Source organism: Rhodamnia argentea, chromosome 8 (assembly GCF_020921035.1).
Source record: "Rhodamnia argentea isolate NSW1041297 chromosome 8, ASM2092103v1, whole genome shotgun sequence".
NCBI classification, from domain to species: Eukaryota; Viridiplantae; Streptophyta; class Magnoliopsida; order Myrtales; family Myrtaceae; genus Rhodamnia; species Rhodamnia argentea.
The window spans coordinates 27,565,969-27,628,078 of record NC_063157.1 but is presented as its reverse complement, the minus strand read 5'-3'; the positions used below and the strand labels follow the sequence as shown (position 1 = coordinate 27,628,078).

The 62,110-nt window shown below is 39.9% G+C and overlaps 4 protein-coding genes and 2 long non-coding RNA genes across 7 annotated transcripts; 4 read left to right on the top strand and 2 right to left on the bottom strand.

The window, feature by feature from the left end:
- Positions 1-1,681: 1,681 nt before the first annotated feature.
- Positions 1,682-9,299, bottom strand: LOC125316194. The gene is made up of 4 exons (XR_007199495.1): positions 9,289-9,299; positions 6,415-6,416; positions 5,361-5,525; positions 1,682-1,708 (listed from the first exon to the last, which is right to left on the bottom strand). It is a non-coding gene; the product is annotated as an uncharacterized LOC125316194 (long non-coding RNA).
- LOC115738323 lies at positions 3,166-5,504 on the top strand. 2 transcript variants are annotated; one of them, XR_007199494.1, is made up of 3 exons: positions 3,166-3,453; positions 3,537-3,663; positions 5,108-5,504. It is a non-coding gene; the product is annotated as an uncharacterized LOC115738323 (long non-coding RNA). The 2 variants fall into 2 exon arrangements; XR_007199493.1 differs by lacking the exons at positions 3,166-3,453; positions 3,537-3,663 and adding an exon at positions 4,083-4,940.
- Positions 9,113-12,994, top strand: LOC115738319 (E3 ubiquitin-protein ligase RSL1-like). Its single transcript, XM_030670925.2, has 3 exons — positions 9,113-9,969; positions 11,502-12,274; positions 12,728-12,994. Exons 1-3 carry the CDS (start codon positions 9,217-9,219, stop codon positions 12,843-12,845), a joined length of 1,644 nt encoding a protein of 547 aa, XP_030526785.1. The 5' UTR covers positions 9,113-9,216; the 3' UTR covers positions 12,846-12,994.
- Positions 12,995-14,780: 1,786 nt separating this feature from the next.
- Positions 14,781-33,012, top strand: LOC115738188 (RNA demethylase ALKBH10B). Its single transcript, XM_030670726.2, has 9 exons — positions 14,781-14,807; positions 25,042-25,705; positions 27,417-27,542; positions 27,895-27,974; positions 28,102-28,219; positions 31,241-31,354; positions 31,467-31,570; positions 31,644-31,798; positions 32,071-33,012. The coding sequence occupies exons 2-9, from the start codon at positions 25,063-25,065 to the stop codon at positions 32,774-32,776; spliced, it is 2,046 nt and encodes a 681-aa protein (XP_030526586.1). The 5' UTR covers positions 14,781-14,807; positions 25,042-25,062; the 3' UTR covers positions 32,777-33,012.
- LOC115738189 lies at positions 17,195-21,838 on the top strand. The gene is made up of 6 exons (XM_030670727.2): positions 17,195-17,888; positions 19,253-19,447; positions 19,551-19,790; positions 19,987-20,204; positions 20,782-21,045; positions 21,401-21,838. Exons 1-6 carry the CDS (start codon positions 17,558-17,560, stop codon positions 21,638-21,640), a joined length of 1,488 nt encoding a protein of 495 aa, XP_030526587.1. The 5' UTR covers positions 17,195-17,557; the 3' UTR covers positions 21,641-21,838.
- A 1,706-nt stretch (positions 33,013-34,718) lies between the features above and the next one.
- Positions 34,719-36,715, bottom strand: LOC115738328 (adenylate kinase isoenzyme 6 homolog). Its single transcript, XM_030670935.2, has 3 exons — positions 36,384-36,715; positions 35,253-35,398; positions 34,719-35,158 (listed from the first exon to the last, which is right to left on the bottom strand). Exons 1-3 carry the CDS (start codon positions 36,579-36,581, stop codon positions 34,972-34,974), a joined length of 531 nt encoding a protein of 176 aa, XP_030526795.1. The 5' UTR covers positions 36,582-36,715; the 3' UTR covers positions 34,719-34,971.
- Between the last annotated feature and the right edge of the window lie 25,395 nt (positions 36,716-62,110).

Genomic DNA, 62,110 nt, shown 5'->3' with positions numbered 1-62,110 from the left:
GTTTGGAACTTTTTTGGTACTTTTCCAATGAACGAAGGAATCAGATTCCATTAAGAGGTGAGGTTTGAAGTTGTCTATGGAAAAGATTTCCAACGACATGAAGATCTTTGAAGTATTTGAGAAAGGTGCGGTCTAGAATTACAAGCCGATATAACTTTCATTTAGTGCGTTTTGTTTAATTCGACTTTAGTGGAATGTTCACTTTAGTCTGGTTTGTTTTTTCTTGCTTTTTTAGCCTTTACAGATTGGATAGCACTAGCTAACAAGATGGATGTTGCTTTTCCTCTGCACGCTCTTTCTTTGCTAGGCCACCCAACAATTGTTTATTGCATTTCAATTCTGGATTGCACTGTTAAAAGTGCATCGTTCCCGGAACACTTTGGGACCATGAACGCATATGGTAAAAAAATGTTCTCGAAGTGTTTTCAGAACACTTTTTAGAAACACATTTGGAACATTTTTTTTAGAAATAATTGGGAACATATTTTGTTTTTGAACACACTCTCTTCTCTTTTGTTCTTGCACGATATTGACATCCGATTTTTGATCATTTTATTTTAAAAAATTAATTAAAAATATCAAAGTAATTTATAAAATTACAAAATCAATCTTGGAACCTTTGGCCTAGCCTTAGAAACTAATTTTGAACAAAAAATATTTTTCTTAATTTTTTACATTTTTCGGATTTATTTTAATTATAAAAGTAGCCGAAAATAAGGAAAAATAGTGTTCGTGGTAAAAAAAAATGCACAAAAATAGTCCATATTTTTATTTTAATTCCTTTTTCATTTTGACCTTTTAAAGTTTAAAAATTCAGTTTGGAACCACATACCTCTTCATTGAACATAATCCTAAATTGACTAAAAATTTTCATTTTAAATCATTTTAGCCAAAAAATTTTACTTTTAGAGTCATGATATGAGACTTTGATACCCTGCATCTCATTTCAATTCTCATATTTGGAAAAATTGCATAATTGGACTAAAATGACCTAAATGCACAAATATTTTTCATTTAGTCTCCGGTTTCACTCAAAGCGCAATTAATATTTTTCTAGGGGTCCTCATTTAAAGGTAATCATATTTTTAATCACTTGGAAATATTTATAATTCTAATTTTTTCTATTTATAGAAAACATATTTGATGTTCTCGTTGTCCAATTTTAATTGGTCTTCTCTTTCAGTTTTTTTTTTTTTTATAATTGATCTCGTCCATATTGTAATTTGATAAATTGTGCATAAATTACTTAGACATGTTTTGGTTTAATTTGATTTAGTAAATTAAACAAATGAGATTTAATCTGATTTAGTAAGTTAAAAAGATAAAGACATATTAATTTTAATATATATATATATATAGTCCCCTTAATTAAATGAAAAAATTAGAAATAATTTTTTTGTAGTTACCAAACGCGTTTCTTTTTTTTTTTTTTGGGTTCCCGGAACAGAAACTTTATGCAGTTACCAAACACATTTATGTTCTTTTTTTGTTCCGGGAACAATTTTTTTTTGTAGTTACCAATCATGTTTCTGTTCCCAAAAATCATTGCCGGGAACATAACAGAAGAAAGTGTCTCTGTTATAAAAGTTGTTCCAGGAACAGAAACGTTACCACACGTAGCCTAAAAGAGCAGAGGAAGGAGGAGGAGGAAAAGTTGAAGAGCATTTGAAAATGGGAATGAGGTTGATTCCGAAGGCAAGGAGATGAGCTAGGCATTTGAACATCTCTTGCCCTTTTTTTTAATCATTTTTTTAGCGTGATTCGATTATTTTTCGAAGTTCATCAAGAGATTTCTTGAGGCGGATCTATGATACATGAATTGCACATTTTTTTGTTGTTTACAAATAAAGGCCGAGAATTTGGAGGCTTTTTAGCTTGGTAAGTAGCTACATCCTTTGATGAGCAACCATCAAGACACATAGTAGGTAAATTATTCAAGATCTGAAATGCAAAAGAGAGACGTATCCCAATAAGATATTTTACTATTTATGAACAAAAAAAGATGTGCATTTCAAGGCCAATCTAACTTGACAAAAAAAAAAAGGCCAATCTAACAAAACAAAAAAAAATCATCTGGGAAGCTCTCAATATAAGGAAAGCATATCACCTTACAATTTTTGAGATTGTCATTGGGCAATTGTGCAGCCCACTTGTCTTTCTCTTTCAACATGAGGAAGGGATGTTCTTTATAAGCGACCGAAGCAATAAAGTCATGAACCAATTCATGTATCTTGAAACCATCAGCATCTCCAATGTCTAACAAAAGGGAGGAAACCTGAAAAGTACATATTAGTGAGCTCAACCTATATAACTTCTTCTATGTTGGATTCTTCTTGAAATAAATGCAAATCCATCTTGTACCCTCACCAAATTTTCAAAGGAGGACTCAAACACGCCGTAGACGACACAAAATCATAACAACGACTTCACCTCCTCGTCTTTAAAACGATCAGAATTCAATCGCAACTTCTTATTAATCACCTAACTAATTCCTTCGTTGTTAGACATTTCGATTTATTTTGAGCAATCCTTTCATTCAAATAATCCAGTGTTTTTAAGATGTGCATGTTCTTATAATGGCGAAACCTTTAAAGATGTTGATTTATCTTAGTGGAAGGATGTTTTGAAACAAATCGAGATGTCCAACAAGAAATAATTAGCCGAGATAATAAATAAAATGTTGCAATTGAGTTACGACCGTTCAAAAGACGAGCGGATGAAGTCATTATTCCGAGCCCGTGTTGCTTTGGGTTCACGTGGAGAAAGTTATGCTCAGATATTGAATAGAATTTCTCGTACGATATGTCTAGGATCAGGCTTCTCCCTTTACTTCTTCCTAAGGTCGAGCTGCTATCGGTGCTTGCCCCTCTCATCTAGTGGCTTTTGCCTAGCTGCCTTGTCTATGAAGCTTCACTGGACCGGATGTGTACGAAAGTTTCAGCAAATTGGACGAGTTGCAAATGATGAATACCTTTTGATCATTCTCGGGTGGATTAAGGAAAATCACGACACGCTCTCCATTGTGTCAAAGATACCCGACCCGAAAATTTCGGTTCGGGTCTTATTCAACCAAAAAAAAAAAATGATAAAAAATAAAAAAATATGCATATCTCGAATGTTCGTTCCATTCAATATAAATAGAAAAGGAACCCTAGAACGCTGCACGCTTCTCTTCCTCCTTTACACCTTCCGCCACCATCCCCTCACCTTCACCAGCAGGTCCGCCTCCATCGCCCTCCCCGCCGCCATTTCTGGATCCGTCCATGGACGCCGAGATCTTGATGTGCTCGACTCTGTTTCTTTCCTCCGTAACTCTCGATTCATGGATCCTTGGCTTTGTTTCACTGTCTTTTAAGTTATGTAAATCACTGTGAATAGGCGAAAGTTTAAGCACTCGCCCTCTCTGGATCGGCCTCTGTTTGTATCCTCTCAAAGAAGTTTCAAGCATGTCCGGTAAATATCTCTCTCCCCCCTCATTTGTTAAGTGCATCTCAATGTTTGATTCACATCAGGAATCTGAACTGGGAGTTTTTCAGTTCTCTGTTTTGCTGTGAGCCCTTTGGGGATCTCAAGGGGCGAAGAGACAGGCAGAGGAAAAAGAGAGGAGGAAAGGACCCGAGCACATAGTTTCGATTCGGTTGATTCCCAAGACAAGGAGATGAGGTGGGCATCTGGACATTTCTTTTCATCATTTTTGAGTTCTGATTCATTTACTTTGTGATCAAGAAATTTCCTTAGGCGGGTTTCTATGATACATGAATGGTTTAGCAACTTTTTCTGCTTGAGTTCATTTGGACTTCGATTAACATTATGGTGTTATTGATCATTTATGATGGGTTATGGTTGCTAGTTAGGTGGTGATGAGGATTTTGCTGGAAGAATGTTCAAAGTAGTTAACAATAGTTCAAGTCTAACAATCTCAGCTTGTCGGTTGCCAATTTTTCGGCTGACGGATGAATTTTTAGAATTCACAAGGCTGACATTTGTAGCCTTTTTACCTTGCCAAATGGCTACATCCTCTAGCGAACAACCGTCAAGACACAAAGTGTGTAAGTTGATGCGGGAACTGAAACGGCGAAAGGAGGATACTATGAAACAAATAAAGATTTTACAAACGAAGTCTCAGTGATGTGATAAATAAAACTTTGCAATTGAGTTATCATTTAAAAGGCTCGCCTAAGGCGAGGAGGTAAAGTCATTGTTACAATTCTGTACTATTTATGACCTCTTTGAAACCTCTCTTGAAAGTGTGGTGAAGTACGACATGAATTTGGAGTTATTTCAAGAACATAGCAACATGGAAAATGCTAGAAATAGGTTGGACTCACTAATTCGTAGTCTTCAAGGCCCCTTTGTTAGACATGGAGATGTTGATGGTTTCAAGCTGCACAACATGAGAAGAAGATAAGTTGATGGCTTAGTTGCTTGAGGACAAGCTCAAAATTTTTAGGGCCATATGCTTTCCACCTATATTGATAAGGAGTTTCCCAAATGATCGGATTATCCCTGAATTACACATCGATTATTGTTCAGAACAATGAATCTCTAAGGTTAATGTTTTGACTCTAAAAAAGGAAACTCATGCTCTTAAATCTTGCTAAGATTCCTCTCACTCTTTTGCCTTCGCCATTTCAATTCTTGTATAAACTGCACACTTCGTGTCTTGATGATCGTTCGTTAGAGATGTATCCATTTTTGGCTAGTCTAAAAAGACTACAAGTTCTCCCAAAGTGAGTTTCAAAATTCATCGATCGCCAAAACATTGGGCAACTTAGCAGAGTCGAGGTTGTTTGGCTTGAGCTAATGTTCACTACTTTAGATGATGGAACTGGGTGTGCTTCAAAGTTTGAGCAAATTGGAGGAGTTGCAAATGATGGATGCCTTTGGTAAGTCTTGGGTTAATAAAGGAAAATCGAGAATGCTCTCTCTATGTTGATCAGGTATCTCCCAATCTCTCTTCCAACCATCCACCTTTGTCTATAATCATTTGGCCTTTAACTTGCGTGCCTCTGAATGTGCAACGAATTTTCCTGTCATTGTAGTTGAAGAGTTAAAGGGGGTGATTGAGATTGGTCTGCTTACCATGTTTGTTAGGTGGCCATGATAGACCCGACCCAACTGTTGTGACAATTGCTCAAATCCACAGGTAGACAAATGTGTGGAAACATTATGCAAAACCAGCTTGCGTTTTGTCCCGCATGGATGGAAAGGCGAGGCGCTACAGACCAGCAGCCCCGTTGCACAGGTCATAACAACACCTGAGAGAGTTCATGTAACATCCCAAACTTGACTCTAAAAACCAAATTTGTAATGCCCCCCACAGCAAAACTTCGCTTCTGACGTGCACTCTTCTTTTCCACGACCTCGATCTCCTATCTGCAAATCTAAGCCAGCCTGCAAAGGCAGCGTTAACGCTCAGTCAGAAAATCACCGACCGAGCAAGAGATTCACCACCTAATTCAGAGAATCGGTTACAGTTACTATTTGATGATGCTACACTATATGTCTGATCCTATCAATACACTCTGCTGCTGGTGGGATTCTACAGATGACCCTCAGGAGTTCAAGAGTTGGCTCCCACAATGTTGACATTTTGTCAATCACGATGCCCGTGATGTTGTTTGTTTGCTGACATAGGCATTGGGCATATGACAAATACACTTTCCCCATCGATCCAATTTATGTATGAAGCATAAGATATGGTTTACAAGTACTTACAGAGGGGATGGAACCGCTAACATGGGCTACGAAGTTTCGGTGGAGAGACATTCCACCTTGAACGCTCTTTCGTTTTGCTCAACCGTGATTCTCCTTCAATATGATCTCTGTCTCCGTCTCATTCATTCATTCACTCACTGTGTCGCTCTCGACTGACAATGATAAGTGAACGAGCCGGCCAATCTTTATATTGTGGTAATCCAAGCTAAAAGTAGAAGCTTTGTCGCAAGAGCTGGCCATTTTACCTGGGTACAAAGTGAATCCTAAGAGCCTAATTACTAACAAATAATAACTCTTAGATCATATGTAAGTGGTTCGAAAGCGAGCAAATAACCGTTCACTTCATCTGCACTGATCGAGTGTTAAAATTTGGGTTCGTCGCATCCTTCTCCCCTGTGGAAATCTATCTAGTCTAATCTATCATCAAAATCGGGCCTAATATAAATCTTAAAGTTGTTTTAGAAAATCAAGTCATATCACTGTACGATCCTAAAGCCCTTCACGACTCTGGCAATTTAGGCTTCGGCACCATTCGTCACATCCTGAAATCCACTTAAATGTCTCGAGATACGCTCTCCTTCTACCGTGCACTGCAGTATGCCACTTAATTTATTTTTATAACTCTCTCTTTATTTTTAAAATCAATGCCAATTTTTTTTATTTTGATTTATTAATTTATGGTAATATCATTTTTACGCCTGGTTTCAACCAAGAAAGATCAACGCAACCAATTATGCAAGTATTCTACAGACTTTTTGTTCACTCAATCTCACATTCACTTACCTCACTTTGAGTATGAGTTTTCTAGATTTGATTATGTAATTATTTTAGGAATATGGGTCGGTCGGGTATGTGTAGGGTTGGTTACGAGTCATTAGATTTGCATCACAATAAATGATTATAAATATATTAAAAGAGTTTATTTGGGTCATACCATTTATTCAAAAAATAGTTGCCTGTATCGGCGACAAAAGTGAACATGCGGAAAAAAAAAAACCATTGTTCGCGAAAAGTTTTAGGCAATAATTGTTATTGATGATGAATCATTTTTCCATTAGCTAATTAATTCAAGCAATACAAGTGATTGTTTTTAAGAAAATCTTTTTCAAATCATTTGTGAAATAAACGGAGCTGAAAACTTCATAATAAAGAGGAATATTTTTCATGAAAAATCATTTGTAAGGAAAATTCTTAGTTTCATTAGTTCGGTGATTTAGGGAAAGTGATTTTCTTCTTGCATGAGGGGAAGTTGTTACATTTTCGTAAATCGATTAGTTTTTGGGCATCCAAATACCGGAAAATCGAAAAATGATTTTCTTGAAGCAGTTTTTCATTAAGCGAATCGATCCTAAGAGTTATTCTTAAATACACATTGTAGACATTGATGATTAACCATGCTTATTGTCCCATTTGTGATGCACTCTGATGGTAATGAATGTTAAGGATGCATTTGTTTGACTAATACATTTGTTTTTTTTGCGAACTAGTTTTCTAGGCTTTTATGTATTTAGTTTGCTGAAAATGAGTAGTTAACGAAAAGTCCTTTATGGTCAAAGCAAACAAACATATTTAAAGTCGAGAAAATGAATTCACTAAAGAGAGAAATATTTTCCTAAAAAATGATTTCTAGAAAGTACTTTCTTCTATTATGAAGTTTTACCAAAAGCAAACACATCCTTAATTATGTTTGGTGATATGGATTTCTAGTCAAGATGTTACTGGATATGATAGGATATGAAATCCAAAGATTTTGCTATATCATATTCACCGTTTGGTGAATCGCATTGATAAACTGGATATTTTCATATCGTATCGTGTTTATTATTTGGTTTAAATGGCATATTAGTGTAAATGAACCTAAAAGTGCACAAATGGAGGTGGTAAGAATCTCCAATAACACTCTTGCCTAATTCATTTTTATTTGCTTTTTATTTTCTAATTTTTCCTATCTTTTTAATTCTTTTATTTTTTAAAATTTTTCCCCCTTTCATCATTCTCTAATAAAAATTTATTAAATAGTAAACTGTATTTATATAACTAAAATACTAGAATACCTTATAAATACCAAATATATGTTTATAGATTGAATTTATATTACATGATAAAAAAATTAATATAATAAATACAAATAGGAATTATAAGAATGATTTTTTTTAGGTTTTGTTATTTTGACTTTTTATTTTACAATTCACATATATTTTATGTCTTAATATTGTTTTTTTTTTGTAAGGATTTTATGTCTTAATATTGTTTTAATCTAAGTAATTTAAGAAATTTGTTATTTGAGAAAAGTAACTTTTATATTATGTATATTAGAAATCCTATCCACTTTTATGCCACCTCTCCCATGGGATAATTTTATTTGGGCTATATTACTCTTATGTCAGATTTTATCCTATCTTGAGCATGTAATAATATTCAAACTTACCAAACGTAGTCTTTATTTGGAGAACATGATGCAAGTGAGCAAGTGTGGGATAATGGTATTGTAGTTTCTTAAGATGGACGATGAATCCTCTGAGAGAGAGGATATGAAAATGTCTTCACTAGAAACGGTTCATCTGATGAAATGTACCACAATCGTTGATTTGATGGGGGTTACTCGAACTTTCCATGTAAAACTCACGAAATTAATGGCCGGGATTCATTTAATCTTCGATCTGGATTGAAATAAGCACTCCTGGAAAATGGACGAATCGGCGTTGGCATGCAACAATTGTAACCGGATAATATCTTGAAGTATGTTTATATAATAGGTTTTTTTTTTTTTTATGCGAGATTGGCAGCATGTTGTGAGTCGCAAAAAATGAATAACGGATTTATTGTGGGATCCACTTTTTCAAGAATTTATGGCTCACAACGTACCGTTATTCTCACGGTCATCAAAAAACTGTTATCTTGGCAAAGTCCTAATCTTTTATTGTTAAAATTATAAAAGCGGTTAGCCGGGAGCAAGACAAGACAAGACAGGAAAAACTAGAAACGTGGGATTTCATGGGCAGTTGGCTATTTTGCACTGCCGTTAAATTTTAAGTACTTCAAATTTCTTGAACACATTTTGGTTATTATAATGATCCGAGATGATTTTACATGCTTCGTCGTTTTAGAGATAAATGCGCAAGAAAAGCTGCCCTAATGACACCTCCTCCATTATGGAACACTTCTTATTTGGAATCATTGAATAATGAAAGTTAAATTGTTGGTTAAAATTTCAAAGAGCAAAGGAATTCTATCGATCGATATATCTCGATAGACAATGACATGTCAAGAATTTGAATGCGGTCGTAATCTAATCGGCAAGATTTACATTTCGATCGAGAGAATTAAAGTTCTTTTTTAAATTCAATTGCACCCTCGGAGAAGCTACTCTCCTTCCATTTATAACTGCGGCAACAACACGAGTCTCCCTCCACCTCTTGCTAGTGTTGCTCCTCACTTTCCCGCAATCCGGCCTGCCGAGAAAACGAGGGAAAGTTTCGGCCAACGCCAGCTCGAGAAATGGAAGGCGACGACCTCCAAACGGCCGTCGCCGATCAACGTCACGAGCTCGTCGCGTCCCGAGCCCTAGACTCTGACGCCGACTACGACTACGCCTTCCAACTCCAAATTCAGGAAGCCATAAGCGCTTCCCTCTCTCCTTCCCGTCCCTCGGCGTCGGGTCCTCCCCCCGCACCCCCCGCGGACGGCGCCTCGTGGGTCGGAGACGACGAGGACGGTCGGTCGTTGGCGACTGCTCTGATGCTGGAGGTGCTGGAGGAGATGGAGAGGTCCGCGCGGGAGCACGAGGATCGCGCGCAGTGCGAGGCTGAGTTCCGGAGGATGAGGCTGGATTTGGACCGTCGGATTCACGACCAGAGGTTCGCCGCCGAAGTCTTCGGGATTCCTGAGGAAGAATGGCAAGACTACGGGGACTTTTATCACAAGCCGTTCGAGGCTGGTTGCTCTTCCTCTGCACCATCATCCTCGTCGGCGTCGTCCGCGAGTGGTGAGTGTTTCAGGGTTTATGTCAAGGGTTTGGTGAGCGAGGAGTGGATTAAGGAGGAGAAGGTTGTGGTGGCCGGGCTTGGGGTGGCTATTTGTGATTTCAAGGACAATGTGATTATCGAGGTGAAGAAGCCTTTGATCAATGACATTTTGGTCGGTGACTTAGAAGCTGAGATCGAGGCCTTAGTCCAAGGGCTTCATGCTGCGGTTTGCTTGGATTTGAAGAGGGTTAACGCATTGATCGGCGATGTCAGGCTGTATAACTACGTAAGTTTTGACAATTTTCGCCATTAGATACCTCTTTCCTTTACAAAATGCATTTTGCTAATGATTTTGTTCATTTCGCTAAGCTGTTGCGTCAGTTGTCAAGTTGACTGGTTTGAGTATCTGAGACAATGGTGGAACTTGTACTGCTGGATTTCTTGGGCTAGATTTACATCACATGCATTTCCATTTTGGTAGGCGGAAATGTTCTGGTGATGCTGACTAGTTTTTTTGGTATAGTACTAGGCATTAAGCAGGTATAAAAAGTGGCTAATTATTAGGTTCGTAAATTGTTACCATTTGGTTGATAAGGAACTTCTTTTTTCATCCACCTGCAGTCTTTTTGCCCTATGTTGCAAGGGAAAAAAAAAAAAAAAAAAAGCAGGGGTTTCTGGTTTTGGAAGCTAGAGTTTTAGGATGAGTTGTTTAGTACCTTCCATTCAAAGAAGAAGTATCTGGATGATGGTATATGATCTCTTTACTGCATTCCCAAATGCGATGCTTTTCTTGGCGAATCGTTAGAGCTAATTCTGCACAATTACTTTACTTTCCTCTAGACAGTTTCTGGTTCTTCCCTTATTAATGATACTCTGAAATGTTATTCCTATTGGTTAATGCGAATTTGCTAGACAAATATGTAAAAGTGTGATTTAAGTGGGACTATCTCAACTGGCTGATGAAATTACTTGGTTTTTGAAATGGGATAGCTTATGGTGAGAAACTGGCATCTGTTCCTCTACGGAGAGCAATGATGCTCTATATTGCAAGGTAATAGCCTCTAGGTCCACATTGTTGCTCATCTCTTCCTGGTACAATTTAGAAGCATTTGCTCCATTTGCCACCAATATTCCGCTAGTGTAACCTAAGTCCCAGCTGATACTGTGCTGCTCTCTCCTTTTATGTCAAGGGAGTTGCTATGTCTATACTTACCAGAAAGAACCACTCTTCCAATAAAATTGGTCATTTGGAATAAATAGCAACAACCATATCACATGAACTTTTTTGTTCAATCTTTTCAATACATCAGTTCTCTTTCTTGATGTACGATTAAATTGCTATTAGAATTGCCGATAGGTATGACTTCTCTATTGTTGGATTTTGATCAAGTGGTGCTTTGAGCAAGGTTTTGCTTCTTTTTTCAATTAGCAAACTTTGTAAATTATTTTCACTCTACACAATGCGATCCGTTTTTGCAGCTACCTGAAGAGGGAAAAATAGAAGTTTTTAATCTGCTTCGTCATTGTGGCTTGTGTGTTCTTTAAAAGTTCACTTTGATGCAAAATTGCCAATATATATTGACATTGATCACTCCTCAAGTTTCAGTTGACATTTCATTATTTTGCTCATAATCCTCTGCAGCTGTCCTATTCTGGTTCGTATATTGGAGGTGTTTCTCTCATGCTATTTTTCAATTCTAATTCCTATTGTTATCTGCATACGTCAGAAATTGGAAGTACTACTGAAACTTTAGTTACATATTTTATTTTTCGTTTTTCCTTTTTGTCATTAATCCTGACAATCAGCAATAAAGACAGTTAACAGGCATCCAATCGCCTGGACAAAGCAAGATTACTGCACCGTTGAATGAGGCTACTATGCTCCAAAAGAAGTTGACATATTTTGGTGCAACCTTGGTGGGGCCAAATGATACTAAATATGCATATAAACTAGCAAGAGATGCTATTGTTTCTCAGATCTCATGGTCTGAGGAGACTAATGATGGGAAGAGCTTGAAGGAGACTTGTGTAATATGTTTTGAAGATAGCAGTGTCACTGAAATGTTTTCAGTTGAGGAATGTCTGCATAGGTATTGCTTTTCTTGTATGAAGAGGCATGTGGAAGCAAAGTTGCTGGATGGAGTGATGATTAAATGTCCTCATGATGGTTGTAACTCTGAGGTGAAGATCGATAGCTGTGGTGGGTTTCTGGAACCAAATGTTATTTCAATTATGAGCCAACGGATGAAAGAAGCATCTATTGCTGTGACAGAGAGAGTCTACTGTCCGTTTCCCAGATGTTCCACTTTAATGTCAAAACATGAGCTTTTAGAATATTCCAAAGAGGTTTTTGTTGGAGCTGAACATGGCGGAGCTAGAAAATGCATGAAATGCCAATTCTTTTTCTGTGTTGATTGCAAAGTCCCCTGGCATTATAACATGAGCTGCCATGAGTACCAGAGGTCAAATCCTATTGCGGCTGCTGGAGATGCACAGCTGAAGTTTCTTGCAAGTATGAGACTGTGGCGTGAGTGCGTGAAGTGCAAAAATCTGGTTGAACTGGCTGAAGGTTGCTATCACATCACGTGCAGGTTTTCCCCGTTCTTTAAACTCATCCCCCTTTCTTATCGTTGACACTTGATATGTGATCCTACACTCAGTTGACTGGGCTCTATTCTTCGTTAGGATGTTTTCTGCACTCTTTAATTTGGAAATCTCATCTCAGAATGAACTTGAGATTTTCAGTTCGTGTTGTGGTCCTGGGATAAGCTCAGATTTTAGTTAGGTCTGTTGGTGTGGGTTGACCTGGATCTTTTGTTATCTGAATTCGTAGTTCACCATCGGGCTGGACCGCTTTTGGAGTTGGGCAGAAACAACTAGGACTTCTTCTGGTATACTGCATGGGACAAGTTATAGATCTTTCCACTCGTTTAGTCTTGCTGTCCAATTTATTCTATGATTTTCTAACGGTATAATTCTGTGTTGCCAACTTAGTTGTTTAATTCGAAAATTTGCATTGCAATTGATTGCCTTCATAATTGTAGATGTGGACATGAGTTCTGCTATACCTGTGGAGCTGAGTGGAAGAAAAAGAAAGCAACATGCTCCTGCCCAATCTGGGATGAACGGAACATTATTCGTGAGGGCGGCGGAAGGTACTGATGCTATGCGAAAATGAATGTACAGAATCTATAGATCTTTAGTTTCTCAGATTGTTGGGGAAATATAGGCATCAGAAGTTACAAAATATAGGACATGAGCAGGTGTCATACGGCACTGCTTATATTTTCATGAGATGAATTGTTAATTCTATACTGCACAGTTACATGAGCAAGAGTGAGAGGTGAATGTTTGACGATACAGGTTTCGTTATTACCTGTATTTTCAGTTCGGTAATCCAATTTAGGAAGAAATGCATGGAAAAGGATATGAGGAAGGACATTTTCCAACTCAAATTCAGAATGTTCTTAAAACGGAAATGTGGGGTGGACTAGAGTTACATGCAATGGAATAAAGTGTGAGCAAAGCAATGGAGAGAATTGAAGATGCTTGTGCCAGTAAAATCTCCATCCCTTCATCTTTCCATTAGCGAAACAAAGGGTATATGTTCATCTGTTGTTATTTCTCATCCATTATTCTCATACATCAAGAATCGAAACCCGAAAATTAGGGGTGTCAACAGGCTAGGTCGGGCCGGGTCTCGGCCCTGCCCGAGCCGGTCCGAAACTGAACAATGCCAAGCCCGACCCGGTCCGAACCCTCTTCGGGTCAGGTTGGTTTCCTTTTTTTTTTTTTTTAATGAAAATCACGCCCGACCTGGCCTCAAAGGCTAAAAAATTAGAGTGAGTTTTTTGGGCTGGGCCGGGCTGGGTCGGGTTTGGTCGGGTTTGGTGGGATCAACACAGGCTTTTTTGACATTCCTACCGAAAATGGAGGTTCTAAACAGGGCTTTGCTTTTAAGTTTTTCCTGAAGTTTTCCCCATCGATATGTACACGTGCAATGATGGGTAGGTCAGAAGATTGCGATGGATTCCATCTTCAATTCGGCCTAGAAAACGTACCTACCGGGTTCTTGGACGAAACTTTGCCATGAAAGGGCTGGCATTGTGGGTAAACACGAGGAAGCTGCTCTGGTTGTTGTCCGTGTCGTTTGTTTTGGATGACTTGGAGTCTCTGCATGAATGTGGAGTGCATACTTTTTGGCGGAATGTTCACCCGGCCGTGCTGAAAGGCGATGGTTAGGTTGGAATGCACCCCTCATTATTGAGGCCCCTCGGGGTTAAAAGGAGGGAGCCCACGTGCCCCACGTGCTAGCCCGTGCAATTATGCTTGAGCTTGTCTCGGCTGAATTATTAGGCTCGCTTCACATGGTACGCGACGACGATGCATGCAGCAAATCTAACTAGCATGATTTTTTAGATTGTGACGTTTCTCTGCAAAGACGCGAGCAATTCCAAGTTTATTTTAAGACCGGGGGCCGTGATGAGTCAGATCCTTGGCGGATAGCCTTCTGTGTCTGGATGGGCATGCTATGGCTGATGCTCTCGGTGCGATTCCAAGTTTTTGATAGTGGAAAGCGTTCGTGGACCCGCTTCTTATAGCAAGACAAGAGCAACAGCCGTAATAGCTCGCAAAATAGGAGTGAGATAGGCTTTGGCTTACTTCCTCTCTCCGATTGAAGTTGTTGAATGCAATTGGGAACGGGGACGATTTCGAAACCGTGTGGTGAATAATGATGATGGGTTCGGATCGATCGTAGCTCCCGGTCTTGTATCGGTTTTCTCCGTTTGAAAACTTCGCAAAGGTCCCCTAAAGAAGAAGACGAAGAAGAAGAAAGATCGCATGAATAAGGTGCCTATGCAAATTCGATTATTCGATTACCAACGTTAAACATAGATACGTACTACGTGCATGCGTAAATAAAGTTGAATAGATAATTACAAAAGAGGAGTGGCGGACCTTGGAAGGAAGTGAGTGGTAATGTTTGGATCGATTGAACGTATAGACTTGCCTCGCAAATTAACCGTCCTATTATTTAATTTGATACAAGGGTACTTCCAGAAGGTACAAAAAGTAAAGGCAAAAAGTATGAGCGATTATTATTTTTATTTTTATTTTAATTATATTTGACTTTGATTTGGCGGTTAGGAAACACATTTGTCTACGAGGATTAGGCATACCGAGACTCGTTCGACCATCAAAATATAGATTATTTAAATGCTTTCTTAGATTGTCCAGTTTAGTTTAGCGTCTTACCTAATATGTCAGAAAAGTAGAGGCGGTAAAATGGGTCAATAACCCACATTCTAATTCATATTTAAGAGTGTGAGTCATAGATGAGTTGCTTAACAAATTTAAATGGATCATAAATAGGTTACTTAATAATTTAATGGGTTTTGAATGGATTTTAAATGAGTCATAAGTAGGTTAACTAATTATCTTAAATGAGTCATAAAAATAATTTTTTACTTTTTTATTTTATTTTTTTCCCGATGGTTTTGGCGAGAGCTGCAACACCCTCACCAAATATGGGCGAGGGTTCATGGCCGACGAGGGCTTCGCGGCCCTCCCATGTCTAGGCAAGGGCCACGACCCTCGGCAACGACCGATGAGGGCCGTGAAACCTTTGTCGGATCCGGGCGAGGAGGGTCTAGCGTCTCTCACTAGTAGGGGTGAGCAAAAAAGATCGCCTGAACCGGGACCGATGGTTCGGTTCCCGGTTTTAGGGGGATCCGGTCCGGTTCCCGATTCCTAAAATTGGAACCGTGGCCGGGCGGTCCTGGTTCTCGGTTCCAAGGCCCAGGACCGAACTGGACCGCTCGGACCGGACCGGTTTTTTAAATTTTTTTTTTTTTTAAAACAAACCTAATGTTTACTTGTTGTTTAGGTTTAGGTCATTTAGGGTTTGATCCAGAGCTACCAATTGAAGAGGCCTTGACCGCATCTTCTATCAAAATGTTTATCCACTTTTTGGAACTACGGATCGGAAATCCTTAGAATCGCCCGGGAACCGGGACCGACCGACGGTTTCGTCCGGTTTCTAGTTTCGAAGGTGGCCAGTCCGATCCGCGGTTTCGAAAAGTGGGAACTGGGACCACCGGTCCGGTTCCCGATTTTTGATGGGAACTGGATCGGACCGGGAACCGCTCACCCCTACTCACTAGACTTTAAAAAAAAGGAAAAAAGTAAAAATAAAAAGGAAAGGATAATATAAAAATAAGAACAAAAAAGAAATAAAAATTGGATCACAATGTTTTAGTAATATATAGATTTTTTTAATAATCCACAAGTTTGGCTAAATTGAATCAAATGTGGAAGTGTTTTAGTAATATAGGTCGATTATATGTTGGATTGAGCATGGATCGTTAAATTTGTATTACATGAAGATGATCAAAACGAATTAATTAGGTTCATATGAATCGAATCATATTCGATCCGATCAAAATTCGATCTAAACCATCTGTTTGCCTCCTCTAAAAGTAAATGGTGTGGGTGCTCGCGAGTAATGTTACAATAAAATTACAACTACAATTGTCAACGTGGCCCGCATGATTATTCCAACGAAAAGTTAAAAAAAGCGGGACCAAAAAGTGGGAGAAAAAAATCCAGAGGAGAGTGGGCCCCCATCACCGTCTCTCCTCAGCCCCCCTCGTCAAAAAACAATGCTCCGCGGGGCGGGCGTCCGTGTCTGGCGACCCCTTGCTGACGTTGACGGCCGTTTACTCCGACGGTTGCGCCCGCGCAACTTTTTCGCTTCCCCACCCCGCACGCTCATCTCCACGTGGCGGCCGAATCCACCGTAAAGATCCTCAACCACCTCACCATCCTAGCCGCTCACTCTCCCGGCGCACCAGACCTCACGCAATCGCTCCGCGTGGTCCACACGCACTCGCCTCCCCTGCCTGAACCACTCCACCACAAATAATTCCATTTGGTCCTTTTTTCCCCATCTGCCAGAATGATTTATTTCTTTATTTTTTTTAATAAGGAATTTAATCCCACGCACTTTTTCGTATCGAGATAGCCGTGGGCTCTATTTATTTCGTAAAAAATAAATAATTTAAAAAAACATTTTTTTAAAAATACTACTTGAAATAATGGGTTAATGAATTTTCTTTTGATATGATAATAATTTAAGAAAATATTTTTCAAATAATTTGTTTCTAAGGAATCAAATGGAGTTTGAGTCACATAATGTCAAAAGCACGTTGCATTGGCAATTGCATTATTGGGATTTATTGGAAGCTATATTAAGTTATAAATTTGCAAATTTAATCACTTAATTCATAGAATTTTTATTTATGTATTTACAAATCGATGCACTCCGATCAAAATCTCGATCAATTGTGTGGCATCGTTCCGGATACAGCGACGAGGCTGGCTTTAATTTGATACACGAACGTTGGTCACCATAAAAATCAAAACGAAATTTCAGTATATGAAATTGTATAAATCAAAATCATATTTCCTAATTGCAAAAAGCTTAAGCGGCCGGTGGATCGAGAGTCGACACAGTATCTAGGACGAGTCCCCACTCGGAAAAAATTCCAAAAGGTTAAGCCGAGGAAAACGAGAGAAAAAAAAGAACGACGTCTCAGAGAGCGAAGCTTTGACAATGCCAGCCATGGCGGAGGAGAAGCGGTTACACGGCGGTGCTCACTGGTAGTAACTCTCTCTCTCTCTCTCTCTGCTTCACTCACTCCTCCTATTTGACCCATTTCTCCTTGCAACCCACCACCCACCAATACCAGATCCAACCCCGTCTTCGTCCTCGTCTTCCTCGTCTTCTTTGACTTCGGTTGGTTCTGGGTATACTTCGAACTGAACTGGTGGAGGGGACCGGGGAGGGAGAGAGAGATATAGAGAGGGAGACGATGAATTCGGTCGCCGGCGAGTTCGGGGACGGCGGCGTCGGAGAGGTCGGGAGTGCGGTGGACCACGTGAAGGAGTTCGCCAAAGGGGCGGCGGAGATGAGCGTGGAGTTGGCCAGGGGTTGCCGGGACATCGTGAGGCAGACCCTCGGCAACGGGAACTCCTTCCTCGCCAAGTACTTCGGGAGGGACTCGTACGTCGGGGGTAGGCTCCGGGGGCCGTGCGCGACGGCGTTCGCGAGGTTGGAGCGCCTGAACGAGTACTTGCCCGAGGACAAGAGCCCCAAGCATGTCTGGTCGGTCGTGTTGTTCGTCTCCGTCGTCGTCGTGGCAGGTTGGTTGGCGATTCTCTCTCTCTCTCTGTGGGTTCCTGGTTTGAGCGAGGAAATTGTTTGATTGAGAAATGCATCATCGGATACTGTGTATCGGTGTCGTTGACCAGTTACGACCTTTTTTGGCTTTTGTTTCGTCTTTCTGAGAATGAGAAATTGGAGAATTCGATCGATTGACTCTCCTCTCAGTGCTCTGAATTCGGATACATTCTTTGGTCCTTTTGTTGACGGATTCGGATGCAAACAATCGAAAGCTCTTGCTGAGAGGACAAGTCCTCGTAATCATGGGGCAATCTTTTGTTCAAGCATTGGCTTGTCTTGTGAAACTGTTGGAAAATTATTTGCTATTAGCTTCTGTTCTCTCAGGCATTTGATTGTCAATGGTGTATAAATTGCTAGAACTGGACTATCCAGAGGTGACTACAATTGCAAAATCTGCTACTAGATGGCACTCTCTGATTGCTAGCATGATCTCTTGAGATATTGGCTATGTCTAGTCTGTACTTCATTCACTTCAGTCTCAAAATCACAATTTGGAAAGGCGAAACTAGTGACTGGATACTGGAATGAAAAATGAAATTTATATATAGGAACGTGGAGTAGGTACGTCACTACATTTCTATTTGTCCATTCATTGAACTTTTGAGGAGATCCATTAGAAGATATTCAGAGATCCCGTTGGTGAGATGCAAACGGCACTCTCCCGAGTCACAACTGGCAAAGAATTCACTTCCCTTGAAGTGCAAAATTAGTGAATCGGAATATCGGATGAACAAAACTTTCGTTTCCATCTTAAGAATGTTTGGAAATGGGATGTTTGCAACCAGACAATAAACTAATTGGAAGTTCAGCTTTTTAGATTAAATGTTCCTGTGTGGAAGTGTGGATTGAATTACACCGTATGTCAAAGGGACGCTTAAAGTGAGTTGCCAGGTCACAAATGTTAGTACCAGCTTATCTATGTGATTGTATTTACTCAAGTGAGAGCACTTGAGTTGTAAATATGTCGTGATAAAAGCAAGAGTAGTCTTTGAATTACACCGTATGTCAAAGGGACGCTTAAAGTGAGTTGCCAGGTCACAAATGTTAGTACCAGGTTATCTATGTGATTGTATTTACTCAAGTGAGAGCACTTGAGTTGTAAATATGTCGTGATAAAAGCAAGAGTAGTCTTTGTATGGTTTGAAGTATGTTGTGCAAACCCTTGCAAACTGTTTCTTCATGATGCAAATTGATCTTACCCACATTCTTTTGGCATTGACTTACTGCTTTCAGAGCATTTCTGTTTAGACTACTTTCTCGTACGATTTTCTTTCTGTGTTCGTGTTCCTTTTGTAATTGTCGTCATATGGCCAACAAATTGCAGCATTGAGTGTACATATTAAACCTAAAGCTTCTGCACCACCTTTGGCGAAGAAAGTATTCATACATCCTCCAAGTGCTAGCCGCATATTGCTTCCAGATGGCAGATACATGGCCTATAGAGAACATGGTATTCCACCTGACAAAGCTAGGTTTTCAGTAATACTGCCACACCCATTTCTCTCCTCTCGACTCGCAGGTGGGATTCTTCAATTTCTGCATTCATGTCATTTCAATTCTCTTCTAGTTATTTTGGAGTCTCTCTAGTAGCCCTTATGTTTTGAATGATTTGATTTAAATAGGTATACCAGGACTCAAGTCTTCATTACTGGAGGAGTTTGGCATTCGATTAATAACATATGATCTGCCTGGTTTTGGTGAGAGTGATCCTCATCCCCATAGAAACCTTGAATCATCAGCACGGGATATTTCTCTTTTAGCAAACGCCTTAGGAGTCAATGACAAGTTCTGGGTGTTGGGATATTCCAGTGGAAGCATGCATGCGTGGGCTTCACTGAGGTACATTCCTGACAGAATTGCAGGTACATCATTTTCTTCTTCATTCTTTTGTCATGTCTCCCCAACTTATTCTTTTTCAACTCTTTTACTCCTGTCAAAACGTGGGTTCTTGGATAAGCACTGGTTTTGAGAAGATTGCAGATCTTTAGGAAAACTGACAGTTACTCTTGGTGCATTTGCTGAAAAGCACTATCAATTGCCCTTTTATCTGATATGCAGGAGCTGCCATGTTGGCCCCCATGGTCAATCCATATGACCCTCTAATGACCAGGGAGGAGAGATATAGAACCTGGAACCAGTGGACACGTAGAAGAAAATTCCTTTTCTTTTTAGCAAGAAGATTACCTAGATTTCTTTCTTATTTTTATCATCGGAGCTTTTTGTCCGGACGGCATGGCCAGATTGATAAGTGGCTGTCATTATCACTTGGAAATAGGGTAAGTCACTTGGTTTTGACAACTGATGGTTCCTTTAAATTTTGCTTTGGTTTTCCCTTAGTAGAAACTCTTGTTACTGCTTTTAAATTTTCCATAATGCAATTATTACAGATTGGTAGCTTTTGGCTGTGACTAGATTCTAGTTATTGATCACAAAATTCTTCATCATGGCTGAGAAACATTTAGCATTTGATTAAAAGACTTGACTTTTGATGGGAAACTGTTATGAAGTCTTTTTAGTTTTGACGATCTACGAGGATTTTGGGTTGGATTTCATTTTACAGGCAAAGAGTTGACTATGATCTGTCACTTTTCCACTAGTGCACTTTGGCCCTGTGGTTTCCCAATAGCCCATTCGACGTGTGAGATGGGATCCTGATCTTAAAGTTTTGGGTGGATAACGGAATAGCATGCAGAACTTGATAATTTGTCATACCATCAGCTTTAGATGTTTAATTATCTTTCATAACACTCTTAGTCACTGGCGTTAGTCCAGTTACGATCTCTCCCTGATTTCAATGTTCCATGATGCTTAACAATTTGGTGTTGTCATACTGAATTCTGCCAATTTATTTAGGACAGAGCATTGATAGAAGATCCATTATATGAGGAGTTCTGGCAAAGGGATGTTGAAGAGTCAATTAGGCAAGGGTATGCAAAACCTTTTGTGGAAGAAGCTGCATTACAGGTGTCAGACTGGGGTTTTAGCTTGGCAGATCTCAAGTTACAGAAGAAATTTCGAGGTAAAGGTGTTTTGGATTGGCTCAAATGGTTGATTTCTCTACTCAGCAAAAAAGAGGAGGAATACACAGGCTACCTTGGGCCAATACAGATATGGCAGGTTTGTTATGCATACCTTGAACGTTTTATGTCCTCACGGCCTAAATAATTAAGGAAATGCATTCAATGTTCATTCATTGAAGTCTTTCTGTTGGCAAATATCTAGAGATTGCATTCTCTATGAAACCTTTCAAATTTACTCGATTCTTATACTTGGGCTACTAGTTAAATCTTAAAGGAGACTTTGTCATACTCCCGGAAGTGATTTCTGGTAGGATCATACATCATTTGTCATTGATGATCACAGGAAGGCCGAAAAACTATTAAGCAGAGACTTGTAGAATATAAGAGCATTTGATTCTTTTTATTTGTACTTCCGAGCATTGGTTCTTATTCAATTGTTTCCTGCTCATTAGGGAATGGATGATAAAGTGGTTCCACCCGCAATGACTGATTTTGTGCACCGCGTCCTGCCAGGGGCTGCAGTTCATAAGCTCCCATATCAGGGTCATTTTACCTATTTATACTTTTGTGATGAATGCCACAGACAGATATTCACTACACTTTTTGGATCCCCACAAGGCCCGCTTTCTAATAATTCTGAAGCTGATCTAACTCAGGAAGACATTATTCATGTTGACATCGCCACCGAGTGATGGATGATCATCTTACTATACAAGGGAGAATTACCATGTACATAGATGCTATACGGGGATTTCTTTGAAAGGTGAAATTGCAGATTTCACGTCTTTTGACTCTTGTCTAAGGCTGTCATAGGATGGCTCTCTTGCTAAGTTGAGATACAGATGTTGATAGATAAAATTAGAATTTATTCTCTTATTCTTGTTCTTGAAGCTGGCTGAGTAGTTCCGGTTGCTCCAATTTGACCTGCTGATGCAGTATTTATGTTTGTGCAAAATCTGATGTACTATTTACTCATATTTTCATCACTCCCCCAATTTCTCTGAACCATTGTCGCGGAAGAAACATATGTATCATTGATAATTGTCCGGTTGAGTTGCTCCACGTGGACTCGGTTTATTTTCTCTCAGGTATATGTGTAATCTATAACCTCGCTGCCAAAATAACCAGTCTAGTCTGCATAAATCTGGATCTGTTACGATTACTTGAGGTTAAGTCGCAAACCGAGTTACCCTCTTGGATCAATCGTGTCTTGCTTTAACCTGTTTATACATTGCAGGGAATGAAGATTGGTGAACGGTGCAGCACTGATCTTACACAGCACTAATATACGTTTCTTCTTTCTGGAGAGATAGAAGTGGATACGCAATCTGCTTCGAAAAACATCATCGATATTTAATTATTCATAAAAGACTTAAACTAGCAAGAGATCTCTTCTTGCTGCAAGCCCTGATCGGATCAGTCTGAGTAGCTGTTTGGCAGCAAGCATGAAGACATGGAAGCTACACCATTCGGGTCAAACAGTTCTGTTTCTCTGTAGTTGAAGACCAGCTCCGCCATCGACTCGCGCAAGCATGTGAGAGCCGTGGTAAATTTTAATCCTTCGAGGCGGATGAACACTTCGCCTTTCGATACCGTGGCACGTCCGAATCGAAACCCCTCCTCTTGTCAATCCTTCGCCATGTGATTTCTCCTACTCGAGTCCTGATACCACGACCCACAGGAGATCGCGCCCTCCCGCGTTACAGAGCAAGATGAGCGCGGTTGCCATCAGAAGCTGCATCATCCAGGGAGCTGTCGCTAACGCGACGCCGGAGACGGCGAATATCCTAACGTAGACGACATTCTGAGTGTTGGTGGTGGCGAGGCGAAAGAGGAAGATGCCGGCTGCGGTGATCCAGAGCGAGTGCAAGAGGATTGAGCGGAGGCAGAGGCCTCGTTTGCACAAGCTCTGCTGTGGCTGCCGCTCCTGCTGCTGCACCTGCATTGAGCGTAGATTCTGAGCGTCGATTTCACGGCCTTCTATTTTTATGATAAATTCCTTAAATTGAGTAGATAGGCACATTAAAGATAAGTAATTCAATTCTAGCCTCACTTATGTTGCTGTTGCTAACTGTAATGGACTTAGGACAGAATTTAGTCAACATAAATTAATAATATACGACGTGTCAACACAGGAAAGGTGTACGAGCATCTTAATTTAAATGCAGCCGATTCAACAAGATAGGATCAGATTGCAAAGGAAACTACAGAAATAATAAGGGCAGACCGGTAGATGGTAGATTACATATGCATCTTCTAAATGAATTGTCAAAACGGTTTGGTTGGAATTGACATCGAACGCTGTACTATATGCTTTTACTCACGCTTTTGTCATAAATATTGTTTGAGTTAGCTCATAAAATTTCTCCTTTTAGACATGCAGGAAGAAGATTAATTTCGATAAATTATGTGTACACGTGGTGGTTTTATCTGGAATCGAAAAACGACATCTCCGTATTTTAACTCCGATTTTCGAGAGGTATAAATTATCGGCCGAACCCGGTCGGGATTAATAAAATATCTTATTTCGAACTTCGTTTGCATTGCATATCATTCTCGTATAGTTGGAAAAAAAAAAAAAAGATTAGTTGCTATGGACTAATGTGCCGAACGGTACTAGCAAAGAATTTATTCGAAGGCGCCGTGTCACTTTCGTAAATATGGGTCAAAAGTATCGGCTGCAATCAAAGGTTGGAAAACAGTTAATGATCTTTCCCTTGTCATAGACCCACCAAAAGTCAGAGCTAACATACGACTCAGTTAAAGGCTACGTAGCCCAAAATGGACCAAAATTACCTTGTGGAGATGTGCAACTTACTGTTACTATGAAACCAACTCTTTTTTCTTTTTTTCAAATGAGAAAGTCACAAAAAAAAAAAAAATCCTAAACTATATTTACTGCGATATATTTATCTTAAATTTTTCTGACGAGTTCGTATATGTGTGACACACTTACTTGACACTAAAAATCCTAAGTTTTTATCTGGGTGATACCTTTACCCAAATTATTTTTTTTTCGTGGTACCAAAAATTCAAAACTTATAGGCTTGCATGTGACACATTTACTTCAAATTTTGAGATAAACGAGTCAAACGAAAACATGCTTAGATTTTTGATGCATGTGTTATATCGATATAAGTTTGTGATAAATATGTTACATGAGTACAAGATTGAGGTTCTTGATGTCATACAAAAAATTGTAGGGTAAATGTGTCCCAATGAATATAGTCTAAAAGTTTTTGGTGACTTTTATCTGTTTTCTTTTTCTTCATAAAAAATCATATTGAGAGAAATGTCGTCATCTCGATAAAAAATCGGAAAATCGGTATTATGCAGGGTAAATGAACTTGATAAAGTAAAACTACACGTAAGGAGCAAGCGGGCCTGTGATGCAAAGAAGGGTGGTAAAGTAGATAATCACTTGATGCGCATGGATGTTCTAACTATGGTCGCAGATGATATGGTCATCGAATTGAACCGAATTGGGGAACTCAGATCGCCCGAGTTAGTATTAACTCGGCCAGGACTCAAACCCCAAGACAAGGCGCATCGAGACGGTAGAACTCGGCCAAGATTCAACCCAAAGACAAGGCAAAGCGAAGGCAAAGACAGCACGCAAAAAGCCCACAACTTTTTCCTTAGCATAGCCGAACCATCATGAACAGCTTTAGCCTCTTCTTAGCCCTTCCCTTCTCTCTCTAGATCAAACGCGTACACTCTCTCTCTCCTCCCTTCAAGAAGAAGAAGAAGAAGAAGAAGAGAATCGTTTTCTTCACTCCAAGTAGTCCCCATTGGATCTCTCAAAAACCCCACAAAGCCAGTACAAAAACAACACAAACGAACAAAGGGGAGGCAAAAAAGAAAGCTCCTTTCGACCTCCACTGCTTGTTCACAGCTCGACCCACGAGCTCAGTCTGGCTCCGTTGTTGGCTGTTGCGTGGCTCCGCGTCGATTCGAGCTGATTCCGCAATGCCCACCGCCTAATCTCCACGCGATCCGCTCGAATTCCGCCTAGCCCGGTCGATCCGCGTGGAGTCTCCGGCCAGATCTGGGCAGCCGTCAGCCGTCGCCGCCTCGCTAATCCTTTAGGGAATATTATTATTCTTATTCTTCCATGGCAATGCCATCGGGGAATGTGGCCGTGCCGGACACAAAGGACAAGATTCAGGCCAACGCCGCCGTCGCGTCCGGCGATGTCTTCGGCCACCACCAGTACAGCCACCGGCCGCCCCCGCCGCAGCAGCAGTGGTTCGTCGACGAGCGCGACGGGTTCATCTCGTGGCTGCGTGGGGAGTTTGCGGCCGCCAACGCGATCATAGACGGCCTCTGCCACCACCTGCGCACGATCAGCGAGCCTGGCGAGTATGACGCCGTGCTCGGCTGCATCCAGCAGAGGCGGTGCAACTGGAACGCTGTGCTCTATATGCAGCAGTACTTCCCCGTCACGGAGGTCATGCAAACGTTGAAACAGGCGGCGTGGCGGCGGCAGCACCAGCAGCAGCACCATCATCAGCACAGGCATTTCGATCCAGTCAAAGTAGGCGGCAAGGATTATAGGAGATCCGGCTCGGGGTATAGGCTGGGGCCGAGAAGCGAGAGTGCCCGAGAAGGCCACAATTCCGGTCTAGAAACTAGCGTTAGCGATTCGGGGGCTGCCGGTGCAGAGAAGGGCGAGAAAGGAAATGAGAAATGCGAAGAGAGCAAGGATGTTGTCAAGCCTGTCGATGCAAGCATCGCAAATGTGGAGGAAGAGAAAGGTAATTGAGGCGATTTGGGGAATCAATTCAGTGTAGCGTGCTTTAAAATTTTCTCTTGGTCTTGTGAGCTTTGATTGCCTTACATTGCGATGGTTTAAAGAACTCTAATTGGATAATCCATTTGTGGGAATGCTGTGTTGCATCCGAGGAAGCATGATTTTCCATTTTGAGCTTCTTTATTGATCATAAAATCACGAGAGTTGTGCCTTCAGATCTATCTTGGCAATTGCATTATTGATAGTGATGTTGTGAGACAGACGGCTTTGTCATTTACCTTTTTTTGTCCTTCCATTATCGGCTTACTTTGAGCGTACTGGATGGATTAGTCATGCCAGTTGATTTGGTTGCACTACATCATCAATGATGAAGAAGCTGTTTTGCTAGTTGGAGGGATTTCTTTTGCCTTTAGAACACTTCCTTGCTTGGTTGTCATTCAAAATTGTAGGACAGCTCCTTTCTTGGTAGGTTGAACCTAGCTGACCTGCAGTTGGCGTAGGCACACGTCTTTTCTTTAATTCACGTGTTTGCATTTCTGCTTGGGGTTCTCATTCTAGATAATGGAAGAAGTATTATGGTCCTTGTCAATTTTGTAGGGTAGATCGATTTGAATGTGCTTTTCAAGTTTTTGTGCTTTCAGAATTTCAGGTGCTGGATGGCAGCATCACTTTTAATGTCTAGCACTCTCATTTAGCTTCATTGCTTGAATAAACTCATACTAACTGTATGCGACCTTTCATGGTTTTTTTTATTTTGTTTTTCTTTCAGTGTTTTTCATGCCTATGCTTCATACTTATATTTTTTCATACTGCACTTTTAAAATTGTAACAACAGAACTGTTCAGCGTGATTTGCCCAGCTTCCTGCTCCATTGCGTTTTTATGTAATGCTTATACCAGGTGAAATGTTGAATTGGTATCACATTCTAATGAAGTGTTCTAATTTGTTGTATTCTTTTTAACATTCACTGAAAAAGAGGTCACTTCAATGTGTAACTGATACCACGTCATAATGCTAAGGGGTATAACTGTGGCGTGAAAAGAGCACTTCAGTTTATTACATGGTGTACCTGGTACATGGAGGACTTTTTTGTCATGAAGGCACTTAAGGCACTTGCCTTGGTGAATGATGTGGTGCAGCTTTCGCCTCAAGTTATCATGCGAGCTTGTTTGACCTCCCCAGCACGTAGGCTATTACTGGAAACAGATGAATCTACAACTTGCTTTGCATTCTCTTTGTTTTTATGCAAGCTGCTATATCTCGTTAAAATGACATCCAGGACATGGAGGCTTCCTTTAATTCAAGGAAAAATGAAGAAGATGGAGTCAAGGAAAAGTTTCTTCATGCTCCCATGGGAGTTAAGTCTGAGTTGATGCATACATGCACATTAAACGATACATTTTGTTGGTTGGGACTATATATGATACCTGAAAATTCTACTTGCAAATCTTCTTAAATGGATGTTCTTAAAGGTCTGATTGATCTCGTTTTTGGCCTCACTTGTATGAAATTGGTCTCTCTCCTTACTGTAAGTCAGTTTTTCTCCTGGCATCGTTCATTGTCTGTCCTTGTAACTGTGATTACTTGCTCTTTGTCTTGCACGTTAAATTGATGTATTGCCTCAGTGATTGGATCACTAGTCATTGTGCTACGGTACAATGCTACCTAGGAGATCATTCTGGTGACAGTACCTCTGTTTTTCATTTCCTGGGCAGGTCCTGCCACAAATTCTTTTGCTAATATTAGCTTGAAGGATTCAGGTGGTACAGTGATAGTTCCGGGTGATGGTGCTGAATCTGAAGCTGAGATGGCAAGTCATAGCTCCACAACACCCTCTAGAGGTAGTCCTCTTGTTAATATTGATTTGGATTTATTTGCTTTCTAGTTGAGGGGTTGGGGGATGGATTGCACTTGAAATAGGGCAAAGCTGTGATTTCTTTAGTCATACTCTTGGCTTTAGTAAGAATTGGTACTTAGGATAAATGTATTATTCTGACTGATGTCTCTTATCATGACTTCTCTGTTGTCACTTTGCATCTTCTTTGACATCCTTTTCTTCTCCTTGTACCATGTAAGTCTTTCTGACTGATTCTCCCCCCAATGTCCAAAGAGATCCATAATAATAGTTCAGAATTTCATATTTGCTACAAAACTAATTCTTTATTTATTATGTATTCTTTAATGTTCTTCCAGACCAAAACTCTAACATGAAGCAAGGCGTCGATGCTGTTCCTAAAACTTTTGTCGCTAACGAGTTGGTTGATGGAAGGACGGTAACTCTCTGTTTTAGTCCTCAATCGTTATTTCATTAGCCTTTCTTTTCCAGCATGAAGGCTTTCACAAGGAAAAGGTTATGTTCCTTCCTACCACTTGTAAGATTCCGATATTTTTGATGTGTAGGTCAATGCAGTTGATGGACTGAAGTTTTATGAATCACTATTGGATGACAAAGAAGTCAAGAAACTCGTTTCATTGGCAAATGATTTAAGGGCAGCAGGAAGAAAAGGACAATCTCAAGGCAAGTTTATATGAAAGTTTAGCATCATTTAATTGTACAAGCATCTGCGTGTTGTCATTATTATCTCTTAGAATGGAGTGCTATGTCCGTTCTTAAACTCCGAACTAGTGCTATTTACGATGGTGGTTATTTTGCATACACAAAACCTATTGGAGGATGCTGTTTGACATCTTGTCATAACATTCTCTACAGGTTGTGGGCAGTAAAACTAAATGATTTTCCTATTAGCGAGTATTTAGTAATGGCAACTAAGGGCCTGCATGAGAACCATTCTTGTTCTTTGATTCCGTTCCCTGGAACAAAAAAAGATGAGAACCCTGTTTAGTAACGTAAATGATTTTGATTTTGATTTTGATTCTATTATCAGAATCAGTTTTAGAGAATCAGAATCGGTTTTAGAGTAAAATCTAGAATAAAAAAAAAGTTGGTTCCGGAAAAAAGAATCACTTTTGAGAATCACAAAACAGAATGAAGTCCACATCTCTCATTTTTCCCTTTCGGTTCTATTGTCACTTTTCCCTCAACCTAATAAAAATAAAATAAAATAAAAATAAAACAATTTCGAAAAAAATTGGAATTTTTTTTTAAAATCACAAAAAATTTAGAAAATCCCTAAAAATAGAAGAAGTTTAGATTGGGCTAGTTTGACCTCATTTTCATAAATTTGGGCCTAAATTTTTTAGATTTCACTTTTCTATAAAAATTGTCGCAGAAGATGAGGGCATCCAACATGCGGATGATAACATAACCGTGCGTCACAAAATATGACCATCTGCACGTGGAACTAGAGCCAAACACCCACTTGGATTTAGGACATAAGCTGCAAAATGATGGTGAAGGATTTATATTTCGTATTAAGAAGGATAATTAGGTTTTGTTGTGTCAATGGATAATTTGGTTATTCGGCTGCTATGTTTGTATGTATTTTGGACAACGCAACATTTAAAGGAACAAATGAGTTTTTAATATGGGAACTCTCTCATGCTTCAATCGAACTTCAAATGTCATGTATTAAAATTTGTGTTTCATTTATGACATGCTAAAAAAATAATATATTTTAAATTATTTTAATGTGCATTGGAAATTAGTCTTTAATTTAGCATGAAATTTTACAAAGTAACTACATTGTTATTTGACTTAAATGAAAAAAATTAGGAAAAGAAACAGTTTTCCAAAATAGAAATTTTGTGTAGTTATCAAACGCGTGTCTATTTCAGGAACAGAAATTTTGGGGAGTTATTAAACGCGTTCTGATTCCCTAAAACTCATCCAGGAATAGAATCAGAAAAAATAATTTTAATCGAAATCAGTTTTCCGGAATAGAATGGTTACCATGTGCAGCCTAAGTTAGTTGAACTACTTATGTGTGGGACTATCAACTCTTAACAAGGTTCTCTCACTATGAAATTTCTTTCGACTGCAGATTTTATCCAGTTAATATTTGATGCTAGAATAGGGTTGGAGTGCATAAGCAAAGATTGTGTGAGGCAGCTGAAGCTTCTGTTGCTACTGCCTTGTATTCTTCATTTTGTTTCTAGTCATCTTGCTGTGTCCGTGCTTACTGTGTTTGAGTTATCGATTGTTTTCTTTCTCTCCTAGCCTTTGTTCATAAATTTTCCTTTTTGAGAAGATAATTAACATTTATTGTAAAAAATTTACGATAAAACATCACACCACAATGATGATGGTTGTTTTCGTTTAGGATTCTCAATGCATTTTTGTCTGATTTGAGGGAAAACTCAAGTGGATTTCTATTATGGTTATCTTTTGCTTTGATTTCCCCTTAAATGGTTTCTCAAGAGAGTCATTCATCCATCTTAATTAAATCATCGTGAAATATGTCAGCTATGAAAACTGTCAACAAAATCCAGCTTCTTGCAGTTTACGTCCCTTTATTATTGCACTCCAAATCCTAAGTTAACAAGCGAAATTAATTTAGATATTTCGAGACTTTGCAGTAGTTATTGTCGACTTGTTAATTTTTGTGAGAACAAAAACAATAACAACAGATCAAGCTCTTTCCCACTAAATGGGATTGGCTTTAGTGAGAAGAATATTGTTTCAAAATGGAAAGATTTGTACAAGTTAGGCGTTTCGTCACCACTCCGTGTGAACCTGTTAGGTATGAAAGTGCTAGATACCTATGACTTGATTGGTGAAATAGTATTTCTATCCAAAAAAAGTATGATTTTTTTTACCGCCACAAAAAGCACTTTGTCTCATGGATAATCAGATCAATGAAATATCGTGATCTAGCTTCACAGTTCGAGCCCTGAAAAACTTCTTTGTTTAAGGTTTTGGGTCAAAACAAACTACCTGTAAATAAAAAATGAACCTGGAATGGTTAGAACAACTGATTGCAAACTTGAAGAGGGATGTCGGGTCTCTTGATTGACTTTAAAACTAAAATTGTTTGAGTTAGTACTGAAGTAGGAAAATCGATGTATGGGGGGTTGGCATGAGGAATGCTGCAGGTTTGGTTGTTTTCTGAGAGTGTAGAATAAGCGAACACATGTGCTTTATTTGCTTTTCCTTACGCACCAAATGCCACTCCTCTGTCTCACTGAAGTGAATTGGTTTGGAGACATTTGGCTTTGGGAGGAAGTCTTCATAAATGAAGGATGTTGATTGGCATCTTCCTCAAAGGAATTGACTTCTGCAGTCATCTTTCTTTAGAATATGAATAGTGATAGAAACTAAAATTCTGTACTTGTTCCTTGATGAGACTCGCTGTGTGAATTTTTTCCAATGTTTGCCTTCTTTCTGCAATCAGTGTATTACTTGATAAAAAAATCAGATGCTTAGTAGAAGTATTGATTGTAGCCGTGTTCTCCCATGCCATATGTTTGGGAAATGGAAATCAGGGTTCCTTCAAGTTTAGTCATTTCTAATGACTGGGCTTTCAGGAGGAAGAGGTTTTGATTACTTCAGAATGCCATTGGAGATTCTTTTTCACTCATATAAATACATGCATAAGCAAGCTCCTTTATAACTGCAACTCTCTTTTTTTATGAGAAGCAGGTCAGTATATAACCTCGAAGAGACCCATGAAGGGACATGGCAGAGAGATGATTCAACTAGGCGTGCCAGTTGCTGATGCACCTGTCGAAGTAGAGAATGTCGGAATATCTAGAGGCAAATCTACTTAACTGAAGATATTATCCAATTATTGAGGATTTTATCTGTCAAAAAAATAAAATAAAAAATAAAATGTATCATCCGGCTTCTTTGTGTTCAATCTTTGCAGACAGAACTATCCCTGCCTTACTGCAAGATGTTATTGAACGTGTAGTTGGCATGCAGATCATGACAGTGAAGCCAGATTCTTGCATCATTGATTTCTTTAACGAGGTTATTATCTTTTTTTTTTTATATAACAAGTGGTCACGTTATGAAAAGTACGTCTTATATTTGCTTCATGCAGGGTGACCATTCACAGCCTCACTCTTGGCCACATTGGTATGGGCGTCCAGTTTGTGTTCTGTTTCTAACAGAATGTGACATGACATTTGGGAGAGTCATTGCAATAAACCAACCAGGGGACTTCAAGGGCGCTCTCAAGCTGTCTCTTGCACCTGGGTAAGCAGTAACGCTTGCTCTCTCTCTCTCTCTCTCTCTCCAGCCGGGGGAAAGAAATTTTTATTGGCTTTGATGTAGGAGTGTGTTGGGAGTTAAATCACATTTCTGCTTCTGTGTGGTTGGAAGGGGTTGATTAGCATCAAAGTCTTTACATGGTTCATGTTCTCTTATTTATCACATCGTGTCAGTTCTTGTTGCTCATCATTTTGTTCTAGGCAAAGATAATGCTTAATGGTATCTGAAATTGAGAATCTTCCGAAAATTTACTGTAGGTCACTGCTTGTGATGCAAGGAAAATCATCAGATTTTGCTAGGCATGCAATTCCGTCCCTTCGCAAACAGCGGATACTCATCACCTTCACAAAATGTCAGCCAAAGAAATCCACACTTGGCGAAAACCGCTTTTCGCCACCGACCGTTGTTCAACCTTCCCATTGGGTCCCGTCTTCCCAACGATCTTTCAACAATGTTCCTCATCCTGCAGGATCGAAGCAATTCGCATCTGCCTCAACGGCTAATGTGTTGCCACCTCCTATTCATCCACCAATACCGACACCAAACGGTATCCAGCCCCTCCTAATGCCACAAGCTGTTGTGCCGGCCATACCTTTCCAAGCCCCAGTACCAATCGCAGCTGCTTCAACCGGATGGACGGCGGCTCCTCCACGCCATCCACCACCTCATCCCCCAGTTCCTGGAACTGGTGTCTTCCTTCCTCCTCCTGGCTCCGGTAATCCGTCCTCTCCTGGACACCTATCTACTAATGCTACTGAAATTAACCTTATTCCAGAGACCCGAGAAAATGGTATGGGGAAGCTTGATCATAGCCCGAGTGCTTCCATGAATGAAAAATCAGACGTACAACTAGGAAGACAAGAAGTCAATGGAAGTATAGAAGCCCAAAGGGATATGGCCAAGGAAGGAAAAAATGAAGGTGCTGATAAAAGGTTGTCGAGCAAGCCAAGTAGAGCAGCTTAGAAGAGGGAACGTGAGAGTAGGAGGCTGCAAGGAGATTTGAGTTTGAAGCAAATGTAAAGAGCGGCGAAATTTGAGTGGGTAGACACGTCACACGTCCTGGGAGTACATTTAATTTTACTTCTCTGGCGCTCCTTTCTCTTTTTGTTGTGCTATTATACAACTCCTAGGAAATGTATGGGACTACATTACAAGCTCAGTAACATTGAGTTACAGAAAATTGATTTTGCCCAGATGAAGTGCTGGCATGATCGCTGTGAGTTTGATTTTGATCAGATGTGGTGCCTATGCGAGCTTGACCAAGATGGGTGTCCTAGGTGGTCTTCAGTTGCTTACATGAGTTTTTAGGGCTGGATTGCAAGTGAAATACCCTGAGGCTTTAATTTATCCTTTTTGGGGACTCAAGGATGGTACGTGATCGAACACAACATATCCTGTCCTATGGAGAAGTAATGCATAACCTGCCTTTGATCTTGTCGCGAACCAGTTTCTATTGGCTGCACATAAGCACACTGTCTCTGTGTTTCTCTCGCACGCGCGTGCCCAGAGCAAAGGCTGGTTACCGAGAGACAGAGAAAGAAGAAAGGCTGGTGGAAGAGTTGCGGACTTGCAGTCGTGATCGGGGTTTGTAATGACCCAAAGGCATAATGGTACACACCAGTTGTTTGAGATCTAAATCAGACTCGGGCTTCAGTTGGGTAAATGGCGGCTTCAAAAAGAAACAATTCTAGGATGGGAGCAAAGCACAAAATCTCATTTAAATTAGGGGTGATCAGTTCCCGATCCGTTTCTCTAGCGGTCCAGTGAAGCCGGTAAACAGAAAAAATCACGCACTTTGGGTTTGTGGAACTGTTATGAGATTTTCAGGCATCACATAATGCAACATAACCAAAGGAGAATCCTTGCCGAAAGACCTTCCAGATTGCAGTATGCTTACTTTAGATGTTCTTGGCTCCTAAAATGCAGTATGAATATGCCAATAACGGTTGAATTAGGAATTATGTTGCAAGAAACATATTGAATGAATCTATACATATCTGGCCACAAAAGAGCAACCTGCCCAAAGACAAGTGAGAATAGATTTATGCTTTTTGCTCTCGGGCGAAAGAGATGGATGGTGGGTCAGTCGCTGTTTATTTTAGAATAGATTTAATTATATTTAAAAAGAAAAAGAAAAAATGGTTAGTCCAGTCTAGACAGTCCGGTTCCTGGTTCCACCGGTTCCGTTTTTAGGAGCTGGGAATCGGACCAAAGCTCTTTAGAACCGGACTAACCCGGCTAGTATGGTGGTCTGGGCAAATTCCGGTCCGGTCAATTCATTATGCTCAGTCCTAGTTTGAATCCTTCTCTTTAATATCCATGCATAGGAAAACACACATCTTTCTCTTAATGGGGCTCTCGCTCCCTCATTTTGTTCAATTGTGTCCTTTCCTTCACGACAGCACGAATCCTCCGCAGTGTCCTCTGACCCGTTTCATATTCCACCCTACACCCGAAATTCATTCGGGTAAATCACAAGCGCTCTATCTAGCCCAAGCAATATCACACATGAGCGTTGCCGAATGCTGAATAATATAAAGAGCTCGCCTAATGTTTCCATATGAACTCTTTCACCAGCAGGCAAAGTTCAGACCCATGAACTTTAGGAATACATGCGCACTTCACCCAAAGCACAGTTGCTCATAGTGGTATCTGCTTCGCAATTTTTAGCGCTATCAGAGAGATATATTAAAATTCCCCTGTATTCTCAACGGCAAGGCTAATCATGCATATCACATCTCCTAGTCCATGGAAATTGCTGCACCAGCATTTGTGATCAAGTTCTGCCCCTTTCATTGGTTGAAAGGCGAAATCTGAAAACTATCAAGTGTTGCATCAGCTGAAGAAAATTCCTCACACTGAAGAAACATGATTTTTTTTGGGCGCCTCATGAATTCAACTAAGATTGTAAGAGCTTTGAGCACTGTGCCGAAAGAAGATATTGCCCCACATTCAACCTGATTTCACAACTGACAAATCAGCCTAAATACAGAACTATATTGGCCACGGTCTCGTGTCTTTCAAACACAACCATTGTCATCAGCCATGGTTCCCCATAATTCATACGTCAAAAGAGAAGAAAAGACTAATGCGTTTGAAATTCGCAAGTTACAAGAACACTGAAGCAGAGGACAGAGGAGAGCTTAAAAAAATTGGCATCAGGATGTGGGATGCCACTGCCTAACCCACTCTGTCAAGGTAGCTACATTGCTGTCTATGTCGTCCACGGTGTCACTCTTCAATGCCAAAACTATGTCTTGAGGGTAGCTTTCTTTTGCCTCCTCCAACAGTACTTGGAATATTTCACATTCTATGTTGTTTGAGAGCTTCGACCCAGTGTAACCTCTGACATATGAGAGAGACATTCCATCATGAAGTCATGCAGAGATATCAATTGAGTGAGACTTATGGTCAAAGAAAGTAATCCAGTGAGCATTACCTCTTACTCAAGCGATCATAGAGGATAGTGTTGTCAGTTTGAAGCACGACGACAAGATCAAACCATCGCTCAGGGAAGAAGTCGCACCCATGGTAATCCACAATGTTCCCACCTTGTTCCATCACATCCTCGAGCTCATCACATACCTAACATCAATACTAAGAAATGAGCCTCCCACATCAAATACAACTCTGACAAGTCATTTACCGCAGTAGATCACCAAAGACGTAATCAAGCGAGGATATGGTGACATAGAAGAAGTTATATTCCATAGAAGACACAGGCAACTTTAAGAAGGTTTCAGTACAAGTTCATCTGCACTCGACTGAAAATTAAATCCTCCAATGTGCACAACATGGCTAGAGTTCATCACTTAACCCCCAATTTAATACCTTCTCTCCTAACTCGCACCTCAATCCTTCTTCGAAAAAAGAACTACCATCTTAATTCATTGATAGCGGTAACCAAAACCGGATATGACAGCAATCGTTTTCCAACACCTATAGCGACTGTGCTGACAAAATTCCGTTAGCTCTCACTGTAAATGCCAAACCCTATTGTGCTGCTCATGACCACTTCAGCTTAGCCAGCATCTGAAATTATTTGAACAAAACCATGCACTGGGAGGCTCATCAATTATATAGTTAGCGGGTCAAGATGACCCGTATCTCCACAAACAAGGTCCAATCCTTAAAGAGGGTTATGGCCAGTGCGGCGATACACACACCCCAGGAACACTTTGCAGCTCACTGTTGACAAGCCACATAACTGATCCCGTGAAAAGATTCAAAATTTACCGTCCTTTCGACTCCTATAAGAAAGATTGACATTCATGAATCGTCCAATTGAAGGTTCTCAATTCATAATTTGATTGCTACCTTAATTAACTGAAATCCCCCTCTTCAACGCCCTCCACAGGTTTGTCTTCATTTAAGAGAAAGAAACCAGATAAACCCAGCTCAAAACACAATCGATTAAGAACTACTCAGCTCCGCAGAGAATCAAATCAATCACCCGAGTGAGCCTCTCAAAATAACCGGCATCTACCCCGCCGAAGCAAGTAAACCCGTCAGCCCAAACATACAGCAAGCGAACAGTGGCAACAATATCTAGGGTTTCATTGGCCTTTACCAGGTCCTCGTTGACGACGTGGCACTCGAGCTCGTCGTCCCAGCCGTCGTGCAAGCCCTTGTCCCTGACCAGATCGCCGATGCTGACGTGGCGGACCTGGGAGGCCTCGGCGAGCGAGCTCGCCGTCGTCGTCTTCCCCGTTCCGGGCGTGCCCGTGACGAGTATGTTGGGCCTCTTCCTTTCGCCATGCTTCGCCATATCTCTCGACCACCTTCAACTTTTCTTCTCTAGCAACCGAGAGAGAGAGAGAGAGAGAGAGAGAGAGAGCCCCTTCTGGCTCAAAATCTGCCGCCAGTTGACGCTAAACCCAGCCCATCAGAGTTTAACAACGCCTCTTCCCCTCTCCAAATATAGTGGTGTGTAAAAGAACCGGAATCACTCGGATCGGACCAGACCGGATCAAACCTACCAATTATGGGTGGTTTCTACGAAAATTGATCTAGTTTCTGATTCTAATTTGCTGAAATTGGTGAGTACCGATCCGATTCCCGGTTTCAGACAGGAGCTGCCCACCTAGATCAATTGGACCGATTTATATTATACTATATAAAGCGATTTTTTCTTTTTAATTCAAGCTCTTTCTCTCATGTCCGACACTCACGTGACTCACCTCACCTCACTTACGCCCCAAATAACCCTAGCCTCCCTCTCCTCTTGAGTTTGTTCTCACACTCCATCTCTCCTCTCGGCTCTCGTCTCTCGTCGCATCGGTTGAGCTCTCGCCTCTATTCTCACACTCCATCTCTCCTCTCGACTCTCGTCTCTCCTCGCACCCGCCGATCTCTCGAACGCTCGTCAATGATCGCCTCTACCTCTCGCATCGACCGAGCTCTTCATCTTGTCCGCTATGGGCTCTGTCTGTCGCACCGGCTAAGCTCTCTCTTACCTCTCGCTCTATGGTCGCCTTGTCTTTGGCCCCTCTTACGGTCGGCCTTGCCTCCCTCTCTTGTGAGTCCCCACTCCTCGGTTCTTCTTCAGAATTCGAAGGACCGAATTAGCACAAATGCAAAAGGTTTATGATTGAATTGGCAAAAAAAAAAAAAAAAATTATTGAATTGACACAATTTCAATAAATTATGAATTTTTTTGATAATTTTCCCTAATTGAGATGGTACTTATATAGTTGAAAAGAAATTAATAATTTATGGCTTTAAGTTGCATATCATCCATTTGCCACGTCCACACGTTTGATCAAGCAAAATTGTCAATAATCTATTGTTTTCGAAAGATCGATTTTCTTCATAAGTCAAGTTATGACCAAAGAATATGCATTACAATAGTAGATTACTCTGTTCCTACCAAACCTACCATTTTTTTTTTTTATATTTCTTAGTATGGGAATGTCTTTAATGCAAAATATGCAGGTGTATCTACCAATAATGAGCATGACCAATTCATTGCCTATTTATACAGCTATCACCCTTTGATGCTCCACACTATAGTAGCTTTGTCCTCTTGAGCCACAATCTTACCACTCTCATGGACAACCATCTCTATCAACGGATGATGAAGTTGTTCTGTCGACTGCTATAGTCTTTTCCACAAGAAACCAATTGATGCATCTAGATTGCTATCCCTTGTTTCACGCAAAGATTACGGTCCATCATACGAAATACATTATTCCCAATTTCACCAAGAGATGTGTCGCCACGCACTCCAATCATGAGAAGTCGGATCATCGATTTACCAAAATAAGCTATTTGCATCTTCGTCTTCCTCGTCGGTATTAATTGACAGAAGTGTCTTTTTGGCTTAACTACTTTCGTCTTAATCCGGCAGATATCACTCCCACACGCGTTTTTTTTTTTTGTAATGATTGATCTTAACTTTCCGGCGCTCACTTATTGCAGCAATCGGTGGCTGTCTTGCTGATAATCTTAGGAGCTTGCCCGAGGAATCTATTGCGGGAAAGAAGTTTCAACAGTAATCCCAAGGGATTTCACTTGGACAAGCAGTCGGACCCGCTGTACTGGCAGAGGAAGAGAAAGGAAGATATCAAGACTAGCTTGACGACCCTCCACCCAACCTCCTTAACCTGCCGGCAGCCAATTCTCGTCCCAAATCACTTTTTTTTTTAAACTAATAGCAGTGAACTTTGCACGGGTTCTGTGTAGTCCCACGAACTCCGATTTGCAAAGCAAACTCCATCTTCAGGAAGAGAACTTAGGGCCTGCTTTAGGGTGGATAGTTCCGTCTCAAGTATGACATGTAATATCGTATAAGAGCTCGGTGTAGGGTGTGAGCTTCCCTTATCATGTGGATAGTTTCGTCGTTGAGAAATATATTTTTGTTACACGGGACATACATTTGTTCTCTCGTATCATGTGCAGATCAGATATAGTTGTGTTGTTGGTTTTTTTTTTTTTTTATGTGTCAGATAATTAAGCATGTGATCTAAATCTCAAGCAATGGTCATCCCGTGACAGCATGCCCCGAAGGAGATAGTTCTGAAGGCCATAACAAAAGCATGGTCAAACTCATTTAGTTTGATTTATTCCGTTGCAATAAGATGTCATAAGTTTACTATCATAGAACAAAGAAGAAAGAAATGCAAGTCTGAAATGAAAATTCTAGATCTATAACTTACTTTTTTTCTACTTATTGGGTGCATCTTATAGCCATGTTTAATATTGCGAAATTTCCTTTCCGCGATCTTAGTCATCAAAATGATAAGAACAAGAAAAATTTAACGGCCTAGATGTTTCTTTACTTGAATAGGTAAGTACTAAATCAAAGGTGAACATGGTCAAATTTGTAGAGTAATCCAATCCCAACAAAGCCTACCATGAATTCGATCTCCATTATATGAGAACTAATTAAAAGCAAAATATGCAAGGGGTATCCACACAAATAATGAGGGGAAAAGTATTTGAAAAATTCCAAACCTATTGTATTAGTGTCAATTTAGTCCTAAATTTTTTGATTGGGCTAATTCAGTCCTAAAATTTTGCGTTTGTTCCAATTGAGTCTATCCAGCCAAAATTGGATAGAAATTGCTGATGTAGATGCTAACCTTCCTACGCGGCGCGACTGGAGCCGACGTGGATTTTTTTTTATAATTTTTTTAAAATATTAAATTTTAATTATTATCTTTTATATTTTTATTTCATTCCGGCAGGCAAGGGTCACCGGCACTAGCCAAATCTAGGCGAGGACTACCTCGCCAGCAGAGAGTGAGGCCGCGAAGGCGCTTGTTGGCCAAAATGAAATGAAAAAATAGAGAAAGAAAAAAATTATTAAAAATGTCTATGTCAGTACCGGATATGCCATGCATGACGGCCAGTGTTCACATTAGACATTTGCTCCCAAAATTGGTTGGATGGACTTAATTGTCACAAATGCAAAATGTTTGAGATTGAATGGTCTCAACTAAAAGGTTTAAGACTGAATTGGTTCCAATGCAATAAGTTTATGACTTTTTTGATACATTTTCTTGAGAAAATATATCAAGATTTGAATCAAGATCTTCATGATATGCCGACGTAGACATTTTTTGGTACTTTTCCTTCGTGGCCCCACTGGATTTGGGTGAGGTTGCTCTCACCAGTGGCCGATGAGGGCTGGTTGGCCCTTTCCTAATGGTCGGCGAGGGTTGCTGACCAAAATGAAATGGAAAAAAATTAAAAAGAAAAAAAAGAGATCAAAATGAAGAATTCAATTTTTATTTTTTTTAAATGTCAATGTTAGCGTCTATCCCGACATGTAAGATGATCCGAGTCCATGTCGGTGATTTTCGGTCAAAATTAATTGAATGGACTCAATTGGCACAAGTGCAAAAGATTTAGGACTGAATTGGCACAATGCAATAGGTTTAAAACTTTTTCTTGATACTTTTTAACTTTCTCGTATATGTCGACAGTGATCAATTTTGCACTTTTTTCATCGGCATACATGTATGTTCTTTTGTTGCCTGGCATCAGATAAAAGCTCACTGCACATCAAGAATAACACAATCCCCGAGTACACACGTCTGTGTGCCTATATATAGGTTTGTGTGTGTATCAATCTATAAGATAATCCATAAAAAAATTTGGATCTATAAGATCATCTATAAAAAAAATTTGTGGTCTCAATCCCAATCCAACTGGATCTCGTGTATACTTCTTTTATGACCCTATCAACAATAAGAAGATTTCTTACAACTGGAAATTAAAATAAAATGTTGTTTCTGAATGATTCTTCACATGTTAATAATATACTTAAATCGAGAAGTGATTACAGAGACGAGGCATTCATGTGCTCGAGAGTATAGCAAGCCCAAGATGCCGCAGTGTCCATTTTTGCGACACCAATTTCGGCAAGTGCTAATCATGGTTAATTTTGTCGGCATTTGCTGTGCTTAATGAGCTAAATAAATCCACGCAATATCGTTCACAATTGGCTCCATCCTGTCTTAAGCGTTGCAGTAAAACCAAAAATGAGATTCCCATAAAATTCTACTCGTTTAGATTTATTTCGGCATAAGTTGAGATGATTATATGCAGGGAAATTATCTTTGTCAGCATCCTAACCCTAGAGCTATGGTCAATTGTGGCGTGAGCTGTGTTCTTCGCTTAAATGAGCTAAACCTCTATATGCTGGCATCTTCCTTTAAAAATTCCAGCCCTATTTGAGATGTAATGTTTAATTGTCTTGCCCTCAATTCTCCACTACTCTGGAATTGTTTCTATATGAAGAATAATTGCTTTGGTACTCTAAGAGACATCAACAAGCCTATCTTTTTCAATGATCATGTAGTTCTCAAAGTAGTCGTATCTCTAATGATCCAAACCCTTCTCAAATTAAATCTCAAGTAATATCAAATTATAGGCTTATTAACCTTAGAGAACACAATAACTTGTTGGAGTTGGCGAATACTTCGGGGGCCCTTGTTTCTCACACCGGGTACGCCCACGTGAGCTTAGGGAAACCGAAGTGTTACCCAATGACATATGACCCCTACGCGAGGGATGCGGGGGTTCGGGGGCAGCGCCCCCGACACGGGTGTCCCGCTACCCGGTCGGCGGGCGGGGGTTCGGGGGCAGCTGGAATTTTGTTCGGTTTTATCATTGTATTGAGTTGATTGGCTGTAAACCGAAAAAATATAGTGAAATCTCTTTGCAGGATGTAGCCCTAATCTTGGGGTGAACCTGGGTAATCTCTTGCGTCTTTCCAATTTTTCTCGATTCTCCGTGTGATCGTCTGATTCGATTCCGATAAATCCCTTCATAACTAAGAATGCAATGTTCATCTCAACATAAGTGAAATTCACAAAGCTTTCGTTGCGCACGCTGATCCCAGCTCAACCTCCCCTACTCTCCAAAATTCGATCAATCTGTAAACACAAAATACCAAACACCTTTGACATTTTTAGAAGAATATTATGGTTGAAAAAACCGTCAAATCTCAAATAAGGATAACTAGATTTGTCTCGATCAGAATAATATTTTTAGTTTTCCTTTGAGAAAAAAGATGTGTATTTTTTTTTTGTGCCAATAATTCGTTATATTAGCACTATATGCTATCTTTGGCGTGAATTTGTCGCCAAATACTTTTGGAAAGTATTTGTCTCCATTCTTTTGTTCTTACTAAGTTCATCCTATCCGAGAACCCTACCAAATAATGTAAGTGAGATCAAAGAGTTTGATTGATGTTAGAAATCCATCCGATTTGCTAAGATAGTACTTATATAGCAGTATTAACAATTTACAACTTTTAGCCGCATAGCATTTCATCGGCACATCCCATAACAACATTGAATATAGATCATCTAATTGCCGCGTCCGTAATTTTAATGAAGCAACATAACTTATAATCTACGGTTTGATATATTAAATTTTTTTTATTCTTATAAGTCAAGTGATGATCAAAAGATGTGCATTGTCATGTTAGTGGATTATACCATTCCTACCTAACCTACCATATTAGCTGCGATTTATACCCTTATGCAACGACCCAAGATAATCACGTTTAGATACACGAATTATAGATTCATAAAGTAGAAGCATTGACGCACCTTGTTTCGGATCCATCGTTCTTGATGCGGAATTTGCGACGATCCGTTGCTCAAGAACTTTTCCTCTATGAACCCCCTTTAACACCGGCTTCAATGAGACGGCCCCCTCACGTGTCGTTACTGACGAAACTTGATGTGAGGTTGTGTGAACATTAGGGTTTAGAGGAGGGACTTGAGCTCTATTTATAGAGATTGAAACATTATCCTCTCATTACGGATAAAGCTTATCTCGGCCCATACTTATCTAGTCCCATATCAAATTTGAATTAGGATTTATCTATCTTTATTAGACCAAATTATATTCACAATAACAATTAATAAAGCCCATATTAAAATATTTGAAATATATTTTAACATTCTCCCACTTGGGCTAAATTAATTGAAATTGTACTGTATATGCGCATCTTTATATTGGTCTAGAGATAATTCCCAATAGTCAATCCGATCCCATAAAGTCTTAAGCACCGAATCATAGCAAGAATCGCATCAAAAGACACAGAGCCATCCATGGTCACAAATGCTCTTAACTTTACCGATATGGATTTGATATGGTAGTATGACAAACGAATAACATCTCAAAAGAGACACCTTATATGTTATCCTCTTTGTCGGTCACCATTCTCTTACTTTATGTGTCACAAAACCTGATGTGTCACAAGAGAACATCATTATGGTTCCAACGAACCCACATATATCTTACCTTTACGATTAACTATACTTTATGTGTAACAAGACATATGCACATGGCCAAAAATAAATGCCCCAGCCATTACTCAAGGTGTACACAATACCTTGAGATTTTAATGAATATGTATTCAATAACACATTCATAAATACTCAATTGAATGTAAAAGAATCAATACATATCAAAACAGTTACTAAAAGTAACATAATACAAATGCAAACTTTATTAGAGCAAAAAATAGAAAGCTCCCACTAAACAATGGCATCTCACGATGCTTCTAAGCCCATGTTAATAACATGTCGTTCAAATACGCAAGGACGTAGACCTTTAGTTAGTGGATCAGCAATCATAGCATCCGTAGTAATATGCTCTACCGCAACGTCACCATTCATCATTGATTCCTTTATGGTCAAAAACTTGACCTCCATATGCTTAGACCCCTTGAGACCTCTGTTGTTGTTAATGAACAACACCGCAGAGTTATTGTCACAATACAACCGTATGGGTCTATCAACAAAATCAAACACGGTCAACTCCCTAATGAGATTCCGGAGCCAAATAGCCCGAGTAGCAGCTGAAAAGCATGCTATAAACTCCGCTTGCATAGTAGAGGATGATATCGTTTTCTGTTTCTCACTTTTCCATGATACTGCACCACCCGCTAGCATAAAAACGTACCCCGTTGTCGACTTCTTGTCATCCCGACATCCAGCATAATCCGAATCTGAATAGCCTATTAGCTGCAAGTTTTGAACATGTCTATAAATTAGCATATAGTCTCCGGTCCTCTTTAAGTACCTCAAAACCTTCTTGGCAGCAACCCGGTGATCGTGTCCTGGATTTGACCGATATCCGCCTAGAAGTCCCGTTGCAAAAGCAATGTCCGGTCTAGTACAAACCCGTGCATACATGATACTACCAAGTGTACTAGCATAAGGTACATTCTTCATCCGTGCTTTCTCAATATCCGAATGAGGACATTGTGAAAGACTCAATTTATCACCTTTGCGGACAGGAGCAATTCCTGGTTTGCATTGTTGCATATTAAATCTCTCCAAAATACGATCAATATATGTCCTCCGAGATAAGCCTAATATGCGACGAGAACGATCCCTATGGATCTCAATACCAAGGACAAATGACGCTTCTCCAAGATCCTTCATATCAAAGTTCCGTGACAACATTCTCTTTGTCTCATGCAGTAATTCAATATCGGTGCTAGCAAGCAAGATGTCATCAACATAGAGAACAAGAAAAATAAATTTCCTCCCACCGACCTTGCAGTAAATGCACCGATCTAACTTGTTCTCAATGAACCCAAAAGAAGTAACAACACTATGAAACTTCAAATACCACTGTCTAGAAGCTTGCTTCAAACCATAGATAGACTTTTTCAATCTACAAACTAAATTACCTGTATCATCTGCTGCAAAACCTTCGAGTTGTGCCATATAAACTTGTTCATCAAGGTCTCCATTCAGAAAAGCAGTTTTAACGTCCATCCGGTGAAGCTCCATATCAAAATGAGCTACTAAAGCCATGATTACTCTAAACGAGTCTTTAGAAGAGACTGGAGAAAAAGTTGCTTCATAATCTACTCCTTCTCTCCGAGTGAATCCCTTAGCTACTAATCTGGCTTTAAATTTTTCAATCTTTCCTATGGAGTCTTTCTTAGTCTTGAACACCCACTTGCAACCGACGGGTTTATATCCTTCGGGTAATTCAACAAGCTCCCAAACACCATTATGTTTCATAGGCAACATCTCATCTTTCATCGCATCTAGCCATAAATCAGAGCGAGGACAAGAAATAGCTTCTGCATAGGTCACCGGATCAGCAACACAACCGATATCATAATCTTGCTCACCTAAATAAACTATGTAGTCCGGCGGTATAGCCGATCGTCTTTGTCTAACGGATCTCCTTAGAGGAGCATCTTCAACCTCATTCTGTTCTTGAGAGCCTTGAGGAATTTCATCAAGAACCGCTTCAGCAATGTGTTCTTGAGCCTCAACAGGATCGGTTTGTGGAGTAGGAACTTCCACAATTGTCTGCATAGGTATAGAAAACGACATAGAAGTACTCACCGTACCATTATCTTCAATAGTCCGCGAACAATCACCTTTTTCTGCCACATCAAGCTCTAGAAACTTCGCTGTCCGTGAATCTACAATTCTCATTCCTCCATTGGGATTATAAAATCGATATCCCTTTGAATGATCTGGATAAGACACGAAATAGCATCGAGTGGTCTTGGAGTCTAACTTGCTCAAAGTTAGATTATACAATTTTACTTCTGCAGGGCATCCCCAAACTTTCGGGTGATTCAAGCTAGGTTTCCGTCCGGTTCATAACTGGAAAGGAGTAAGAGGCGCAGATTTCGTAGGAACACGATTCAAAATATAAAGCGCTGTTTTCAAAGCTTCACCCCACAAAAAACCAGGTAAATTAGTTCTGCTAATCATACATCTCACCATATCCATAAGTGTACGATTACGCCTTTCTGCTACACCGTTACGTTCGGGACACCGGGCATAGTAAACCGAGCCACAATCCCGGAATCCTCTAAGTACTTGGCGAATGGCCCTTTAAGCTGTCCAGCATCGCCATGTCGCCCATAATACTCACCACCGCGGTCAGATCCGACAATCTTTATGACTTTTCCCAGTTGTTTCTCGACTTCAGTCCGGAAAATCTTGAACTTGTCAAGAGATTCAGACTTTTCCTTAATCAAATACAGATAACCATATCGGGAATAATCATCTATAAATGTGATGAAATAAAAATTTCTACACAATGTTGCTGTATAGGGTCCGCTTATATCCGTATGGATGATCTCTAATAAATGAGAACTATGGACTGCTGTTTTCTTCTTTGTTTTAGTCATCTTACCTCTACAGCAGCCTACGCATGCGTTTAGATCACTTTTGAGAGTGGGCGGAATGTCCGCCTTTATTAGTCTTTCCACTCTTTCCTTAGAGATGTGACCAAGACGTTTATGCCATAATGCGTAAGACTGTTCTTTAGGTAGAGGTCTTTTGGAAACAACATTTTCGGGCGTGTAAGCGACGTATATTTCGTTGGGAGACAAACATAATCTGTACAATCCATTGGACATAGTGCAATACCCAACTTTATTTGAATTAAAAGAAATAGAAATTGCATTGTTTGAAATCTCAAAAGTGTAATCACACGTGTCCAAACTTGATACGGAAATTAAATTCCGTCTAAAGGAAGGTACATAAAATGTGTTTCTTAACATCAAATTAAAACCAGAATTTAGAATTAAAATGACATCTCCCACGAACTCGACGTCAACTTTACTGTTGTTTCCTACAGTGAGCTTTGATTCTTCCTTATTTGGCTTCCTCCGGTTTATGAATCCCTGTATGGTAAACGCAACATGATTAGTTGTATCGCTATCTAGCCACCACGACCAAGATGGGGCTTCTGACGCATTAGATTCACAAACCGGTGCCAAAGAATCATTACTTTTAGGCTCACGCTTAGACAACCAATATTTATATTTAGCGCAGTCTTTCTTTACGTGTCCTCCCTTTTTACGGAAGAAGTAGAGACCATCCTTACCAGCTTTACCGTCCCTTTTAAAGGTCGGCTTCTTTGAACCCAAATTGTCGGATGCACCAGCAGATGAATGAGTTTCTTTGTGAGCACATTTTTTGTGTCCCCTACCCTTTTTGATACCAGAACTAGAAGCAGCGTACATAGCAATATATGCTTTACTTTTCTTCAGCTTAGTCTCCTCTGACACTACCCTTACAATCAAGTCATTGATTGTCCATGGTTGATCAGCCGTATTGTATTGTGTTTGGATGATGCCAAATTCAGGTGGAAGGGAGTTAAGTGCAAGATGCACAATACAAGCATCGGGGATAGCAACATTAAGAGCCTTAAGCTTTGATTGCAGATCAACCATCCTTAGGACGTAATCCCTAACACCAGCAGAACCATTATACTTCAAACCGAATAATTCTGACATATGTGTGCCTACTTCAGCATTAGGCGAGTCACGATTTCTAGCCACCAAGGCCTCCATCATCTCCCTAGCGGTGATGTCGGCATCAAAATCACTTCTAAGATGTTCCCGTATGGATCGCTTCATCGACGGTAAGCAAATCCTATTGCTCTTTTCCCAAGCGACAAACCGTGCTTTCCGGGCATCCGTACTAGCATCAGTGGGAGCTATCGGTCTATCCTCATTAAGAGCGACATGAACATCCGCTAATTCCATACCAAACAGAAAATCCTCTCTCCACTTCTTAAAATTAGAACCAGTAAGAATCTCAATAGCTATGGAGTTGCCGTTCACAGAAAAGGTGACTGAAAAAATCAATATTTATAATTAGCATAATGTGAAAATTTACCTTGAGAGTTACATACATCATCATATAATCACCTTTGGGCAGAAGACATGATATGCGGTTGTATACTCTCCGCATTACATAGACCATGAGAATTTATTCTAATCTTCGTTAATCACCACCTTTGGGTGTATGAAATCACTTAGACCAACCAATTCTCAACCATATGCTGTACATGCAACCCTCCATGCAACAACACGCAATTACCTCATTTGGGAGTATAACTATGCATTAAAGCGAGAGACATCCCAATACTTTATAAACCTTTATTTATTTAAATCCAATCAAGTGTGCCACTTTGGCGATCACAACCCAATTAGATTTTTCTGAAATTGGGACATAATCTTTATATTTCACATTAACCGTATGCATGTAGTTTCGGAAAATGGGGGCAATCATCCACAAAATTACATGCCGTGCTAATTCATTCAGCAATACATGTTAAACTATATACATGTAATTGATAAATTATGCTCCACATATCCGTATGTGGTACTTACATGTGAGATTACACCCGTATTTCACGAAACCATATAGAAATACATTGAAATACGCCAAAAATACTCCAAACAATACACGTATTTGGGATTCTATAGGTATTTTTTCATTCATAAAATCATCAAACATGTAAAATAAATATACCACATTGTAGAGCATGAGAATACGAGCACGTCGGTACCTGGAACACCTCAATCGGACTTGCCACGCTCCCTCACGCGCCACCTGAAGCTTCGGCGCGTGAGACCCACGCTCCGACACGTGCGAGGCACGTGTTCAGTATCTCGGCCGGTTACGAAACCGGTCCGACCGCTCGCCTAACCGAACCGGCGAACCCGGTCGGTCTTAACCCGGTCTGACCGGTCAACGACCGGTTCGACCGGGAAGTCCGAGTCAACGGTCAACCGGAGCGGGTCGGGTCACGGGTCGGGTCGGGTCCGCACCCGGCCAAGGTGACGTCGGCTGACGTCAGCCCCGCACGTGCCGAGCACGTGCGGGCCTGGGGCAGCGTGTGGGCGTCTCTTGGCGCGTGGCCGCCACGCGCCCGATGGGCGGCGTCGCGTGGCCGTGCGTGGCGGCGCGTGCGGCGGTCTCCGGCGACGATCTTTATATGGTTTTGCTCGTCTCGTCGTGTAGGTTCCAAATATATAATTTTCTTTCAATTTTGACGAAAATAAAATTTCGAAAATACACCGGAACATAATTCGAGATCTAGAATGAGTTGGCTCTGATACCACATATTAGCTGCGATTTATACCCTTATGCAACGACCCAAGATAATCACGTTTAGATACACGAATTATAGATTCATAAAGTAGAAGCATTGACGCACCTTGTTTCGGATCCATCGTTCTTGATGCGGAATTTGCGACGATCCGTTGCTCAAGAACTTCTCCTCTATGAACCCCCTTTAACACTGGCTTCAATGAGACGGCCCCCTCACGTGTCGTTACCGACGAAACTTGATGTGAGGTTGTGTGAACATTAGGGTTTAGAGGAGGGACTTGAGTTCTATTTATAGAGATTGAAACATTATCCTCTCATTACATATAAAGCTTATCTCGGCCCATACTTATCCAGTCCCATATCAAATTTGAATTAGGATTTATCTATCTTTATTAGACCAAATTATATTCACAATAACAATTAATAAAGCCCATATTAAAATATTTGAAATATATTCTAACATACCATTTATCCTATTTCTTGGAATGCGAAATGTATTGAAGGGCAAATATGCAGGGGTGTCCACTAATAAAGAGAGTGGCCAATTTTTTGTCTATATGTTCTTCTCTCATCTTTGGATGCTCCACGCCAGAATATCTTTTCACTGTCAGCCACAATCTTACCGCTATCCTCATTTACGTCCATCTCTATTAACAGATGAAGTTCTGTCAACTCTTACAGTCTTTTCATTTTCCTCAAGAAACCTATTGATGCATCTAAATTATTGTCCATGGTTTCATCAAAGATTATGGTCCACCACACGAAAAAAATTCACTAATTTCAGTAGGGGATGCATAATCATGCCCTCTAAACCTGAAAAGTCGGATCAGCCTATTTACCAGAATAAGCTATCTGCAAGACTTTGTCTTTGCTCAAGGTATGAATTTCCAAAAGCAACATCATTTTAGCTTAACTATTTTTGTTTTAATTCGACAGTCCCATGTGCAAATTTAATGATCAATCTAACTTTCCATCGCTAACTTGTTGCAGCTGGGTGATACTTGTGGATATTGCGTTATTGGATAATCTTGTTTTATATGGGCATCCAATAATGGCATTGGACATTGTTATAATATGTTTCGAGTTTGAGCCCTTGAAGGAAACTTGACCTGGGATAAGTTAAAGGAAAGTTGAATATTTGTGGATGTGCTCCGTGGAAATCATATTTCCTGTTTGGGGGAGCCCAAATTGAGTATTCCTATCTTGTCTAGATATAAACATTGCGTGCAAGATTTGTGGATGTCTGTCGTGGGAATATATATTTCCTGTTTAGTAGTTCCGAGTCGAAGATTTCCTGTTCGGTACCCCTGAGTCAAAGTCATAGCAACAGATGAAAATCTCGGCCGTCCAAACTTGAGAAGTCGGACTAGCTTATTCTGGTGAATAAGCTATATGCAAGACTTTGTCTTTGCTCAAGGTATGAATTTCCAAAAGCAACATCGTTTTAGCTTAACTATTTTTGTCTTAATTTGATGGTCCCATGTGCAAATTTGATGATCAATCTAACTTCCCATCGCTAACTTATTGCACCTGGGTGATACTTGCGAATATTGCCTTATTGGATAATCTGGCTTTATTTGGGCATCCAATAACGGCATTGGATATTGTTATAATATGATTCGAGTTTGAGCCCGTGAAGGAAACTCAACCCCGGATAAGTTAAAGGAAATTTGAATATTTGTGGAGGTGCTCCATGAAAATCATATTTCCAGTTTGGTGGAATCCAAATTGAATATTCCAATTTTGTCTAGATATAAAGATTGAGTGCAAGATTTGTGGATGTCTGCCGTGAAAATATATATTTCCTATTCGTAGTTATGAGTTGAAGATTTCCTATTCGATAGTCCTGAGGCAAAGTCATAGCAACATATGATCTCGGTGTATGATCCCTATCTTTGTTATAATGATTTATCTTGTTATTTGAAGCTTGTAGCAGTTCGGATTGCGATGTTTCACTTTATTTTTTTCGACATGAATGAAATGTTACTTCGATCAAAAAAGAAAAAAATACTGCGTGAGTTATTAGGTGTAATTGGGGGATTGAAAAACATTGAGAGTCTTTGAGCGACTCGATAGTGGTTGTGATCACCGCCGTATCGCTTGATCTATAGTGAAATTTGTTGATGCTCTTCCCGTGGACATAGGTTTCAACGATCGAACTACGTAAATTTGGCATCCAACTCATTTTTTTATTATGTCTATTTTATTGTTCAATCGCTTGGTTCCTCAAGAAATATTGATCATCGAATTGCCGTGTCCATAGTTTCGATCAAGCCAAATCGTCAATAATTTGTGGTTCGCTACATCTATTTTCATGTATCACATGTCAAATCATATAAGCGCTCGTAATAGGGTGTGAGCTTCCCTTCATTGTTTCGTCATTGAGAAATGAAGTTTCGTCCCACGAAACACCCATTCTCGTACTATGTGTACACATTGATGGCTTTTTCAAAATTTTCGTCTCAATCCAACTGTGTCGCCCCAAACTAGCTGCCTCGTGTAGTCGAAAGGTATCCGATCTTCTGATTTATACTATCACGTCAATTCAAGAGCTCTTCGGGAGCTTGTCATCAACTCAATGCTCAGGATCAGCGGTTGACGATTGAATCAATACTTTTCTTGCGTTATTTTTCTCGTTGGCAATGTGGTGAATGCGAAATTTCATGCTTCAAAGCTAGGTTCCTCGCTCAAGGTTAATCGACATCATACGTATGACTTTACTTGTGTATATAATTTAGACGACCCATCCGGCTTCTTTTCTTTTCATTTGTTGATGTTTCCAGTCATGGTTCTTCGAAGAATTTGGGAAGTTTTTGTCTTCATCCCTTTGTGCATGTCGGAGCATGTCCGTTCTGGCATTGTTCAAGGGTGGCGGCTTGTGGCGGCAGGGACCAGAAAACTTGCGGCAGCGGCTTGTGGAGAACTTGCAAAGGCGGAAAGCTTCGCTAACAGTCGAAAGAAAAGAAAATTGAAAGGATGGACAGGGACAGGGAAACAAAAAGACAAAACTCAACAAAATCCAACACTTTGGCGTCGTTTTGGAGGTCCCCAATTCACGTCAGATGGGGCCTGCCCATATAGGATGGCCGGTACTGATTAGACCTCTATGTCAGCTTTTTTAGAACTAAATTGGCCGGAAGGATTACATGGAAAAATCATAAAAAAATATAGAGATTAAATTGATCAAATTTGAAAAATTCAGGGTTGAATTAGCTGTCGTAGAATATATTTAGGATTGATTGGGTAATTTTCTTTGCAATCAATCGTGAGTATAGCAAGCCCAAGACACATGGTGTCTATTTTAGGGACTTTATTTTAGGCAACAAGCTAATTATGGTTATCTTGTCTGTATTGGCTGTGCTTCTAATTTAATAAGCTAAATAGATTCATGCAATGCTCCATCCTGTCATAAGCATTGCATTAAAACCGTGACGTCCCGGAATTTCGATGTCCATAGGAAAATTTATAAATTCCAGCATGGAAAGTGGAATTTGATTTTGAGATTTTAGAAGTCGACGATTTGTTATTCCGAGATGTTATCAGAAAAAGTCAAGTTTGAATCGTCAAACTTTGACTCGTTTTACTGAGATCCTTCGCGCTTGAACGTAGCCCCGACTGAATTTTAGTTGCGAAAATATCATTTTTGCCCTCAGTTTTTAGAACCAGTAGTTTAATTTATCTCGATTAGTGAAAATAACCCTTTCGTCCTCGGTTTTTAAGCTGGTAAAACAAGATATTTGAATTTTAAATTCTATTGTGGACCCACCTCTTTTTTTTCTATTCGCCCGGCCCCCCCTTCCCTTTCCTTTTGCTGACATCACCTTCCCCCTACGTCAGTCAACCCCTTCCCCAAGTTTTAATTCTTTACTTTTCTCCCCCTCTTGCTGCCCAAGTTTCCCCCACCTCGCGTTTTCCCTTCTCTTCTTCTTTTTTTCCAGTCTTCTTCTTTTCTCTTCCCCTGACCCCCCCTAACGACGCGGCCCCACCACAATCCCATCTCCTCCTTTTGCATCATTTTCTTCCTTGTTCTTTCTTCTTCTTCCTGCGTTGTGACGTGACAGAAACCCCCTGCTGCACTGTTTCTCTTCTTCTTCTTCGCTTTGCTTCTTTGTTCCTCTTCTTTTCTTTCTGTTTCGCTTGAACCAGCCCCCACCAACGACCACCACCGACGGTCTCACTGCCCAGCCGCCTCCGGCCTTCGCCGTTGCGACGCACCAACCTCCAGTCGTTGCCTCCGCCGCTCAGCGCCGCGCCAGCCTCCACCCCAACGGCGTCGCGCCATCTTGGACTCGTGGGATCTCAGGGACTGAGAGCCAACGCGGCTCGCGCCGCCGTGCTCTATCCTCGACCACTTTCACTCGACCTCGCCGCATCCCGACGACGTCACGCTTTCACCCGAGCCCCTGCACTACCGCCGCGCCATCTCAGACTGCAAGTCGTGCCTCACCCGAAGCTCTAATGACGTGCCCAGCGGGCCCCCGGCTCTGTCCGACGCCTCTTGAAGCCACCTGGAGCCCCGACACCTCAAGATGGCTGCTAATCAGTGAACCCGAGAACCAAAATACTTGAAACACTGGCCCCACCCGAAACGCTGACTCGAATCGAACCGCGTCCAAACCCGACCCGTACCGCCGAGGTCGAGATCCGAACTCGTGACACCGCAGCGACTTGTGAACCTGACCCGTGCTTTCCATCGTGGCCGCAGATTTGAAGTCGTGGGCCGTTTTATCCGTGAACCTTGGTCGGCGTCGCGCCCGACTCGATATCGAATGCGGGAGTTGTGAGTTAACCCCTAAACTCCGAATGAAGAATTAACTGTGTTTAAGGATAGATTTAATATTGTTAACTGCTAATTAGATTATTTAGCTGGAGTCGGGTAATTTAATTGCATGCGATCGAATTACTTGTGTAAAGCCGAGTCAACTGAATATTTTGGTATTATTAATGGAAGTCCGGAATAGTTAATCGAGTCGGAGTAATTAAATGTGATCGAGATAATTAATTACGTTAATTAATTATTATTGTACGATTATTATTATTATTGTGCGATTATTGTATTATTATTGGGTGATTGTATAATGACTGCTACTTGTTTGGATTGATGTGAGTGATCACCCTGTTCATGGTTGCAAATCTTGTAGATAATATGTATATCTATATGGCTACGTGTGGACTGAATTTTGAGCATAAAAGTGGCATCGAGCCAAGTTTTGAGCACGATCGTTTGTGAGTGCATTGAATTAAATGCAAAGATAAGAATTGACTTGATTGTCTGGTGTGCTTGTGTGGTCATATGATGAGATTATACCGTGCCGGTTATACGATTTCCTAGTAAGTTCGTGTCGTGCCGGTCGTGCGGAATAAGATGACTTATTAGACGCCGGTCGCAGCTTGTGAAGGACCGAAACTTCGTCGTACGAATCTTACGGACTATCAGACGCCGTCGCCGGAAGTAAGGGACGAAGCCTGGTCATGCCGGTCGTAGTGTTAAACACTACCGGTCGACACTGCCGGTCGTAGTGTTAAACACCGCCGATCGTAGTGTTAAGCCACACCGGTCGTGTGCGCTGGGCACGATGGTCTCTAATAACCGGAACACGTGTGATACATTATGTATGAGATTGTGATGGGTGTTCTGATTGAGTGCCTTGGTTTATATGTTGTTGGTCATTATGATATGAACTGTTCGTCGTGTGGCCCATGGTGGGGTAAGTTTGCATGTGATTGAAGATTCACCGTGATATTGTACTTGGTCATGTGGTAGATATAGCGTGGCGAGAGTCGCACGCTATTGATCTGCTATCGATATTATCTTGCATGTTTAGGCTGCCTTGAGCGAGTCAATGTCCTACTCGGACTTAGGCGTTGACTCACGGAGATTTTATATCTCACCCGTTGTTGTTAACCATTTTTCGGGTCTTAGTGTGGGAAAGCTAGAAGTGAGCATGACTTCTTTTTGAGTAGAATGGAGTAGTGTTAACCCCCAACCCCGAACTGGTATTTTTGAGGATCAGAGAAAGTGGCCCCGAGGTAGGGCTTGTATGTACGTATTTCCCAGGATTAACAAGATAATTAAATAAAAATGATCGTTGTGTTGTTAATTGATGTGGTTGTTTGTTTGACATCCTACTTTTCCATTCCCGTAGATTTTATATTTGTTTGGGGAAATTACACGTTCCGCATGCGCTAGTAAAAGATAAAAATAATGAGTCGATGACGTACCTGGGACGTCGTCCATTTTGATCTGAGGCGTTTTGGTAGGGTTGTTGCGGGCCCGGGATTGGGGCGTGACAAAAACCATGAATGAGATTCACCTAAATTTGAACTCGTTTGGATTACATTTGACTTAAATTGTGATGATTCTTTGTCGGCATTCTAACCCTACAACTACGGTGAATTGTAGCAGGAGATGTATTTTCTGCTTAAATTAGCTGAATTTGTATTTGCTGGCATCTTCCTTTCAAAATTCCAGCACTTAAATCATAATTAACATTGCCATAACATATGACTCATTCATAGACTTACTTTCTGGCCAAAAAAGTACATACGGAATGTTTAATGTCCTGCGCTCAACTCTCTACTGCTTTGGAATTGCTTTGGTACTCTAAAAGACACCAACAACTCTTATCTTTTTCAAAGTCCGCATAGTTCTCAAAGTACTAATATCTGTAATGATCCAAATCCTTCTAAAATTAATCCTCAGATAACATCAATTATACGCTTATTAACCTTAGAGAGCACAATGATCTAAGAATGCAATGTTAATATTAATGTAAGTGAAATTTACAAAGCTTTCGTGGCGCATACTAATTCCAGAAGCTCAATCTCTCCTACTCTCTCCAGAATTTCTAGTTACTTAGCGGGTAAAACCCACCTTCCCCGTTTTTCTCTCCCCCTCTCCCTCTCCCCCTTCCCCTCCCCCACCCCACCCTAGGGTTTCCGCCGCCACTGCACATTCTAAGGGAGAGAGAGGGACTCTCTCTCTTTCTCTCTCTCTCTCTCTCTCCCCCACCGTTCCTATCTTTTTGAGACTGATCTTGGGTTCAAGATTTTTTTCTTTGCTTGGATTATCTTTCCTTTTTTCTCCCACCATGTTTTGGGAGCTTGCGAGTGTGAATAATTTTCTGCAGCTAATCTTGGATGAATGTGGAGACCAGTTCGGCCATTCGCATTGTCAACAGTCATCGATAAGAATGTTCGTGATATGGCTCCATAAACTCTATGAGATTATGCCGCTGTCATCTCCTGATTTAGAGTTAGATCTAGATTCATGGATTTTACTCTCCGAGATTTAGATATAGATATGAGAGTTCCTTGCGGGTATTTGATTTGTGCTCTTTCAACATATTGATGATGGTGTTACTGCATGGTGATGGTGACGTCGAACCTAGATGCTTATCTCAAGCCACTGCAATTGGTGTGGAGTTCTTGGTGTGTGCTCATCACTGAATCGGATGATCTGCCGCCGAAATTTTATGATGACAAATTTATTCTTGGAGGATGAGAGTGTACGTCTAGTTGCAGAATATGCTTTGTTATTTACTTTTTTTTTTTTTTCTGGGAGCTGGAAACCATTCTATGTACCTCTCGAATATTATCCTGATTAATAAATGAAAATTTTCTTTCGAAAAAAAAAAAAAACGCCCCTATTCTCTTGAATTCAATCAATTTGCAAACAAAAAATACCACAAATCTTTGACATTTTCTAGACGAATATTATGGCCAAAGAAATTATTAAATTCCATATGGGATAACTGAATTTGTTTCAATCAGAATGATATTTTAAGTTTCATTTGCTTGAAAGAATGCATACTTTTCTTTTGCCAATAATTCATTATATTAGCATTGCATGCTATCTTTTGCATTGTGGAGGGACAAAATTTATATGTTCCAGACTGTCCTTTTTAGTCCTTTTTTTCTATACATATTTATATATTTTTATTTTTATATAATTATTTCTTTTCCCTCAATCGGTCTTGCTTTTATTTTATTTATTTTTGGGTTCATCGATTGCCGACCCCAACTAGTTTGGGATAAAGGTGATGTTGATGTTGACTTTTGGAGAGTATTTTTCTCCATCCTTTGTTCTTACCGAGTTCATCCTATCTGAGTACCAAATAATATAAGTGCCATCAAAGAGCTGGATCAATGTTAGAAATCCTTCTTGTTTGCTAAGATAGTACTTATATAGTAGTATTAACAACTTACAGCTTTTACCTGCTTAGCATTTTATTGGCTCATTCGACGACAACATTGAATATTGATAATCGAATTGCTGTGTCCACATTTCAATCAAGCAAAGTAATTATATCTCTATGGTTCGATAAATCGAATATTCCTTATAAGTCAAGTAATGAGTAAATGATGAGCATTGGCACCCTAGCGGATTATACAATTCCTATCAAACCTACAATTTATCATTTATCATATTTCTCGACATGGAAATGTATTGAATGCAAAATATGCAGGTACATCCACTAATTAAGAGAGTGGCAAATTCTTTGCCCATACATTCACCTCTCATCTTTTCGACATTCTCATTTGTTATAACTTTTTATATTTGATTTTTTATGTGGTCAATTGGAGTTGCCCGGCCAGAAATGGTCAAGTTTGAATTGATTTCAAATCGCTTCAATAATGTAGAGTCATATTGAGATATGCTTTTTGCTTCATAAAAATCCCGCTAGCCAGTAGCTACACAATTTGAAAATTTTCAAATAAAAAGTACTTAAAACTTTCACAAAGATTTCCATAAATTTTAAGAATTTAAATAACATTTTTACTTTTGACAGGAAAATAATACTTTTTCTTTTCAAACTACCTAAAGGGTTAAACGGTCCCTAAGAATTTTCGTATATAAAAGAATTGGATGTTCCTGTCGAACCCCTTTTCTGTCTGCATGAATTTTAGCTCGTGTTCAAATGCATCATATCCAAACCAAGGGTAATTTAGCGAAAGAAGTGTTCAAATACAAAATAGAAACGAGAGAACTAAATATGGAATTATGCCTTGTAAGAATACAAGCATTTCTGTGCAATATAAAGTTATCAACAGTACATAGTACGTACCAAGTCGTTGTAAATCCTTGCTACATGCCTTTACTGTAGGATGTCAACACAAGGGTCTAGCCTGAGAATTTTCACTAATGGGTAAAATTTTCTATAATGACACATTTATTTCTCTACAACTTTCCCTTTTCTTGCTCATATATCATATTCGTGTTTGTCCTCTTACGAAATCATAAAAATTTGGATATCGTTGAGAGTGTGATTCATACTCCCCAACGACAGAAAAGCACGGTGTCCTACTCATTATTGCCAATTATTTATTGAGCTCATATTTTTCATTGATAATTTGGGCTTGGCTTATGAATAGCTACTGCTAAATATACTTTTCTTCGCTTGTAATTGAGTGTTGTGATGAGAGGTGTGAGATGTTAATTATAGTGAAATCCTTTCTTGGATGTAGCTCTAGTTTAATGGTAAACTAGGATAAACCTTGTGTCCATTTTTTTTTTCTCGTTTTTATACTTTACTTCATTTGTCATTTGTGTGATGAATCCTAACAAATATCATACATGAGTTTGATCGTCGTGAGAAAATATTTCCGATCGAATGATGAGTCCAATTAATTTCACTTGCGTAAAAGGAAGTAGACATAAGTATAATATGCAAGATTGATTATATTCGGTGGGATTTGTACTTTCAACTTTTATTAGATACATCTAAAAGCTATTGTCGATATCGTCAAATTGCCATCCACCATTCCCTCGATCAGAATCCGTAATAATCTGAAGTGAAGAGTTGTATCGCAAACCGATTCAGAATGATCACATAGATAATAGAAGAAAAATAGATGACACACGGTTTACCTAGGTTCACCCCAGAATAGGGCTACGTCCCGCAAAGAGATTTCACTATGATTTTGGTTTATAACCATACAATTCGTTACAATGATCAGCTAAAAAACAAGCAAATATATATGCCTTAAACATGCCCAAAACCTAAACCTATCTGAAACCCCTTTAATCCCTCAACAAATGGGTCAACTTAAACAAAAGTCCAAACACGTTGTTGTTGGCCTAAATGGGTGTCCTGTTGATCGGGCAGCGGGACACTCGTGTCGTGGGCGCTGCCCTTGAACCCCCGCATTCCGTGCTCATGGGTCACATATCGTCGGATCATATTTCAGTTTTCCTAAACTCACGTGGGTGTGTCCTGTGTGAGAAACAATGGTCCTCGAAGTATTCGCCAACTCCAACATGAAGGACCATATTTTAGTTTTCTCGAATAATTAAGTAATCACCGAGAGGATATATATTATCGTGTTCCGAGAGGATATATATTGTATTACTATTTACGGTAGATTGTGAAAGTCCATCAACTGCAATAATGAGCATGACCAAATTTCAAGTTTATGAATCGTGAATATTCTCGATTATTTGACTACTAATCAAAATTGTGCAACAGCGTAATGAAGTCATGAAGGTTTTGCAAACCATACTTCAATTCAGTTGCTTAATAACCGACTTTTGAGTAAATCACGTGTTAAGACAGAAGACGTACAAACATCAGATGCTATTGATGTTCTGCGTTAATGGAATTGAAATTTGGCTGAACTACACTAATGGTTCGTGTACTATATTGGAAAAATTCTACTTTTTATTCTTACACTTTTTCTAATCAATGCGCTTTCAATTTGTTGAATTAAATCTTTCCATTTTCATGAATTTTAAAATCAAGGCCCTTGATCAAATTAAATTGACTTGACGTTTGGATGACGCAAGAGTATGATGCGGATAAAATATGCTGATGCACACATTAAAGCGTGCGAACAATTTTAGTCAATGTAAACAATATCAGAGTATGTGGATCTAGCCAATGTGGACAACCACATGGACGCCCACTTTGAAACAATTTTGTTCACATCGCCGTACGACGTCGTCTGATAACAATGTCAGCTGGATTTGGTGAGATTTTATGTTGGAGGGAATTGATTGCAATATTTGTGAAACTAGAAAGACTTGATTGGACAAATTAAAAATATTGGGATTTCCTATATCCGCACTTTCGATCAAGCACATTCATCAATAATATGTGGTTCAAAACATTGATTTTCCTTATGACTCAAGTAATGACCAAAGAATGTGCATTGTCCTATTAGTGGATGATACAATTCCTACCTAACCTGCCATAGTATTATTTCTTGGTATAGGAATGTCTTCAATGCAAAATAGGCAGGTGTATCTACCAATTACGAGCATGACCAATTCATTGCCTATTTATACAGCTATCACCTTTCGATGCTCCACACCTCAACATCTTTGTCCTCTTTAGCCACGATCTCACCACTCTCTAATATACAACCGTCTCTATCGACGGATGATGAAGTTGTTCGGTCGATCGCTACAGTCTTTTTCCACAAGAAACAAATTGATGCATCTAGATTGTTATCTCTTGTTTCGTGCAAAGATTTTAGTCCGTCATACGAAACACATTCCTAACTCCACTAGGAGATGTGTCATCCTGCACTCCAATCATGAAAAGTCGGATCAGCGATTTATCAAAATAAGCTATTTACATCTGCGTCTTCCTCGTAGGTATTAATTGCCAAAAGTATCTTTTGAGCGCAACTATTTTCATCTTGATTCAGTTGATATCATTCCCATGTGCGTTTTGGATGATTGATCTAACTTTCCGGCACTCGCTTGTTGTAGCAATCGGTGGCTGTCTCGCTGATAACCTTGCGAGCTTGCCCGAGGTCTCTGTTGCAGGAAAGAAGTTTCAACAGTAATACTAAGGGGTTTAACTTGGACAAGCAGACGGACCGTCGTATTGGGAGATGAAGATAGAGGAAGAGAACGAAAGACATCAAGATTAGCTCGGCTGCCCATCTGTTGCGACCCTCCACCCTCGCTCCTTCCCCTACCGGCAGCCAATTCTAGTCCCAAATCACCGTCCATTGATGGCAGTGAACTTTCCAATTTGCAAAGCAAACTCCATCTTCGGCGGATGGATGAAGGAAGAGAACTTAGGGCCTGCTTTAGAGTGAATAGTTCCGTCTGAAGTATCACATGTAAAATCGTATAAGAGCTGGGTGTAGGGAATGAGCTTCCCTTAAATTTTTCCTCGTTGAGAAATATATTTCTGTTACGCGGAACATCCATATGTTATCTCGTATTATGTGCAGATCTCTGTCATAATCGGCTCTTATTTATTTTTCTGTGTCGCCAACGAAGCATGTGATCTGAATCTCGAGCGATGGTCAGGTTAATCCTGTAACAATAGCATATGCCCCGAAGGAGATAGTTCTGAGGGCCATAATAAAAACATGGTCAAACTCATTTACTTTGATTCATTCAGCTGCAATAAGATATGATAAATTTACTCTTATAAAAGAGAGAGAGAGAGAGAGGAAAGAGACGTAAGTCCGACACAGCAATTCTTTATCTATAACTTACTTTTTTCTAGACAAGTGAGTGAAATTCATTAAAATACAACGACAAGCAAGAGATGTGACCCTCATGTAAGCCCATTTATAACTTTCACACATATATCTAAAACTGTTAGGTTTATTTACTTTAACTGCTTATCTGATACATCGAATAATCATGTTCAATATTGTGAAATTCCCTTTCCGCAATCTCAGAATATGAAATTCCAGAGTTCAAGCAAGCTTCATTATTCTCTGTTCATTCTTGATCCAAATGCCATAATACTTATAGGTCTTTGTTTGAAGGGATTGAGTGTTAGACAGATTGGTTTATTGATTCAAGGACCATCATCAAGTTATAATCTCTGATTTATTCTCTAATGGAATCTAGCCCATTGGCTGTCAACGTGAAGAAGTTGACGTAGACTTGATCAAAGCCAAACCATTATAAACTTTGTGTGCAAATTTGCTATTCCTTAGACTCTCTTTATATTATTCTTGATAGTTGATTTGTGCACAAACAAATTATGAGGTCATCTCAAATCCTATTCTCAATTAGACTCTGAATTAAGATATGAAATTATTTGTTTAAATTTCGCATTATTTTAAACAAGTTTTACAATCATTTGTTCACTCCATTTAGGTGATAACATTAGCTACAACATGAGTTATGTTATAAAAGTCTCACATTGGAGAATTGGAGTTATATCAAACAATTAATATATCTAAATTGGCTCAAAACTCATTGGTTTAAGCTTTTAAGTAAAGATGAGTCCAACTGGATATGTTGGTTGGTTCAGACTTGGGCTCCCTCTTGGCAATTTCCCCAAGTGAATGTATTAGACTTTTGTTGTGTGCTTCCAACAAATGGTATCAATGCCGATGTTGATTGGTGCTCCGCACCCAATCTGATCCGGTATTTGGTGAATATCTCAAAAAAAAAAAAAAAATCTTATGATCCATGCTTGTTTCAAGTAAATATTGCCATCACGGTTGGTCCGGCGTGAAA

Coding starts and splice junctions, on each gene's coding strand:
- LOC115738319 (XM_030670925.2), top strand. CDS start 9,217: ATGGAAGGCGACGACCTCCAAACGGCCGTCGCCGATCAACGTCACGAG. Junction 9,970..11,501: donor ATGTCAGGCTGTATAACTAC/GTAAGTTTTGAC, acceptor CAATAAAGACAG/TTAACAGGCATCCAATCGCC. Junction 12,275..12,727: donor TGCTATCACATCACGTGCAG/GTTTTCCCCGTT, acceptor TCATAATTGTAG/ATGTGGACATGAGTTCTGCT.
- LOC115738189 (XM_030670727.2), top strand. CDS start 17,558: ATGAATTCGGTCGCCGGCGAGTTCGGGGACGGCGGCGTCGGAGAGGTC. Junction 20,205..20,781: donor CATTATCACTTGGAAATAGG/GTAAGTCACTTG, acceptor CAATTTATTTAG/GACAGAGCATTGATAGAAGA. Junction 21,046..21,400: donor GGCCAATACAGATATGGCAG/GTTTGTTATGCA, acceptor CCTGCTCATTAG/GGAATGGATGATAAAGTGGT.
- LOC115738188 (XM_030670726.2), top strand. CDS start 25,063: ATGGCAATGCCATCGGGGAATGTGGCCGTGCCGGACACAAAGGACAAG. Junction 27,543..27,894: donor CTCCACAACACCCTCTAGAG/GTAGTCCTCTTG, acceptor ATGTTCTTCCAG/ACCAAAACTCTAACATGAAG. Junction 31,571..31,643: donor TCATTGATTTCTTTAACGAG/GTTATTATCTTT, acceptor TGCTTCATGCAG/GGTGACCATTCACAGCCTCA.
- LOC115738328 (XM_030670935.2), bottom strand. CDS start 36,581: ATGGCGAAGCATGGCGAAAGGAAGAGGCCCAACATACTCGTCACGGGC. Junction 35,399..36,383: donor ACGTCGTCAACGAGGACCTG/GTAAAGGCCAAT, acceptor TATTGATGTTAG/GTATGTGATGAGCTCGAGGA. Junction 35,159..35,252: donor TATGATCGCTTGAGTAAGAG/GTAATGCTCACT, acceptor CTCATATGTCAG/AGGTTACACTGGGTCGAAGC.